General features: G+C 45.3%; 4 protein-coding genes across 6 annotated transcripts; all 4 read left to right on the forward strand.

Moving 5' to 3' along the window:
* The first annotated feature begins 9,374 nt into the window (after nt 1-9,374).
* On the forward strand, nt 9,375-10,313 carry LOC143964118 (olfactory receptor 5AR1-like). The gene has a single exon (XM_077473819.1). It carries the CDS (start codon nt 9,381-9,383, stop codon nt 10,311-10,313), a length of 933 nt encoding a protein of 310 aa, XP_077329945.1. The 5' UTR covers nt 9,375-9,380.
* Nucleotides 10,314-23,418: 13,105 nt separating this feature from the next.
* LOC143964119 (olfactory receptor 5AR1-like) lies at nt 23,419-24,601 on the forward strand. Its single transcript, XM_077473820.1, has one exon. The coding sequence runs from the start codon at nt 23,517-23,519 to the stop codon at nt 24,495-24,497; it is 981 nt and encodes a 326-aa protein (XP_077329946.1). The 5' UTR covers nt 23,419-23,516; the 3' UTR covers nt 24,498-24,601.
* A 3,544-nt stretch (nt 24,602-28,145) lies between these two features.
* Nucleotides 28,146-34,917, forward strand: LOC143961536 (olfactory receptor 5AR1-like). Its single transcript, XM_077470830.1, has 2 exons — nt 28,146-28,427; nt 32,139-34,917. Exon 2 carries the CDS (start codon nt 32,151-32,153, stop codon nt 33,090-33,092), a length of 942 nt encoding a protein of 313 aa, XP_077326956.1. The 5' UTR covers nt 28,146-28,427; nt 32,139-32,150; the 3' UTR covers nt 33,093-34,917.
* A 15,008-nt stretch (nt 34,918-49,925) lies between these two features.
* On the forward strand, nt 49,926-59,073 carry LOC143961537 (olfactory receptor 5AR1-like). Of its 3 annotated transcripts, none has more exons than XM_077470831.1 (3): nt 49,926-49,965; nt 51,218-51,337; nt 56,525-59,073. In XM_077470831.1, the coding sequence occupies exon 3, from the start codon at nt 56,537-56,539 to the stop codon at nt 57,476-57,478; it is 942 nt and encodes a 313-aa protein (XP_077326957.1). In that variant the 5' UTR covers nt 49,926-49,965; nt 51,218-51,337; nt 56,525-56,536; the 3' UTR covers nt 57,479-59,073. The 3 variants fall into 3 exon arrangements, with proteins under 3 accessions (XP_077326957.1, XP_077326958.1, XP_077326960.1); XM_077470832.1 differs by having other exon boundaries at nt 49,931-49,965; nt 51,218-51,321; XM_077470834.1 differs by lacking the exon at nt 51,218-51,337 and having other exon boundaries at nt 49,937-49,965.
* The last annotated feature ends 13,016 nt before the right edge of the window (nt 59,074-72,089 follow it).

Raw genomic sequence — 72,089 nt, forward strand, 5'->3', positions numbered from 1 at the left:
TGTTTTTAGGTTTATATACCCTATGTACCTCTTTACTACTGTTTTGTATTTAATACATTTTGTATATTTTTTATACACGTGTTGCTCCTTTTTCTGGTTAACATCCTTTGTCCATAAAATCCCCGGGGAACCCCCTTTTGCAATTTACCCTTACAAAATGCAATTGAGATAGCTTCAGTGATGGAAATGGCTGTGAAAGATACAGAGGAATTGAACCCCCAAGGCAGAAGGGAAAAGGTAAAACAGGACGTTTCAGAACAGCAGTCAAGCCAACTTCCGCAAACTGGAAATACAGACCCCCACGAAGCCGGGAGTCTGCTTGCTACCATTGTGGGAATACAAACCATGACCACAAAGTCTGCCAGTTTAAGGATCAGACCTGTCATAATTGTGGGAAGACAGGCCATCTTAAACGAGTGTGCAGTAGCAAGAAGGTGCGAGATAAACAACATCTGAACCCTAAGACAATGACATATATGGTTCGAAGATATACATCATCATCTGAGTCAGAGGATGAGGAAGTCCTCCACAGATTAGACATACATCATATGCATTCAGCACCCTCCGCAATGACTGTAGAGGTAACCATTGAGGCAAAGAAACTCAAGATGGATGTAGCCACAGGAGCAGCAGTTTCAGTTATCCCCAGAAACAATGGAGACAACTTCAGACCCGAACTACTATCCGTACAACACCAATCAAACTGCAGACATAATCAAAGCAGTTACTCCACCCACTGGGTTATGCAAAAGTACAGGTATTTTACGAGGGTCAGACAAAGAGGATGCTATTATATATCCTAGAAAATGGGGGAGACTGGATTGTTCACTTTGGTATGCCAGACATCGCCATAAACCCCTGTAACACCTTTACAATTCCATTAGGAGATAATGAGGGATGGGTGGTGTCAATGAAGCAGCGGTTCTCAAAGATCTTTAAAAACCAGTTGGGGAAAATAAAGCATGACTGTGTGAGACTCAAGCTGAAACACAACGCTCAGTTCTTCAAAGACTCGGACAGTACCTTTTGCACTTCGAGCAGGAGTGCAAGCGGAAGTAAGTCTGCTGGAGGAATAAGGTGTCATCTCAAAGGTAGAGCACAGCGAGTGAACATCACCATTTGTTTTTAGTAAAGAAAGTGAATAGGAACTTACACATTTGTGGCGATTTCCGCATGGCACTGAACTCCCAACTGGAGATAGACCAGTATTCCCTACCCATAGTAGATTACATTTTTGCCTCTCTTGCAGGAGGTCAAAAGTTCACCAAGCTTGATCTCAGACAAGCATATTTACAGTTTGATGTCCATCCTTCTTCCCGCAAGTTTCTAACCATCAACACCCACAAGGGACTGTATGAATACAATCGGATGGTGTTTGGTGTAGCCTCCACCCATACCATTTGGCAAAGAAAAATGGACAAGATTTTGACGGACATTCTTTTCACGCAGTGCCTGCTAGATGACATGCTCATCACGGGACGGACGGACCAGGAACACATGCGGAACATGGCGCTTGTGTTGGCTAGACTCCAAGAGCAGGGTCTGAAGGTGAACTCAGCGAAATGCCAATTCATGGTGCTTAAATTGGAGTTTTGTGGCCCCCTTGTGGGTGAGAAGGGTATACACACCACAGAGGCCAAGGTTGAGGCTTTAGTCAAAGCTCCAGCCCCAACCGTTGTCCAACAGCTGCAATCATACCTTGGCTTGCTGAACTATTACCACAAAATCCTGCCAGATCTGGCACACACCTTGTTTCCGTTAAACAAGCTTTTGGAAAAACACTCCAGATGGGACTGGTCGGCTGCATGCCAACATGCTTTCAAAGTTTCTAAGCATTGGCGTCATGCATGCTTGTGCACTATGACCTCCAGAAGCCTCTCACCTTGGCTTGTGATGCCTCACCCTATGGTCTGGAAGCTGTACTATCTCACATCTTGCCAGATGGGTCAGAAAAACCAGTGGCATTTGCCTCCAGGTCTTTGACAAAAGCAGAAAGCAATTACTCACACATTGATAAAGAGGCTCTTGCGCTGATATGGGCAATTAATAGTTTCATCTTTACCTGCATGGTAGGGAATTCACCATATTGACGGACCATAAACCACTCCTTCAGATCTTTAGCCCTGACAAAGGCATCTCTCAAGAGTTGTCATTACACCAGCCTGTCCTTCTTGTCTTCTGGGGAGATAGCAAGCCATACAGCCAAGGATACCTTCCTGAAAAAAATACTCTCCTGGGAACAGTCCGGTTGGCCTGCAACCGTCACACAGGATTATGAACCTTATTTCCGTAGGCGTATGGAATTAACTGTGGCTGGCAACTGTGTTTTATGGAGAGACTAACTGATCATTCCACAGACCCTCCGGAGACAAATTGTGAACTTGCTACATACTGGTCACCCCGGGGTCACATGTATGAAACAAAAGGCCTAAGGCTATGTGTGGTGACCGAACCAAGATTCAGATATCATGACAGAAGGGAATGCTTGTGCTGGATATGCACAACCTGCACAAGACCCTCCTCGAGGGTGAGTCCAGCCCTAGACTGGGCCCATGGTTCCTTGGTTTTGCCTACACTTGGATTTTGCAGGCCCGATCAGAGGACACACCTTGATCATAGTGGATGCCCATTCCTGTTACTCAGCCAACGACTAAGGGACAATTTCCATACGGTTACATCTCGATGCTATGTTTAGATACCCCAGAGAAATTGTCACAACGGTGCACAATTCACCAGTCAGGAGTTTCAGAGTTTCCTGCTCTACTGCTCACAACATCAAGCAAAAGTTGACCGCACCTTACCACCCGGCTACAAATGGTCATGCAGAACAGTTTGTGCAGACTTTCACATGCTATTTCAAAGCTACAGTGGCTGAAAGTAAACAATAGTCCCTGTCACCCCAGCAGCTGGACCCCTCCCTTTCTGCTTAAAGAAACACATGCAACCACTGGGAAAACTCCAGCTGAACTTCTTCTGAGTCGGCAGCCATGGACTGTTTTGGACATGCTCCGCCTTCAAACATTCCAGGAACATGTACTGCAGTCCCAAAACAAGATGGTCAAACATGACAAGCTCCCCTGATTCACAGCTCAACAAAAAGTATGGGTCCAATCTTATGGGGCTTCCAACCCCCTTTGGCTTCCTGCTGTCATTGCAGAGACTTTGGGACCGAAGATGTATAGGGTCTGCTTGGAAGATGGTTCCATTTGCAGATAGCATGCAGACCAACTGCGTCCTCGTTCTCAACTGCCTGAATCCCTGACACCAGCTGAACCACGAGTGTTGTCTCAAGGGTGTGCGCCCAGCGGATCAGGAAGCACCAGGACTGATGATTGGGGGGACTCAGAACTTTTGAGCTCAGCTCCAACAGAGCCCTCCAACCCTGGTCCGGAGGTCTGTTCACCCTCTGAGCTAGTAGATCCCTTCTTGGCCGGTGCCCATTCCTGCCAGCCCTATTTCCTCCGGTCCTGAGTCACTGGGTGCCCACCCTCAATGACACTGTCACCCTCCTGACCGGTTTCAGCTGCAAGACCGGTTACAAGACTTTTGAAGGGGTCGCTGAAAGTGACCCGGTGCCATTTTATCCCTGCAGCTGTCCCTGGAAGCTTGGTCTCACATCTGGAAGTGGGAGAAGTCCTGTGAATCTCCTGTGTTTGGAGGGCTGTTATTGGACAGTTATTAGTTACTATTTTGTGCTTGTTCTGGCTGGCTCCACCCAGGAGTGCTGACAAGGGTCAAGGGGCATGGTAGCCACCTGAGAGCACATGTAAGGAAGCATAATTAGATATACCTGTCCTGAGATGCATGTTGGAGTGTACAGTGAGTACTGAAATAAACAGTTGTTCCAGACCAGAGTCTTGTGTCTCTCACAGCTCAGAGAATATAACAAGGAGTGACCCCTCAGAGTGCCCAGAACAGGAGTGACCCTTAAGATTACAGTGCCCATATAGACCAGGCTTCCCCCCTTAGAGTGCCCAGAGGAGGAGTGCCCTGTCAGCGTGCCGAGCGCAGGAGTGCCTCCTCAGAGTGCCCAGAGCAGGGGAGTGTCCTCTAATGCTGCGTACACACGTAGCGGACTATCCGACGGACTTAGTCCGTCGGACTTTCCGAACGGGCTACTTGCCCATACACGGCACTTTTTCAGCGGACTAATACGGCGTACTAAGTCCACCGTACTATCCGCCCTACTTTTGAAATGAACGGACTCGCCCACACACGCGGAGGAAAGTCCGCTCATTTCGAGCGCGTCTCCAGGTAGCGGCCCGTGAAGGAGACGTCGTTGGCCCCGCCACCTGGTATGGACTTAAAGGGGAACCCCAACGCCGAAAAAAATCGGCGTGGGGGTCCCCCCAGGTCCACATCAGACCCTTGTCCGAGCACGCTACCCGGCTGGCCAGGAAAGGGGGGGACGAGCGAGCGACCCCCCCTCCGAGCCGTACCAGGCTGCATGCCCTCAACATGGGGGGTGCCTTGAAGCAGGGGGGGCCGCGCGGCCCCCCCACCCCAAAGCAACTTGTCCCCATGTTGATGAGGACAAGGGCCTCTTCCCGACAACCCTGGCCGTTGGTTGTCGGGGTCTGCGGGTGGGGGGCTTATCGGAATCCAGGAGCCCCCTTTAATAAGGGGGCCCCCGGATACCGGCCCCCCACCCTATGTGAATGAGTATGGGGTACAATGTACCCCTACCCATTCACCGGTAAAATAAAGTACAAAAAAAACACAACACACAAGATAAAATAGTTTATTGCACAGCTCCGGGGGTCTTCCGTATTCGGGGGTCTTCTCGCCGGACTCCTCCGCTATCTTCTTCTAGCTCTTTTGCTAGCGGAGGAGCCTGGCTTTCTTCCTCGCCGCAGCCTCTTCTTCTGACTTCGGGGGTCTTTTCCCCCTCTTCGGTTCTTCTGCCCGGCCACCGCGCCTTCTTATAGCTCTTTTACAGGCGGTGGCCCGGTCTTATGTCGCTGCAGCCGCCTTCCGTTCTTCTTCTCCTTCTTATCCTGGAGATGTTGACTCGACGCTCTCTCTGGCCGCAATGCCAGGGATGCGCTGCACGGCGACTTATATAGGGACAAGGGGCGGGGTCATCGGTTGATGTCACATGGGTGGATGTCACATGGTGACCCCGCCCCTTATGATGTCACAGTCCCGGAGGATGCTGGGACTGTCGCCATGTAACATCAACCCATGTGACATCAACCCATGTGACATCAACTGATGACCCCGCCCCTTGTCCCTATATAAGTCGCCACGCAGCGTGTCCCTGGCATTGCGGCCGGAGAGAGCGTCGAGTCAACATCTCCAGGAGAAGAAGAAGAAGAACGGAAGGCGGTGGCGGCGGCGACAGAAGACCGGGCCACCGCCTGTAAAAGAGCTATAAGAAGGCGCAGTGGCCCGGCAGAAGAACCGAAGAGGGGGACAAGACCCCCGAAGTCAGAAGAAGAGGCCGCGGCGAGGAAGAAAGCCGGGCTCCTCCGCTAGCAAAAGAGCTAGAAGAAGATAGCGGAGGAGTCCGGTGAGAAGACCCCCGAAGACGGAAGACCCCCAGAGCTGTGCAATAAACTATTTTATCTTGTGTGTTGTGGTTTTTTTTGTACTTTATTTTACAGGTGAATGGGTAGGGGTACATTGTACCCCATACTCATTCACATAGGGTGGGGGGCCGGTATCCGGGGGCCCCCTTATTAAAGGGGACTCCCGGATTCCGATAAGCCCCCCACCCGCAGACCCCGACAACCAACGGCCAGGGTTGTCGGGAAGAGGCCCTTGTCCTCATCAACATGGGGACAAGGTGCTTCGGGGTGGGGGGCCGCGCGGCCCCCTCTTCCACAAGGCACCCCCCATGTTGAGGGCACGCGGCCTGGTACGGCTCAGGGGGGGGCGCTCCCTCGCCCCCCCTTTCCTGGCCGGCCGGGTAGCGTGCTCGGACAAGGGTCTGATGTGGACCTGGGGGGACCCCCACGCCGATTTTTTTTGGCGTTGGGGTTCCCCTTTAAGTCCATACCAGGTGGCGGGGCCAGCGACGTCTCCTTCGCGGGCCCCGCCTACCTGGAGACCCGCTCGAATGAGCGGACTTTTCTCCGGGTGGGAAAAGTCAGTTCATTTCAAAAGTACGGCGGACTGGTATACACGCGGCCGGATTGTCTGCCGAAATACGAGTCCGGCGGGAAGATTGGAGTGCAAAACTACTTTCTAAGTCCGCCGTACTTTCGGGTCAAAAAAGTATGCTGGAGGCTACACACGAGGGGATTGTCCGGCGGACTTGAGTTTGCCGGACTTTTCCACCCGCTTGTTTGATCGTGTGTACGCGGAATTAGAGTGCCCAGAGCAGGAGAGTGCCCCCTTAGAGGGCCCAGAGCAGTGGTGACTCCTTAGAGTGCCCAGAGCAATGGTAACTCCTTAGAGTGCCCAGAGCAGCGGTGACTCCTTAGAGTGCCCAGAGCAGGAGTGCCCCCCTCAGAGTGTCCAGAAAAGGAGTGCCCCTTGGAGTGCCCAAAGCATGAGTTTCCCCTCAGGGTACCCCCTTAGAGTGGCCAGAGCAGGAGTGCCATCTAGAATGCCCAGAGCAGCAGTGACCCCTTAGAGTACCCAGAGCAGAAGAATACCACCTTAGAATGCCCAAAGCAAGAGTGCCCAGAGCAGGAGAATACCCTCTCTGAGTGCCCAGAACAAGAGAATATCCCCTCAAAGTGTCCAGGGAAGGAGAATGCCCCCCTAGAGTACCCAGAGCAGGAGAGTGACCCCTTAGAGTGCCCTCAATAGGAGAGCCCCTTTAGAGTGCCCAGAGTAGGATTGTCCCCTTAGAGTGTTTAGAGCAGGATTGCCATCAGAATGCCCAGAGCAGCAGTAACCCCTTGGAGTGCATAGAGCAGGAAAACACCACCTTAGAATGCCCAGAGCAGTAGAACACCCCCTCAGAGTGCCCAGAGCAGCAGTAACCCCTTAGAGCGCCCAGAGCAGGCGAATACCCCCTCAGAGTGCCCTGAGCAGGAGAATACCCCTCAGAATGCCCAGAGCAGCAGTGACCCCTTAGAGTGCTCAGAGCAGTAGAATACTATCTTAGAATGCCCAGAGCAGGAGTGCCCCCCTCAGAGTGCCCAGAGCAGGAGTACCCCCTCAGAGGGCCTAGAGCAAAAATACCCCCTCAGAGTTCCCAGAGCAGGAGAGTGCCATCTTTGAGCGCCCAGATCAGGTGAATACTTTAGAATGCCCAGAGCCGGATTGGCCCCCCTTTAGATTGTCCAGAGCAGGAGTGCCCCCTTAAAGTGGCCAGAGCAGCAGTGACTCATCAGAGTGCCCAGAGCAGAAGTGACCCCCTTAGAGTGCCCTGATTAGAAGAGCCTCTTTAGAGTGCGTAGAGCAGTAGTGACCTATAAGATTATAGTGTCCATATAGATCAGGCTTTGTCCTAAGAGTGCTCTCCCCTGGATCCCCCCTTGTCCCAGCTCAGCTGCTCCATAAGGAACGTGCACTGCCTGCCAGTGCCTGGTGTCGTGATGAGGGGCAGGCACAGCTTACTGATATTAAGACAATCCTTATCCTTCCTTCATAGATAAGGACTGGAGTCACTGTCCCCGCCCCCTTGTCCGGCTCAGCAGGCAGCAGCTCCATATTAAGGAACAGGGCCAGGCAGGTGATGTTGTGGTGGTGAGGGGGCGGGTGCAGCCTACTTGCATTTACAAAAGTAATCCTTCCTCCTCTGGGGCAAACACAGCTGTCTGCCTGGCAGTGATGGTCTATCCATTAAGGGTGCCATCCCCTCTATCACGTTACGCCACTATATGTATAATGGCTAGATTCATGCATAGCATGAATCTATCCCTTGTCGCCGCGGCCACCCCCTATTCAGGTGTCCGGCCACTTTTAGGATGCCGGGTGCCTGAATTTCAGTGGCGGGGGTGTTTTTTTAAGCACCTGATTAGAGCCATAGGCTCTAATAGGCTTCAAAATAGGGTGGACTCGGAGCGCAGAGCATGGACTCAGAGCCCACCCAGGTGTGTTGGAAGAGCAAATGAATATTCACTTTTCCAACACTGAACCGCCTCTCCGGCAGTCATCACCTGATTGGCTGACAGGACAGGCGCTCCTATTGGACACCTAGCAGGAAGAAAGAAGAGACGGATGGAGGACATAGTTTGCCACTGCCTGGCCCGCTGTCTGCCCCACAGCTCCCTGCCGCCATCCGCTGCCTGACCCGCCAACCAAGATGGGGTAAGTGACGGTCAGACAGTGAGCTGGCAGGTGGGGGATCACAGTGGCTGCATTTGATGTACACAGTGACTGCATTTGATGGGCACAGGGGCTGCAATTGATGGCACAGTGGCTGTATTTGATGGGCACAGTGGCTGTATTTGATGGCACAGTGGCTGCATTTGATGGGCACAGTGGCTGCATTTGATTGGCAAAGTGGCTGCATTTGATGGCACGGTGGCTGCATTTGATGGGTACAGTGGATGCATTTGATGGTCACAGTGGCTGCATTTGATGGGCACAGTGGCTGCAATCGATGGCACAGTGGCTGCATTTGATGGGCACAGTGGCGGCATTTGATGGCCACAGTGGCTGCATTTGATGGCACTGGCTGCAATGGATGTTTTTTTTCAGAATTTTTGTTTGTTTGCACCCTCCCAAAAAAATTGGAGCACCAGCCACCACTGCTGCCTGGTGGTGACTGGTGTGGTGTTGAGGGAGAGGGGCGGGTATGGCTTTCATGCAGGGAGAGAGAGAGCAAAATTACCTTCCTCCATAGGCTGTGCAGCGAGCTTCTCCCTTCATCCTTTCCTTAGTGCGGCCAGCAAGTGCAGAGGTGCCACATGTCCCAGTGCTTTTAAAACCAAGTGCCTCTGCACAGCACTGGGATTAATCAGCCCCTGATATGGGCGCACTAACCTAGCCCATGCCAGGACTGAAGATCAGCCGCTTATGCAGTCAGAGCCACTGCATCCTTCTTCTATATAAAAGAGTTCCAAGACCGTTTTTTGTCACACAGGGCATGCAGGTAAAATTTTCTTTAAACAAATTGTGACATTAGATTGGAAATTCCAGTGTGTAAATTTTGGGGGTGCTATAAGGGTACTTAAATAATTTTTGGGAGTGCTTCAGCACACCCAAGCACCCACCTGGCGCCGCCCCTGACAGCAGCTGTACAACATCATAAGTCACTGGCCTCACCTTATGCATGTTTTGTTTGGTGCCGCAGACGCCTTCAGGGGATAAAGAGTCCTCATATTGAAAAAAATGAATTCTATCCAGGGAGATACATTAAAAAAACAGTTTCAATGTATTACCATCTACTGTAGGACACCAGTTGGTATAAGCTTTACATATACTGTTTTCATTAACAAATGAGATGTTTATTTTAACTGTTTCAGACCGAAAACACCATGGATGTCAAGAACAAGACTCAAGTGACCGTGTTTGAGTTTTCTGGTCTTACTGATGATAAATTAGTTGCCCCGTTCCTCTTCATGCTCTTTTTAGTGGTTTACATAGTGACCGTGCTTGGAAACGTTGGGATGATGGCAATGGTTCATATCTCACCCAGCCTCCACACTCCAATGTACTACTTACTTAAATACCTATCTATGGTGGACCTCTTCTACTCTTCAGTAATTACTCCTAAAATGTTGTCTGACCTCCTTTCCGAGAGAAAATTAATCACATTCATAGGTTGCAGCCTTCAATTCTACTTCTTTTGTGCACTGGTAGGTACTGAGGTCTTTGTCCTCTCGGACATGGCTTATGACCGATATGTTGCTATATGCCACCCTCTCCACTATGTCTCAGTGATGACTAAGAAGAAATGTCAAAGTCTTGTAATCATCTCTTTCTCTGTTGGCTTTGTACAGTCAGTTGCACAGACCACCAGTCTATTCAGTCTCGAATTTTGTGACTCTAACCATATAGACCACTTCTACTGTGACATCCCTCCACTGGTCAGGTTGTCTTGTTCCGAAACTCGCGCCTGCACCATTGTCACCCTTTTCTTTGTGTGTTCTTGTTCCTTAAGTTCAATGATGATCATCCTGGTCTCCTACACCTTCATCATGTCTTCTGTCTTACGGATAAACTCTGCGGCTGGCAGGAGGAAAGCATTTAGCACCTGCTCCTCACATCTTATGTGTGCTACCATCTTCTATGTTACAGTTTCCTGTACTTACCTTCATCCATCCTCCAGTACCCTCAAAAAACAGGAAAATGTATCGTCTGTATTCTATACGGTGGTGACTCCTATGTTGAACCCTCTTATCTACAGCCTGAGGAACCAAGAGGTGAAAAAGGCCATCCTAAGACTGCTTAAGAAAAGCCCCCATTAACATATATGACATCATGACCAACTTAAACCTACTCAATTCAGGAAAATGGTTGATGATATCCTATTTAAAACTAGATATAGAAGTAGTCATTGTTGAGCTTTCCTACCTATCATGGTAATCCAGTTTATTCTCAGCTAATTCAAGATTTGGCTACATTGAAAATACTATAGTCGTCTAAAAATGTCAAAGAGTCACTGACCCCCAACAAGCATAGAGTATGTAGTCTTGACTTCATTGGCTGCAAACCTCTTATGAGTGAGTGGCTCACAGTTTAAAAAAATATTGAAAGAATAGGGAGTGATTGAAACGCATGTAAGTTTTTTTTGCATGTGTGTGTGTGTGTGTGTGTGTGTGTGTGTGTGTGTGCTTGTGTGTCTGTGTCCCATTACAGAGATCACTTCCTAATTTCCGTCCAGGGGACCAACAGGAAGTAAAAAGAAATTGCTTTGAATCCCCTCACTTCCTGTGCTGGACAAAATTATGGACAATGGTCATCAAGATAAAAATGAAAACAGGGGTTAGTACCCCTTTTAGGTGGGTACCATGGGTGGGACTAGATTAGCCCTTTATAATTAGGGCCAGAAGGGCTTGAGGGCAGAGGTTAATGGGAAAAAGTGGTCTGCAGTTCACCATTATGTGTAATTAATGCCAAAGTGAAGGACACCTTTCAGGGCAGGCCTGATATTGGCCCATTGAAGAACCCATATAAGGGAACCTACCTACTGTAAATGCTGGTTGGCATCCCTGTGTTAAAGTTGAATTTGAGCTGTAGAGTGTTGATGATCAGATACAAAGAGGCATATTGGTGTTTTGGAAAGAACTGTGCATGCTGTTTCTGCTACAGTAAAACCTTACAAGGACTGAAAGTGTGGATATTCCTTTATTTCTGGAGTTGGGCCTCACGCTGGGAGAATGTGAGCAACCAAGATGGTGAAGTTTCTCCAAACTACAGGCGTACAGCGCCCTATTACATTCCTGATGCAGGAGGATGGCGGAAAGGGCCCTTGGCCAACATGGCCTCTGCTAGCAGTATATGAGGTCCCTGTTTACAATTAGAGGGGGTGAATCCCTCCACCGAGGACACAGACAGCAATAAAAACTTCATAGGGGTTCAAAACTTTCCCTTCTCTCAAAAGCATTGCAAAACTTCCCACAGTCCAAAGCACAGCTCGGGTGCTGACATCCAAACAAGTACAGTCAGGCTGGCAGAAACAGATTGGAAAACAGAAGGTGGAGACGCCACACACTGGAATCCAGCCACTACTTTATATATAGAGGTAAAGATACGACTTCAGCCTGAACTCCTCCTGGTTATGCTCATCTGACATGTTTCGCCCTGCCTACAGGGTTATGATTCAACCCCCTAGATGGGGCGAAACATGTCAGAGGAGCATAGCCAGGAGGAGTTCAGGCTGAAGCCATATCTTTACCTCTTTACATAGTGGCTGGGTTCCGTTGTGCAGCATCTCCACCTTCTGTTTTTCTAAAGTACAAACTCGGCTTAAGATAAAGATTTAGCAATGGCTGTTTCTTTTCTGTCCCATCACTTAGAAGAAAACTTGTTCCAGGTTTTTAAAAATATTTATGTACATAGAAGAAATCGTATTTGCTTTTTGCCCACATATGCTAAGCTTGGTAGTGCAGCACAATGATTGTACTTTAAAGAACCTTTGTCTCCGTGACTCTATAAAAGTAGTGCACCTAGGGTAGGAGTAGGGAGGGGGAATGTTCTTTCTCAGGTACAGCCAGCCAGCTACTGTGGATATGCAAGCCAATGACGGGTAATAATTCATATTAAATATATCCATTTTAAATTATTCTGTATTAAATTATTATTAATAAAAAGATAACAGAAATCATCTACTGGTCTTTAAATATTTATTTTTATGAAGGTCCCTGGGGCAGGTTGTGGTTGTTTTCCTGGATAATTGGGTTGGATATAACACCGACTCCACATATGCAGAAATAAAACGGTGTTTGGGGCCTGAGCGTCAAACAATTACATCTCAAAGGGGTAAGAGGACAATGGAAATGCCTGCGTTCTTTATTATATTTATATATAAGAGATTAGTACAATGGTAAGAGATACTTCAGATTGCAACACGGCAAAGTCAACGAATCGTGTAAATATCACTCAATTTGCTATGGTTGTTATATGACACGACAAAAAACAGCAATACTACAACAAAAGAAGAATTTATTTTTGAAGAAAATATTTGCATTATTTAAAGTTTCAGGCGACCGGCAGATCGGATGTATACAGTGATTGTTCCTTCTAGAAGAAATGCTTCTGATTGTTTTTGCTCACCTTCCTCCATGCATTTAAATTAAATGTAAACCCGAACTAGATGCCATTCAGTTTTCTCTGTGCATCGTATATTCAACAATTGTCATGTTTTTTTTCCCCATAAACGCTGTTACCACATATATGAATTAATATACCAATCAAAATATAACTTTTTTTTTGGGGGGGGGGGTGGTTGGTTTTTTTTATTTAGATTTTTTCTTTTTATTTGCAAACTTTAAAAAAAAAAATACAAGACGTGTTACAAAATACCCATTCATAGCAATATATATACAACAACAATAAGGTACACAAAAGAAAAAAAATATTATCCAAAATAGCTCAAATATACAATGACTTAAAAAATAAATGAATAAATAAATAAATAAAAATAGATAAATAAATACATTTCCATAATCACACATAATAAGACACGTAGGGGAAGATTTACTAAAACTGGAGTATGCAAAATCTGGTGCAGCTCTGCACAGAAACCAATCAGCTTCCAGGTTTTATTATCAAAACTTAATTGAACAAGCTAAAGTTAGAAGCTGATTGGCTTAAAAGTCCAGCTGTACCAGATTGTGAGCACTCCAGTTTGATTAAATCAACCCCATAATATGTCTCTCCAATAAATAACATCAGAAACAAGTCCTCTTAACCCACATGTTTTCTACACATTACCAAATAGACTCGTTTTTTTTAAAGAAAATATGTGAATATTATTTAGACTGTTCACAATGTGCTGACGGTCACTCTCATTTCTTAAGGATCTAAAAGTAGACAGGCCAAGGTATTTAGTAAGAGGCATCGTAAATTTTTGTCACAATTTTTTGAAAAATTAAATTAAGTATACTTCGATTTTTTTTTCACAGTTTTCTTTTTTTACATACTCTTACCAGTGCAGTACACCAGTGCAGTAGGTAAATGTCAAGTTTATTTTGTTTGCTTTTTCAGGGTTTTTCCTATCTCTGTTTACAGAAAATTCTAGAGTACTTCATGCTTCCCTCCGCTGACCAGCTTTATGGAGATGCTGATTTCATTTTCCAGCAGGACTCACTGCCGAAAGTGCCAATACCTGGTTTATGGATCGTGATATCACTGTGCTTGATTGGCCAGCAAACTCGCCTGACCTAAACCCCATAGAGAATCCGTGGGGTATTGTCAAGAAGAAGATGAGAAACATCAGACCCAACAATGCAGAGGAGCTGAAGGCTGCTGTCAAAGCAACCTGGGCTTCCATAATACTTCAGCAGTACCACAGGCTGATCGCCTCCATGCCACACCGCATTGATGCAATAAATCAGGCAAAGGGAGCCCCGACCAAGTATTGAGTGCATACTATACTGTACATGGACATAATTTTCAGTAAGCCAACATTTTTGTATTAAAAATCCTTTTTTCATTGGTCTTATGTAATATTCTAATATTCTGAGATACTGAATTTGAGTTTTTTACTAATTGTAGGCCATAATCATCAAAATTAAAAGAAAGAAATTCTTGAAATATATCACTGTGTAACGCATCTACAGTATCTCACCCCTCACATTTTTGTAAATATTTTATTCTACCTTTTCATGTGACAACACTGAAGAAATGACACTTTGCTACAATGTAAAGTAGTGAGTGTACAGCTTTTATAACAGTGTAAATTTGCTGTCCCCTTAAAATAACTCAACACACAGCCATTAATGTCTAAACCGCTGGCAACCAAAGTGACAACACTGAAGAAATTACACTTTGCTACAATGTAAAGTAGTGAGTGTACAGCTTGTATAACATTGTAAATTTGTTGTCCCCTCAAAATAACTCAACACACAGCCATTAATGTCTAAACCGTAAAAGTGAGTACACCCCTAAGTGAAAATGTCCAAATTTGGCCCAAAGTGTCAATATTTTTTGTGGCCACCATTATTTTCCAGCACTGTCTTAACCCTCTTGGGCATGGAGTTCACCAGAGATTCACAGGTTGCCACTGGAGTCCTCTTCCACTCCTCCATGACGAAATCACAAAGTTGGTGAATGTTAGAGACCTTGCGCTCCTCCGCCTTCCATTTGAGGATGTCCCACAGATGATCAATAGGGTTTAGGTCTGGAGACATGCTTGGCCAGTCCATCACCTTTACCCTCAGCTTCTTTAGCAAGCCAATGGTCGTCTCGGAGGTGTGTTTGAGGTCATTATGATATTGGAATACTGCCCTACAGTCTCCTAAGGGAGGGGATCATGCTCTGCTTCAGTATGTCACAGTACATGTTGGCATTCATAATTCCCTCAATGATCTGTAGCTCCCCAGTGCAGGCAGCACTCATGCAGCCCCAGACCATGACAATCCCACCACCATGCTTGACTGTAGGAAAGACACACTTGTCTTTGTACTCCTCACCTGGTTGCCACCACACACGCTTGACACCACTTGGACATGGTTCCAGTAAAGGGTGTACTCACTTTTGTTGCCAGCGGTTTAGAAATTAATGGCTGTGTGTTGAGTTATTTTGAGGGGACAGCAAATTTACACTGTTATACAAGCTGTACACTCACTACTTTACATTGTAGCAAAGTGTAATTTCTTCAGTGTTGTCAAATAAAAAGATACAATAAAATATTTCCAAAATGTGAGGGGTGTACTCACTTTTGTGTGGTACTGTATGTAAAATATATGAGTTTCACTTTTTTAATTGAATTACTGTAATAAATTAACTCTTTCATGGTATTATAATTTCATGAGATGCACCTGTATATACAATATATACATTGAATATGACTTATGGAATATGCTTTTTCAGATAAACAGTATTACTTTTTAGTTCCTGGTACTCATTCTCTGTGCGCAGCAAAAATACATACTCTGACTAGGGCCAGATTTGGACCTTGGAGGGGGGATTCAGGTTTGGGGGGGCCCCCCATGCACAGAATCAGTTTACACTCTCAATGACAGCTAGGCATGTGCATTCTTTTTCGTCCAAATGCATTTTGGTCCGAATTTCAGGTATTTCCATTTTCGTTTTGACAAACGATAACGAAAGCGCAGAAACCGAAAAACGAAAGATCTGACATAAATTAATGCTTTATTTTTGTTTTCGTTGTTACAACAGTTCGATATAGAATAGGAGATTTGACGTGACTCTGACAATAACAATCTGTGTCTATTGAACCTGTGGTCGAATGTGCCTAACCTTACCTCTATTAGTCCAAGATTATATAGAGAAAAGATTCGACAGAGAAAAAATATTCGACATAGAGAGAAAAAATTCCACAGAGAGAAAAGATGACACCTGACACTGTGAGACTTAGACCATTCATTCAACATGAACGATGGAGATTCGACAAAGCAACGAAAAACACACACGTTTATAATAATATTCGACGGAGCATCGAAACTGTACGACACTGCAATCTTACATTTCCGGAGTCAAATGCTCCACCTATAGGCTTTATAGAGTTTAGTAGCTCAGTTGAATCTTCTTTATACATTCGACAGACACCATAAGCCTTCAAAGATAGATTCGACCGTAATTCATGTGGATTTTCAGACGAATGCAATTTTTGAACTAAAAACTAAATAAATAAAAAGGAATTTCGGGAGTAACTAAATACATTTATTTTTCGGACGAAAACGAAATTCCGAAACGAAATATTTCACTCTGCACATGTCTCATGACAGCCACATATTTTTAACCACTTGACCTCCAGGAAAGTTTTACCCCCTTCATGACCAGACCATATTTTGCTATTCAGCACTGCTCTATTTTAACTGCTAATTGCTCGCTCATGCAGCACTGTACCCAAATCCTATGTGGATTCACTGATAGTACAGGGAGCTGCAGTGCCTTTTTCAAAAAATAAAGCGTTTCAAGGGGTATACTCCCCTCTCTTCCTTGTGCAGAAGAAAAATGGTTCATGGTGCCCTGTGATAGACCTAACTTACCTAAACAAGTTTATAGTATCGAAAGATTCAAAATGAAGACTTTGTCTACCGTCCAACAAGCAGTGCAGCCAGGTGATTGGCTAACCTCAAACGATTTGAAAGATGCTTATTTTCATGTACCCGTGGCAAAAGAATACCGCAAATACCTTAGGTTCAGAGTCGGGCAAGAACATCTACAGTTCATCTGGCTCCCTTTCCTGCTGACAACCTCACCCGAGTCTTTTCGAAAGTTCATCTGGCATTGGTGGCCCTCATCAGAATAAAAGGGATAGGCTTGTACCACCCGACGACCTCCTGTTACTGTCCTAGGACAAGGAGCGGCTGTTGATCCATAGGGAGCAAGTTATCTCCACACTGCGGGTGGCTCCTAAACTTGGGAAAAAGCCACCTGGAAGCAGCCCAATGCCTGGTATACTTAGGGGCCCAATTCGACATGGTGGAAAACACTATCTCTCTCCCACTGGACAAGATCCCAATCATCCAAGGGAGAATCTCATGGGCTCTGAGCTCCTCACTCATAAAAGGCTCACAGTGCCTAAGAATCATCGGCACAATGGTCTCTACGACCCCCATGGCTATGCCCTTTTCAAACAGGGTTCCTTCAACAATGGAATTCAGGGGACATCAATCAGCCCATCCACATATCCTCAGTAATGAGGAACAGTCTCTTCTGGTGGCTCCAGTGCAGAAAAATGCTCACCTGCCACTCCATTGCCCCTATCTCATGGGTCACGGACACAACCGATGTGAGCGGTGCCGGTTGGGGAGCCCGTTGCAGGTCAGAACTTGCTCAAGGCAAGTGGGATGCCCGTCTTCAGAACACGAGCTCAAAGTCCTGGAACTTTGGGCAGCCTGTGCCCTCCATTCTCTCACTCATTTCCGCAAAGGTGAGTCTGTTTTACAAAAAATGGATAACACCAACGGTCTCCTATGTGAAGAGGCAGGGGGGCACCCGGAGCACCACCCTGCTCCAAGGAGTCGAGCCCATCGTGTCCTGTGCTCAGAAAAACCTGGCCAATATTTCAGCGGTTTTCGTCCTGGGAGGTCAGAACATCCAAGCGAACTGTCTCGCACACAGATGGACAACAATGAGTGGTCTCTTCATATGCAGACGTTCAAATAGATTCTATCTTTGGGAGTCAATCCCAAAGTGGACCCATTTGCATTCCTCTGCAACTTCAAGATCAAGAAGTATTATACTCAGGACTGTTGCAGCCAGGCCTTCAGAGTGGATGCTCTATCGGATCAGTGGAACTTCAACAGGGTATATGCCTTTCCCCCGCTCCAGATCATCTTCAAGTTTCTTCGGAGACTCCAAATGGAAGCAGTCCAAGTGGTGGTGATAGCACCTTACTTGCCGAACAGGCCATGGTTTCCCTTCCTGATCAAGCTCAGCTTCCGGGACCCAGTGCCTCTCCCTCTCAGGCTGGACCTTCTCTCTCAGGGGGCAGTCCTGCACCCTTGTCCAGCGATATTGAGACTGATGGTCTGGTTCTTGTAAGGGAGAGGCTAGAATCTCTCGGGTGCGCTTCAAGAGTGATTTCCACCCTCATGAGCTTGAGAAAGGCGAGCACCAATAAGGTTTATGGGAGAATATGGGCCAAGTTTGTAGGATTCTCATCTTCTACCGGCAGATTGTTCAGCGATCCAGGTGTTCAGGATAACCTGAGTTTCCTTCAATCTGGCCTAGATCCATCAGCTCCCTAAGGATCCAAGTATCGGCCTTGTCGGCCTTCATCCGGAACATCATGGTCCGTTCATCCTCTAATCCGGCAGTTCTTCCATGCGGCAGCAAGACTCAGGCCCAAAAGAAGACAGATGGGATCTTCCCCTTGTTCTTGACTCACTGTCTGACTCCAGCAGGGGCGTACCAATAAGGGGGCGGGGGGTGCGGTCCCCCCCGGGTGCCACACTTTGGGGGGGTGTCAGTGGCCAAGTGACTTTGATATGGGGGTGAATTCCGCACCCAAGTCGGGTTGACACGTCAGATCTTCTCAAGGGCATCCCTGCTGTCTCTGTTCAGTGAGTGACTGTATTCCCTCCTGCTAGCTCCGCCTCCACCCAACACTGCTGCTGCCTGTGTGTGTCTGTCTCATCTCTCTCCGCTGGGGTGGCTGCTTCCACACAGTGAATACAGAGTCCTCCCTAGCTGACAGAGCCCGAGGTGGTGAGCGGGGGGGGGGGGGGGATTGATGTAAGAAGAGGCTACTCCTGTGCTGGTCTAAGGTGGGGGGTCAGTGACTGTGATTGCCATGTCCACCACTCCCTCCCCCTGCCATGTGTATTGTGTAGCTGTCTGACCTGATTGGGGGGGGGTTGATGTAAGAAGGGGCTGGAGGAGTGTGTCTACCCCTGCCATGTGCTGGTCTGGGGGGGGGGGTCAGGGTGATTGCTGTGTCCCCCTCCCCCTGCCATGTGTATAATGTAGCTGATTGGGGGGGGGGGGGTTTGATGTAAGAAGAGGCTGGAGTATTGTGTCTACCCTGTGCTGGTCTGGGGGGGGGGGGGGGGTCAGGGTGACTGCTGTGTCCATCACCCCCTCCCCCTGCCATGTGTATAGTGTAGCTGACCTGATGGGGGATTTCAGAATGCAGATATGTGCTATATACAGAGTGCAGAATATGCTATATACAGGGTGCAGAATGTGCAGATATGTGCTATATACAGGGTGCAGAATGCAGATATGTGCTATATACAGGGTGCAGATATGTGCTATATACAGGGTGCAGAATGCAGATATGTGCTATAGACAGGGTGCAGAATGTGCAGAAATGTGCTGTATACAGGGTGCAGAATGTGCAGATATGTGCTGTATACAGAATGCAGATATGTGCTATATACAGGGTGCAGAATGCAGATATGTCCTATATACAGGGTGCAGAATGCAGATATGTGCTATATACAGGGTGCAGAATGTAGATATGTGCTATATACAGAGTGCAGAATGCAGATATGTCCTATATACAGGGTGCAGAATGCAGATATGTCTCGTATACAGGGTGCAGATATGTCCTATATACAGGGTGCAGAATGCAGATATGTCCCATATACAGGGTGCAGATATGTCCTATATACAGGGTGCAGATATGTCCTATATACAGGGTGCAGAATGCAGATATGTGCTATATACAGGGTGCAGAATGCAGATATGTGCTATATACAGGGTACAGAATGCAGATATGTGCTATATACAGGGTACAGAATGCAGATATGTGCTATATACAGGGTGCAGAATGCAGATATGTGCTATATACAGGGTGCAGAATGCAGATATGTGCTATATACAGGGTGCAGAATCCAGGCGTGTGCTGTATACAATAAATATTCTTGAGAAAATGGAAAATAAATCGTGGGTGTTTTTTCATTTAAAATTTGGGGGGGGGTGCCAGATATAGGATCCGCCCCGGGGGTCCGCTCCGCTTTCTGTCAAGGATCTTTCTGCAAAAGTTGCCTTCCTAGTTGTCATCACTTCAGCCAAAAGGGTTTCTGAGATTAGGTCCTTGTGTCATGAATAGGGATGAGCCGAACACCCCCCTGTTCGGTTCGCACCAGAACCTGCGAACAGACCTAAACTTCGTGTGAACTTTAGAACCTTATTAAAGTCTATGGGACTCGAATGTTCACAATCTAAAGTGCTAATTTTAAAGGGTAATATGCAAGTTACTGTCCTAAAAAGTGTTTGGGGACCGTTTTTTCAGGAGCAGTGATTTTAATAATGATTAAAGTGAAACAATAAAAGTGTAATATTCCTTTAAATTTCGTAGCTGGGGGGTATCTGTAGTATGCCTGTGAAGGGGCGCATGTTTCTGGTGCTTAGAACTGTCCCTGCACAAAGTGTCATTTGTGCAGGAAAAAAAGTCTTTTAAAATCACTTGCGGCTAAATTGTCGGCTCCCCGTAATACAGAGAACATTCAATGAGTGTTCTCTGTATTAGCTGACAATTCATTAATTCATTGATAAAAAAAAAAAAAAAAGCGTGGGGGTTCCCCTAAATTCAATTACCAGACCCTTCAGGTCTGACATGGATATTAAGGGGAACCCCGTGACAAATAAAAAAAAAATTGACGTGGGGGTCCCCCTAAATATCCATACCAGACCCTTCAGGTCTGATATGGATATTAAGGGGAACCCCGCATAAAATTAAAAAAAAAAATTGAGGATCTCCGCAGTGTCTCCGGAGTGGAGACAGAAGACGGATGTATGGACAGCGCTGGACTGAGAGATCCCCCGTCGCTGGATATGATCATCCATCGCTGGACCCCGGAGATCCTTCGCTGGATAGCAAGAGTGGATTAGCACCGCTGGAATCTTTTTTTTATTTTTTTATTTTTAATAAAGGAATTTTTCAAAAGTGTGTTTGTCTTATTTAACCATTTTTACACTTTCTTTGTGAAATGGTAGGGGAACTTTTGTACCCCCTTACCATTTCAAACGGGGGGGGCGGGATCTGGGGGTCCCCTTGTTAAAGGGGGCTTCCAGATTCTGATAAGCCCCCCGCCTACAGACCCTCACAACCACCGGCCAGGGTTGTGAGGATGAGGCCCTTGTCCTCATCAACATGGGGACAAGGTGCTTTGAGGGGTCACAGACCCCCAAAGCATCCTCCCAATGTTGAGGGTATGTGGCCTGGTATGGTTCAGGAGGGAGGAGGGGCCGCTCTCTTGTCCCCCCCTCTTTTCCTGTGGCCTGCCAGGTTGCGTGCTCAGATAAAGGGTCTGGTATTGATTTTTAGGGGGACCCCCACGTCAATTTGTTTTTAAAATTTGATGCGGGGTTCCCCTTAATATCCATATCAGACCTGAAGGGTCTGGTAGGGATATTTAGGGGGACCCCCAAGTCAATTTTTTTTTTTAATTTGACACGGGGTTCCCCTTAATATCCATGTCAGACCTGAAGGGCCTGGTAATTGAATTTAGGGGAACCCCCACGCTTTTTTTTTTTTTTTTTTTAATGAATGAATGAATGAATTGTCGGCTAATACAGAGAACACTCATTGAGTGTTCTCTGTATTACGAGGAGCCGACAATTTAGCCGCAAGTGATTTTAAAAGACTTTTTTTCCTGCACAAATGACACTTTGTGCAGGGACAGTTCTAAGCACCAGAAACATGCGCCCCTTCACAGGCATACTATAGATACCCCCCAGCTACGAAATTTAAAGGAATATTACACTTTTATTGTTTCACTTTAATCATTATTAAAATCACTTCTCCTGAAAAAACGGCAGTTTTTAAAACTTTTTTTTGCATTGATCCATGTCCCCTGGGGCAGGACTCGGGTCCCCAAACACTTTTTAGGACAGTAACCTGCATATTACCCTTTAAATGAGCACTTTAGATTTCTCCCATAGACTTGTATAGGGTGTTCCCGGCTTTTCGAATTTGCTGCGAACAGCCCAAATTGTTCACTGTTCACTGAGCAGGCGAACAGGCAATGTTCGAGTCGAACATGAGTTCGACTCGAACTCGAAGCTCATCCCTAGTCATGAAGAACCATTTCTGCCTTTCTTTCCGGACTGGGTGGACCTCATCCCTATGCTCATCTCAAACCCGAAAATCACTTCAGTGTTCCATGAAAACCGAGAAATGTCTTACCTACATTTAGGGCCCAGGGCTCCACCAAAGCCCATCCTCTGGATGTAGGTGAATTACTGAGGGAATACCTGCAAGTAACTTCCTCCTTTAGACGCTCCAACTACCTGTTTGTCTCACACTCTGGCGGTAACAAAGGGAGGCGAGCTTCGACCAGAATGATTGCAGCCTGGAACGTCCAGTCTATTCAGCAGGCTAAGGGCTTGGCTCCTCCAGAGGCGGTGAAAGCACATTCCACCAGGGGTATGGCGGCTTTGTGGGCAGCAGCCTGGCATGTGGCTCCAGATGTCATCTCCAAAGCAGCCTCATGAACCTCCATTAATACCTTTATGTCACATTACTGTATACAGTCTGCGTCTCTGTCTTCTGTGAACTTTGTTTTAAGAGGCCTGTCAGTTGACGGGTTAAATAAAACATTTTTCTTTGATCAGCATACCCACCCGTGTGGACTGGCTAGTTATTTCCCACACGTAGGCTGCCGTGGAGTCTGTCAAGAAAACTGAAAATTTATCATCAATACTTCCCATAATTTTCCTTTCCTGATGGACTCCAGGGCAGACAGAGGTCCCACCCATTGGTCAAGAGTTGGCTAATTATGGAACGCAGTCTCTAGAAATAAGCTCAAATTTATGGGAGTGGGGTCCTATAGCATTGGAGAGGAGGCGGGGTTAACCCACACATAGGCTGCCATGGAGTCCATCAGGAAAGGAAAATTACAGTAAGTATTTGATAATAAATTTTCCATTTTCTTTTGGTGGTATTTGATCACCACTGCTATGTAAACCAAAAAAAATCCCCAAATTCTGAAAAAACACGCTTTTTTTTTAGTTTCTGTAATAAAAATTTTCAAATAAATCCTCTTTCTTCATAATATTAAGTCAAACTGTAATCTGCTACATGTCTTTGGCGAAAAATAACCCAACTCAATGTATAATATTTAGTCTGTGTAAAAGTTATAGACTCCACAATCTATGGTACTGTATATACATTTGAAAATTGATCAATCCTGATCTACTGACTGTCTCATTTCTTAAGACCCAACAATACTAGGACAGTACAAATACCCCTTTTTGAAAAGTAGACAGTCCAAGGAATTTGGTAAGAGGCATGGTGACTTTTTTGAAGTTCTTGTCACAATTTTTTTTAAAAAGGAAGAAATTACACACAGCTCACAGCGGCCCGATACTGAGCACAGCAATCCGCTGTGTCTGGTTGACACAACAGTGGCAGACCGTGCCGCTGCATGCCCCAGGGAGGTACGTAGTACGTATAAGCCCCGCAGTGCACGGGTATGGGGCTTGTGGACGGAAAGTAGTTAAAAAACAATCTCAATGTTTTAACATCTACTATAATACACCAGTTTATACTCTATAATCTTTACATATACTATTTTCAGAAGCAAATGAGATGTTTATTTCAACTGTTTCAGACCAAAAACATCATGGGTGTTAAGAACAAGACTCAAGTGACCGTGTTTGAGTTTTCTGGTCTTACTGATGATAAATTAGTTGCCCTGTTTCTCTTTTTGCTCTTTTTAATGGTTTACATAGTGGCCGTGCTTGGAAACATTGGGATGATGGCAATGGTACATATTTCACCCAGCCTCCACACTCCAATGTACTACTTACTGAGATATCTGTCTATGGTGGACCTCTTCTACTCTTCAGTAGTTACTCCTAAAATGTTGTCTGACCTTCTTTCCGAGAGAAAATTAATCACATTCATGGGATGCACTCTTCAATTCTACTTCTTTTGTGCACTGGCAGGTACAGAGATCTTGGTCCTCTCTGTCATGGCATATGACAGATATGTTGCTATATGCCACCCTCTCCACTACGTCTCAGTAATGACTAATAAGAAATGTCTCAGTCTTGTGATTCTCTCATTCTTTATTGGCTTTGTGCAGTCAGTTGCACAGACCAGCAGTCTATTCAGTCTGGAATTCTGTGACTCTAACCTTATAGACCACTTCTACTGTGACATCCCTCCTCTGGCCAGGCTGTCCTGCTCCAAAATCCACACCTGCACCATCGTCACCCTTTTCTTTGGGGGTTCTTGTTGCTTAAGTTCAATGACAATTATCCTAGTCTCCTACATCTTCATCATGAATTCTGTCTTACGGATAAATTCTGCGTCTGGCAGGAGGAAAGCATTTAGCACTTGCTCCTCACATGTGATATGTTCTACCATCTTCTATGTTGCAGTTGTCTGTGCTTACTATCATCCGTCCTCCAGTACCCTCAAAACACAGGAAAAGGTATCCTCTGTATTCTACACCGTGGTGACTCCGATGTTAAATCCTCTTATCTACAGCCTGAGGAATCAAGAGGTGAAAAAAAACATCATAAGACTGCTTCAAAAGCGTTCCCATTCACATATATGATATTATGATACCTATCTAACTTAAAAATACCTAGTTCAAAAGATCGCTAATGATAACCTGTGTGGAAAGAGATATAGAAGTAGTCATTGTTGAGTTTTTCTACTTGTCATGGTAATCCAGTTTAATCTCAGCTAATTCAAGATATGGCTATATGGAAAATACTGTATAGCTGGGATCTCCGAACTTTCTAAACAAAGGACCAGTTTACTGTCCTTCAGACTTTAAGGGGACCAGACTGTGGCCATTGAAGTAGAAAAGGTCCCGACATTAGTGGGGAAAAAATAATGTCCGATTGTCTGTTTCAGTGGGACTAATTGTGCCTCATCATTGGTGTCAGTGGGAGGAATTGTACTCGATTGATGGTGTCACTGGGAAGAATTGGGCCCCATCACTGGTGTCATTGGAACCCATTGTTTGTGTTATTGGGAGAAATTGTTCCCCATCATTAGTGTGTCATTGGGCCCATTGTTGGTCTCATTGGAAATACTAGTGTCCCATCATTGGGCCCCTTTGCTGGTCTCATTGGGAGGAACAGTGCCCCATAATTGCATGTCATTGGGCCCCATTGTTGATCTCATTAGAAGGAATAGTGCCCCATCATTTGACCCCATTTTGGGTTTCATTGTGAGGAATAGGGCCCCATCATTGAGTTTCTTTGGGCCCCACTGTTGGTCTCATTGGAAGGAATAGTGTCCCATCATTTGGCCCCTTTTTTGGGCTCATTGGGAGGAATAGTGCCCCATCGTTGGTTGTCATTGGGCCCCATTGTTGGTGTCATTGGGAGCAATTTTGCCCCATCATTGGTATAAATTTGAGGTATTGAGCTCCTTCATTGGTGTCAGTGGCATGAATTATGGCCCCAAGGGATTGATAAAAGCAAGCAAAGGGCCAGTTTGGAGACCATTCACTGCTGCATAGTCTTCTTAAAATGTTAAAGAGTCATTGACCCTCAACAAGCATACAGGAGTATGTAGTTTTGACTTCACTGGCTGCATTTCTCTTATGAGTCTGTGGCTTATAGTTGAAAAGAATATCTAATGATTGAAACTCACGTAAATTTTTTGTGTCTGTCTGTGTCTCACCATAGAGATCTCTTCTTAATTCCTGTCCAGCAGACACAACAGGAAGTAAAAAGAAATTGTGTTAAATCCCCTCACCTCCTGTTCCTGTAACATTTTGGATGTCCAGTCACTTTTTGTCCTGGTGAAAAGGGTCACCAATACAAATATGTAAGCAGGGGTCAGTACCTATTTTAGGGAAATCCCTCACCCAGGTGTGTACTGTGGGTGGGAGTAGATTAGTCCTTTATAATCAGGACAGAATGGGCTTGAGAGCAGAGGTCAATAGGAAAAGGCCTGCAGTACAACAGTATATTAAATGAATGTCCACGTGAAGGAAGCCCTTCAGGGTAGGCCCAGTATAAGCCCACTGGAGATCCTGTCTAAGGGAACCTTCAGTGAGGGAGCTGGAAATGCTGGTCGGCATCCCCATGTTAAAGCTGAATTTGAACTGTACGTTGTTACCGGTCAGGTGCAAAGAGGTATATTGGTGTTTTGGAAATATTTGTGCATGCTGTTCCTGCTACAGTAAAACTTTACAAAGGCTAAACGTGTGGACATTCCTTTATTTCTGGAGGTAAGCCTCGGGCTGGGAGAATGTGAGCAACCAAGATGGTGGAGTTTCTCCAAACTATATGTGTACAGTACAGTGGCCAATCTCATTCCTGATGCAGACGGATGGTGGGAGGTGACCTTGCATGCCCTGCATGACTGCTGTGGCAGCATATTAGGTCGCTGATTACAAATAGAGAGGGTGAATCCCTCCAATGAGGACAAAGACAGTAATACAAAACTTGATAGACGTTTCAAACATTTTCATCTATAGCCAAAGCTAAAATAGTCTGTGACCTATAAAAAAGTCTGTGACCCATATACAAAAAACTCTGAGGCCGCGTACACACGGGCGGACTGTTCGCCCAACTTTGTCCGCTGAACAGTGTTTCAGCGGACAGTCCGCTCGTGTGTGGGCTTCAGCGGACAGTTTCAGCGGACAGTCTGACGAACAAAGTTTTTCGGAATTCCCGTTAGACAGTCCGCTGAAACTTGGTTTGAGCGGACAGTCCGCTCGTGTGTAGGCTTGTTCGTCAAACTAAGTCTCGCGCATGCTCAGAAAGAATTTACACGCCGAAGGTTGCATTGCAGTGTATAGGACGTCGTTTTTCTAGTCCCGTCGTACGTGCCGTTCACGTCATCGCGCACGGTTTCAGCGGATTGTTCGTTCATCGTGTGTGGTCAAGTTCGCTTATGCAAATTTTGAGCAGACTGTTGGTCGTACTGTTTGACGAACAAGGTTGGGCGAACAGTCCGCGCATGTGTACGCGGCCTCAGAGCCGCATAACAGCACTGCAAATCTTCCCACTGCAGTCCAAAGCACAGATCAGGTGCTGACGTTCAAACAAACTCATCCAGGCTATCAGAAACTGATCGGAAAACAGAAGATGGAGACGCTGCACGCGGGAATCCAACCACTATATAGAGAGGTAGAGATACAGCTGCAGTCTGAACTCCTCCTGGCTATTAGAAAGAAAAAAAGGGGTATGGCTGGAAGAACCTCAAAGTATACGGCACCTCATCCCTATGAACAAAAAATCTCCTCCTGGCTATGTTCCTCTAACATGTTTCTCCCCACCTACAGGAATATGATTAAGCCATCTAGGTTGGACGAAACATATCAGAGGAGCATAGCCAGGAGGTGTTCAGGCTGAAACCATATCTTTACCTTCCTACATAGTGGCTGGGTTCCGGTGTGCGGTGTCTCCACCTTCTGTTTTCCTAAAATACAAACTTGACTTAAGATAAAGACTTAGGAATGGCTGCTTCTCCTTCCCAGGTTCCCCACTGGCACTGTTGATACCTCTCTCCTGCCAAGCACCCCCATTACTATGGGGCACCCGAGCACGCTCACTCTCGGGCCACTGCTTTCTGTGTCCATTCACACACATGGAGCGTGGCTCAGGCAAGCCCCACACTTATTGGCTCACTACCTATGATTGACATTAGTGGGAGCCAATGGCTCCCACTGCTATCTCAGCTAATGAAGAGTGAGAAACCTTAGAGAGCCACTGCTCTCCTGCACAATGCTGAATCAAGATGGTACTCGGGTAAGTTTTACGGGGGCTGCTGTATACAGAAAGATTTTTACCTCCAAGCATAGAGTGCATGAGTGTTTAAAAAAAATCTTGAACCCTTACAACCACTTTTAATATATTTATGTACATAGAAGAAATCGTATTTACTTGTTGCACACATATGCTGAGCTTGGTAGTGCAGCACAATGATTGTAATTTAAGGAGCATTTCTCTAGGTGACTCTATAAAAGTAGTGCACCTAGGGTGAGCAAAGTATCAGTGCATCTAGGGTGGGCAAAGCAGTAGTGCACCTAGGGTGGGCAAAGCAGTAGTGCACCTAGCGTGGGCAAAGCAGTAGTGCACCTAGGGTGGGCAAAGCAGTAGTGCCCCTAGGATTGGGGTGGGGGGATATGGTCTTTCTCAGGTACAGCCAGCTACTGGGGACATGAAAGCCAATGATGGGTAATAATCCACATTAAATGTATCATTTTTAAATGATTCTGTATTAAATTATTATTAATACAAGATAACAGAAATCATCTACTGGTCTTTAAAGATTTATTTTTATGAAGGTCCCTGGGGAAGGTTGTTTTTGTTTTCCTGGATAATTGGGTTGGATATAACACCAGCTCCACATATACAGAAATAAAACGGTGTTTGGGGCCTGAATCTGATTGTTAAACAATTACATCTCAAAGGAGTAAGAGGACAATGGGAATGCCTGCGTTCTTTATTATATTCATATATATATCAGAGATTAGTACAATGATAAGAGACGCTACACGGCAAAGTCAACGAATCATGTAAATATCACTCAATTTGCTACGGTTGTTATATGACACGACAAAAAACAGCAATACTACAACAAAAGAAGAAACAAAGAATTTATTTTTGAAGAAAATATTTGCATTATTTAAGGTTTCAGACGACTGGCAGATTGGATGTATACAGTGATTGTTCCTTCTAGAAGAAATGCTTCTGATTATTTTTGCTCCCCTTCCTCCATGCATTTAAATTAAATGTAAACCCGAACTAGATAACATTCAGTTTTCTCTGGGCATCGTGTATCCAACAATTGTCATGTTTTTCTTCCATAAACGCTGTTACCACTTATATGAATTAATATAACAATCAAAATATAACTCTAGGTTTTTTTTGGGGGGGAAGGGTTGGTTTTTTTATTTATATATTTTTTTTTTTATTTGACAACTTAAAAAAAAAAATACAAGACCTATTACAAAATACCCATTCATAGCACTATATATACAACACCAATAAGGTACACACAAAAAAAATATTATCCAAAATAACTCAAATATACAATGACTAAAAAAATAAATGAATAAATAAATGAAAATAGATCAATTAATTTCCATAATCACACATAGTAAGACACGTAGGGGAAGATTTACTAAAACTGAAGCATGCAAAATCTGGTGCAGCTCTGCACAGAAACCAATCAGCTTCCAGGTTTTATTGTCAAAACTTAATTGAAGAAGCTAAAGTTAGAAGCTGATTGGGTAAAAAGTCCAGCTGTACCAGTTTGTACTCCAGTCTGATTAAATCAAACCCATAATATGTCTCTCCAATAAATAACATCAGAAACAAGTCCTCTTAACCCCACATTTTATACATATTGCCAAAAGGACTAGTTTTTTTTTTTTTTTTAAAGAAAAATCAAATCAATTTTTAGTGAAGATTTTACCCCTTTCATGACCAGGGCATTTTTTGCTGTTCAGCACTGTGCTAGTTCAACTGGCAATTTCTCAGTCATGCAACACTGTACCCAAATAACATTTTTATCATTTGTTTCACACAATTAGGCTTTCTTTTGGTGGTATTTAATTATCACTGGGTTTTTTTTATTTTTTGCTATATAAATTGATAAAATTCCGAAAATTTGGAGGAAAATGTTTTTTTTCTTAGGTTTCTATTATAAAATTTTAGAAACAAATAATCTTTCTTCATAAATTTAGACCAAGATATATTCTGCTACATTTCTTTGATAAAAAAATAACCCAAATCAGTTAATATTATTTAAAATTCTAGATTCTACAAATTATGGGATATATATTTGAAAATTGATCACTCATGATGTACTGATGGCCGCTCTCATTTCTTGAGGACCTAAAAGTAGTGAGCCCAACATATTTAGTAAGAGGCATTGTAATTTTTTGTCACAATTTGTTGAAAAATGAAATTAAATATAATTAGATTTTTTTTCTACATACTGTCACCAGTGCAGTACACCAGTGAAGTAGGTAAAGATCAAGTTTATTTCATTAGCTTTTTCTGGGTTTTTCCTATCTCTGTTTCTTCAGGGAGATTTAACTTCACTCCCTGTCCCAGAGACATACCAGAGTTGACACTTCCAAGTTGCATGAGGTTCAATGTGAAGTTTCCACAGTCAGTGATGATTTGGGGAGCCATGTCATCTGCTGGTGTTGGACCGTTGTGTTTTATCAAGTCCAAAGTCAGTGCAGCCCTCCACCAGGAAATTCTAGAGCACTTCATGTTTCCGTCTGCTGACCAGCTTTATGGAGATGCTGATTTCATTTTCCAGCAGGACTCACTGCCAAAAGTACCAATACCTGGTTTATGGATTGTGGTATCACTGTGCTTGATTGGCCAGCAAACTCGCCTGACCTAAACCCCATAGAGAATCTGTGCGGTATTGTCAAGAAGAAGATGAGAGACATCAGACCCAACAATGTAGATGAGCTGAAGGCCGATATCAAAGCAACCTGGGCTTCCAAAACACTTCAGCAGTACCACAGGCTGATCGCCCCCATGACAAACCGCATTGATGCAGTAATTCAGGCAAAAGGAGCCCCAACCAAGTATTGAGTGCATACTATACTGTACATGGACATACCTTTCAGTAAGCCAACATTTCTGTATTAAAAATCAAAAGAATGTAATATTCTAATCTTCTGAGATACTGTCTTGGCAATCTTCTTATAGCATAGGCCTTCTTTATTTAGAGCAACAATTAATTTTTTCAGATCCTCAGAGAGTTCTTTGCGATGAGGTGCCATGTTGAACGTCCAGTGAGCAGTAGGAGAGAGTGAAAGCGATAACACCAACTTTAACACACCTACTCCCCATTCACACCTGAGACCTTGTAACACTAACGGGTCAAATGACACCGGGGAGGAAAAATGGCTAATTGGGCCAATTTGGACATTTTCACCTAGGGGTGTACTGACTTTTCTTGCCAGCGGTTTAGACATTAATGGCTGTGTGTTGAGTTATTTTGAGGGGATAGCAAATGTACACTGTTATAAAGCTGTACACTCACTACTTTACATTGTAGCAAAGTGTAATTTCTTCAGTGTTGTCAAATAAAAGATATAATAAAATGTTTACAAAAATGCGAGGGGTGTACTCACTTTTGTGCAGTACTGTATATAAAATATAAGAGTTTCACTTTTTTAATTTAATTACTGAAACGAATTACTTTTTTTGATGCTATTCTAATTTCATGAGTTGCACCTGTATATATACAATATAGACATTGAGTATGAATTATGGAATATGTTTTTTCAGATAAACAGTATTACTTTTTGTTATTTTTTTTAAAGTTCCTGGGCCAGATTTGGACCTTGGAGGGCTCGGGATCTTCAGGTTTGGGGGGCCCCTCATGCACAGAGTCAGTTTATATTCTCAAGGACAGACACACATTTTTAACCACTTGACCTCCAGGAAAGTTTTACCCCCTTAGTGACCAGACCACATTTTGCTATTAGGCACTGTGCTATTTTACCTGGTAATTGCGTGGTCATACAACACTATACCCAAATGAAATTATATAAATTTTTTTCACACAAATAGAGCTTTCTCTTGGTGGTATTTGAACACCACTGGGTTGTTGTTTTTTTGCTATATATGCCAAAAAAAAATCCAAAATTCAGATTTTTTTTAGCTTCTGTTATAAAAAATCTCAAATAAATAATCTTTCTTCATAATATTAGGTCAAAATGTATTCTTCTACATGTCTTTGGTGAAAAATAACCCAAATCAGTGTATAATATTTAGTCTGTGTAAAAGTTACAGACTCAACAAACTATGGTGTATACATTTGAGAATTAAAAAATCCTGATCTACTGACTGCCTATCTCCTTTCTTAAGATCATACAATGTCAGGATAATACAAATACCCCCAAATAACCCCTTTTTGAAAAGTAGACAGTCCAAGGTATTTAGTAAGAGGCATGGTGATTTTTTTGAAGTTCTTGTCACAATTGTTTGGAAAATTAAGAAATTACACACAGCTCACAGCGGCCCGATACCGAGCACCGCAATCCGCTGTGTCTGGTTGACACAACAGTTGCAGACCCAGGGAGGCGTATAGTACGTATGAGCCCCGCAGTGCACGGGAACAGGACTTGTGGTTGGAAAGTAGTTAAAAACCAATCTTAATATTTTAACATCTACTGTAAGACACCAGTTTGTAAAATCTTTACATATACCATTTTCATAAACAAATTAGATGTTTATTTCAACTGTTTCAGACCAAAAACATCATGGGTGTCAAGAACAAGACTCAAGTGACCGTGTTTGAGCTTTCTGGTCTTACTGATGATAAATTAGTTGCCCTGTTCCTCTTTGTGCTCTTTTTAATGGTTTACATAGTGGCTGTGCTTGGAAACATTGGGATGATGGCAATGGTACATATTTCACCCAGCCTCCACACTCCAATGTACTACTTACTAAGATATCTGTCTATGGTGGACCTCTTCTACTCTTCAGTAGTTACTCCTAAAATGTTGTCTGACCTCCTTTCCGAGAGAAAATTAATCACATTCACAGGTTGCACTCTTCAATTCTACTTCTTTTGTGCACTGGCAGGTACAGAGATCTTGGTCCTCTCGGTCATGGCATATGACCGATATGTTGCTATCTGCCACCCTCTCCACTACGTCTCAGTAATGACTAATAAGAAATGTCTCAGTCTTGTGATTCTCTCATTCTTTATTGCCTTTGTGCAGTCAGTTGCACAGACCAGCAGTCTATTCAGTCTTGAATTCTGTGACTCTAACCTTATAGACCACTTCTACTGTGACATCCCTCCTCTGGCCAGGCTGTCCTGCTCCAAAATCCACACCTGCACCATCGTCACCCTTTTCTTTGGGGGTTCTTGTTGCTTCATTTCAATGACAATTATCCTAGTCTCCTACATCTTCATCATGAATTCTGTCTTACGGATAAACTCTGCGGCTGGCAGGAGGAAAGCATTTAGCACTTGCTCCTCACATGTGATGTGTTCTACCATATTCTATGTTGCAGTTGTCTGTGCTTACTTTCATCCATCCTCCAGTACCCTCAAAACACAGGAAAAGGTGTCCTCTGTATTCTACACCGTGGTGACTCCAATGTTAAATCCTCTTATCTACAGCCTGAGGAACCAAGAGGTGAAAAAAGCCATCATTAGACTGTTTCAAAAGCATTCTCATTCACATATATGATATCATGATACCTATCCAACTTAAAAATACCTAGTTCAAAAGATGGTTAATGATAACCTGTGTAGAAAGAGATTTAGATTAAACATTGTTGAGTTTTTCTACTTGTCATGGTAATCCAGTTTAATCTTAGCTAATTCAAGATATGACTATATGGAAAATACTGTATAGCTGGGATCTCCGAACTTTCTGAACAAAGGGCCAGTTTACTGTCCTTCAGACTTTAAGGGGGCCAGACTGTGGCCATTGAAATAGAAAAGGTCCCGACATCAGTGGGCAAAAAATAATGTACCGTTGTTTGTTTCAGTGGGAGTAATTGTGCCTCATCATTGGTGTCAGTGGGAGGAATTGGACCCCATTGTTTGTGTTATTGGGAGAAATTGTCCCCCATCTTTAGTGGCATTGGGCCCCATTGTTGGTCTCATTGGAAATAATAGTATCCCATCATTGGGCCCCATTGTTGGTCTCATTGGGAGGAACTGTGCCCCATAATTGCATGTCATTGTGCCCCATCATTGGTATAAATGGGAGGAATTGTGCCCATTCAGTGCCCCATCATTTGGCCCTTATTTGTGGTCTCATTCTAAAGAATAGTGCCCCATCATTGGGTTTCATTGGGCCCCATTGTTGGTCTCATTGGAAGGAATAGTGCTCCATCATTGGGCCCCGTTGCTGTTTCCATTTGGAAGAACAGTTCCCCATCATTGGGTGTCACTGGGCCCCATTGTTGGTGTCATTGGGCACAATTGGGAGGAATGGGAGGAATTACGCCCCTTCATTGGTGTCAGTGGCGAGAATTATGGCCCAAAGGGAAGGATAAAAGCCAGAAAAGGGCCAGTTTGGAGACCACTCACTGCTGTATTGTCTTCTTAAAATGTTAAAGGGTCATAGCATACAAGGATACAGGAGTATGTAGTTTTGACTTCACTGGCTGCATTCCTCTTATGAGTCTGGGGCTCATAGTTGGAAAAAAATCTAAAGCCACTTTTATGGTGAGCATAGGCAATGATTCAAACTCATGTAAAAAATGTTGTGTCTTTCTGAGTCTCGCTATAGAGATCTCTTCTTAATTCCTGTCCAGCAGACAGGACGTAAAAAGAAATTGTGTTAAATCCCCTCACCTCCTGTTCCTGTAACATTTTGGATGTCCAGTCACATTTTGTCCTGGTGAAAATGGTCACCAATACAAATATGTAAGCAGGGGTCAGTACCCCTTTTAGGGAAATCCCTCCCCCAGGTGTGTACTGTGGGTGGGGCTATATTAGCCCTTTATAATCAGGACAGAAAGTATTTGAGAGCAGAGGTCAATAGGAAAAGGTGGCCTGCGGTACAACAGTATATTAACCGATTGACGTCCGCGCTATAGCCGAATGACGGCCACAGCATAGACCTGAATTTCCGGCAGGCCGTCATATGACCAGTACCCCCTGCCATTTTCGGGCTTTTCACATTTTTAAGCAAAAAATAAAAAATGCAGAGGTGATCAAATACCATTAAAAGAAAGCTCTATTTGTGGGAAAAAAATTATAAAAATGTAATTTGGTTACAGTGTAGCATGACCGCACAATTTTCATTCAAAATGCAACAGCGCTGAAAGCTGAAAATTGATCTGGACATTAGGGGGGTTTAAGTGCCCACGAAGCAAGTGGTTAAATTAATGTCCATGTGAAGGGCCCCCTTCAGGGCAGGCCCAGTATAAGCCCACTGGAGATTCCATCTAAGGGAACCTACAGTGAGGGGGCTGTAAATATTGGTCGGCATCCCTGTGTTAAAGCTGAATTTGAACTGTACATTGTTGCTGATGTCAGGTGCAAAGAGGTATAATGGTGTATTGGAAATATGTGTGCATGCTCTTCCTGCTACAGTAAAACTTTACAAAGGCTAAACGTGTGGACATTCCTTTATTTCTGGAGGTGGGCCTCAGGCTGGGAGAATGTGAGCAACCAAGATGGTGGAGTTTCTCCAAACTATAAGTGTACAGACTGTACAGTACAGTGGCCAATCTCATTCCTGATGCAGGAGGACGGTGGGAGGGGCCCTTGGCCAGCATGACTGCTGTGGCAGCATATTAGGTCCCTGATTACAAATAGAGATGGTGAATCTCTCCAATGAGGACAAAGACAGAAATACAACATTTGATAGACGTTCTAAACCTTTTCATCTCTATCCAAAACTAAAATACAGTCTGTGACCCATATACAAAAAACATGGAGAGCCGCATAACATCACTGCAAAACTTCTCCCTGCAGTCCAAAGCACAGATCAGGTGCTGACGTTCAAGCAAGCTCATCCAGGCTAGCAGAAACAGATCGGAAAACGGAGATGGAGATGCTGCACATGGGAATCCAACCACTATATAGAGAGGTAGAGATACAACTCCAGAAAAAGGAGGAAAAAACTGCGCTAAGGTAAAATGTAAAAATTTATCATATATAATGCTCTTAAATACAAAAGATTTTGCTGCAGCTTAACTGTGTCACATAAATACAGAAAAACTGAAAGAAAAATAATAAGCCGCGCTAAATCACATAAACATAAAATTGTGCGAAAATTGGGAAATGAGTAGTGAACAATTAATATCCTCTACACATAAATTAATATACCCTTGTGTCATAAGTAACAAAATACATATATGAGTTATAAATTCAGGCTATGCAGATCACTCATTCTTTGCAGTATAACATCACGTAGCATATGCCTATAATAGTACAGACTCTAAAGAAACCCTACACAAAACACACACCCAGTGTATGAACAATAAGTCTGTGTATATGTATCACAGCAAACTACTTTCAAAAAACTGTGAACAAAAGTCCTCCACAGATAAACCATAAAGGATCATAAAAAAATCCATTGCTGGGTCCATTTACATAGTGCTTGATCCACCAACAAAACACGATTAAATTTGCCGCTTACCAGAAGGGCATGACCCCCCACTACAGAGGGTCACAAAAGGCCTTTGGGTATAAACACGTCTTCCAGCCTGGAGGGGTCCTCAATGTTCTCCTTGCGTCACCACTCCAGATAGGGGTTGTGAAGTAAACACTCCCAGAGGTCCTTCTTATAGAGCCAAAGGGACTCAGGGTAGGAACATCAGAGCCATAGAAGAAAGATAGAACTCCAAATAGTGTAAAACCCTTTATTACTAGAGATAGAAAAATAAAATTGCACTTACAGTGTATAAAAGATCAGAAAGCCTTGAGTCCGTTGCGCCGGCCGGACGCACACAGACAGACCCGTTCTCCTGGAACCGTTACAAACACGAGGTGACGTTTAGCGTATCGCTCAGCCCTACGCATTTCGCAACAGAATTGGGGCACCTCCAGCACACCTCCAGATACAACTCCAGCCTGAACTCCCCCTGGCTATGTTCCTCTGACATGTTTATCCCCACCTACAGGGATATGATTAAGCCATCTATGTGGGATGAAACATATCAGAGGAGCAAAGCCAGGAGGAGTTCAGGCTGAATGTGTATCTTTACCTCTCTACATAGTGGTTGGGTTCCAGTGTGTGGTGTTTCCACCATCTGTTTTCCTAAAAATAGGATTTTTAAAACAGCTTACCTGTAAAAACCTTTTCTTTGAAGTACATCACAGGACACAGAGCCATATTAGTTACTATGTGGGTTATAGGCCACCTTCAGGTGATGGACACTGGCACACCCTAAGACAAAAAGTCCACTCCCTATATAACCCTTCCCACTACTGGGAGTACCTCAGTTTTGTAGAAATGCAATAGACGTGTATACCAAAAAGAAGGGAGGGAACTCTGTGTCCCGTGATGTACAAAGAAAAGATTTTACAGGTAAGCTATTTTAAAAATCCTGTTTTCTTATCGCACATCACGGGACACAGAGCCATAGTAGTTACTATTAGTAGTTGCAATGCCAACTGAATGAACAAAAGTAGGGCATTAAGAGACTAGAGGACTTATACTGCAGCCTGCAGTACACTGCGCCCAAAGGCGATATCCTCATGACCTTTTACATCTATTTGATAGAACCTGGTAAATGTATAGACTGAAGACCAAGTTGCGGCCCTGCAGATTTGAACCATGGAGGCTTGGTGATGCACTGCCCAGGAAGCACTAACAGCCCTGGTGGATGCACTTTAATATGAAAAGGTGGAATTTTCCTCTTTAAACCATAAGCTTGAACAATCATTTGATGAATACATTTAGAAATAGATTTCGATGCTTCTTGTCCTCTCTTAGGACCTTCTGGTAACACAAACAAAACATCTGTTTCACCTTCAAATAAACCTTGACTGCTCTTACCACATCAAGAGAATGTAGTGACCTTTCTTCCGCAGAACGAGGTTCTGGAAAAAATGAAGGCAGAACAATATCCTGGTTTAAATGAAAACCTGACACTACTTTCGGTAGGAAATTAGGATGAGGACGCAATACAACCTTATCCTTATGAATAATCGAATATGGCTCTTCACAAGAACGAGCAGCCAACTCTGATATTCTTCTTGCAGAAGATAAGGCAACCAACAATACGAATTTCTTTATCAAAAGGACCAAGGGAATACCTAGTTTCTGTAATGCTGACAGGACTAAATTCAAGTCCCAAGGGTTCAGGGATGACCTAACTGGAGGATTAATCCATGTTACCCCCTGAATAAAGCTACGAACCAGAGAGTGGTCCTTGAAAAAACACTGATAATACTGACACCTGGCCTTTGATGGTACTCAAGGCCAGCTTCATTTCTAATCCCATCTGTAGAAATTCAAGGATCCTACCTATGACATATTTCCTGGGGTGACAACACCTGGATTCACACCAGGAGACATATGCCTTCCAGACTCTATAATATATGACTCTGGAGGCCGGCTTCCTAGCAATAACCAAAGTAGAAACTACTGAACCTGACAGCCCATGGTCATTCAGAATGTGGGTCTCTATAGCCAAACCATTAACTACCGGACCTTTGCGAGAGAAGGTCTGACCACGGTGGTAGGATCCATGGGTCTCCTACCGCCACCTTTATGATCTCTGCATACCAAAATCTCCTGGGCCACACCAGGGGGCCACAAGAATCACCTCCTTCCCTTCCTGCTTGATCCTGGGAAGAAGGCATGGATGCAGCAGAACAGGAGGGAATGCATAGATCAGTGAAAACTGATCCCACGGAAAAACCAAGGCATCTGTTCCGCATGCCAGCGGATCCTTTGTCCTTGACACAAAGTTGTCAATCTTTTTGTTGAACCTGGATGCATCAGACACATCCGGAATACCCCATCTTTGACATATTGACAGAAAGGCGTCGGGGTGAAGAGACCATTCTCCCGGGAACAACTGTTTGCAACTCAAGTAGTATGCCTGCCAATCCTCTATTCCCGGAATGAAGACTGCCGATAGGCAAGGAAAGTTTCTCCTGCCCAGGATAGGATATGATTTACCTCTCTCTGAGACGCACAACTTCTCGTGCCCCCTTGGTGATTGATAAAGGCCACTGTAGTGGCATTGCCGGATTGGATCCTGACAGGATGATTCTGTAATCTGAGCGTCCAGGCCTTCAGGGCCAGGCGTGCTGCCCGAATCTCTAGAATATTGATGGGCAAGGTCATTTCTGTTTTGGACAATTTGTCTTGGGCAGATGCTTCTTCCAGGACTGCTCCCCAGAAGGCTGGCATCTGTTGTCACCACCTTCCAGGTAACTGGTAAGAAGGAATTTCCTTTCTGAAGATTCTTGGATATCAACCACCAACTGAGGCTTTGACGCACTTTGGGGGATAAATGCATTGGGAAGTCTAGAGCTTGGACCTTCTTGTTCCAAGTTGTCAGGATACTGTTTGGCTGCAGTCTCAAATAAAACTGCGCATAAGGAAGGGCCTTGAATGAAGCTACCATCTTTCCCAACAATCTCATGCAAAGTCGAATAGAAGGATTCTTCTTTGCTTTGGCCACCTGAATCAGTTCCCTTATGGAACTGATCTTTCCCTGGGGCAAGAACACCCTCTTCTGAGCTGTATCTATGATCAGGCCCAAGTACTGCAATCTTCTTGATGGTTTTAAGGAGAATTTCTCTAGGTTGAGAATCCAACCTATGTATTCCAAATAGCTGACTGTGGTGACCAAACTCTGGTTTAAGTGGGCTCCCGACTGATTTATCAAGAGTAGATCATCTAAATAAGCTAGAATCGTTATACCCTGAGACTGAAAGGCAGAGCTACAAACTGAAAATTAAGATTTTAAATCTCAAAGCGTAAATATTTCTGGTGAGTGGGGAAAATAGGTACATGTAGATGAGCATCTTTGATGTTGATTGGCGTTAGCAGTTCCCCACCTTGTAGAATGGAGACCACTGATCGGATTGACTCCATGCGAAAAGAGCGAATATTCAAAAACCGGTTTAGATCTTTGAGAGTTTGGTTTTGGTAATGTAAAGATGTTTGAATAAAGCCCTAACTCTCACTCTTCCATGGGGACCACGATATCACTTTTTGAGACAGGAGATGATCCAAAGACAGAAAGAGAGACTTCTTTTTTCTGGGTCTCTGGGAACGTTTGATCTGAGAAAACGAGGAGATGGAAACTCTCATAACTCTAGTCTGTAACCTAGAGATATTGAGGAAGCCACCCATTTGTCTCAACACTGTTCCTACCAGACCCTTGAGAACTGCAAATGTCTGCCCCCCACTCGAGCGAGGTTTTAGTATTTTGCTTAGTGGGTTTCCTCCCCCACGGCCTCTTTTGTCCCTGGGGTTGACCCTGAGGTTTATCTCTTGAATTTGACGGTGGAGGCCATCGTAACTGCCTGGAGGCAGATGCTCCTGGCACTGGAGAAGAAGCTTGTGTAGCACTGACCCCCGAAAGAGCTGCTGGTTTGAATTGGGCCTGCACTCTACTGAGAAACCCCACTTACTTGGCTCAATCCCCTTGGCACAGCTGTGGTGCAATGTAATACAGTACAATATAAAACAATGCAAAGTACCTGTATTATACCCTCAGGATCCACTGGCTCCACCTGGTGGGGAAAAACAGTACACCACACAACTGGATACTTAACCAGAAATATTGTTTACTGTGCAATATTTAAACAGGTGGTTACGAAAATTGTGCTGTCATCCCAACATAGGACGACAGCACAATATGTTCCAATATAAAACAATATAGACTGTGTATTTATATATACATATATATACCTGGGAGCTCCCCTGCTTAAAAGCTATATGTGAGGCCTCACTAAAAGTACTTTATCCGGGGTCTTCTTTTCATCGCTAGCTAAAGTCACTCCTTTGTATTTGTAATCCAAAGCTCATGGAGGAGTAAGCTAAAATGCTCCTAATACAACTCCAATAACTTATTTACAACGCTCGAGGCGCCAATGTAGATAGGCCTCAAGCCTGCTCAGTCTCAGTTGCTCTGCTATGCCTCCGTGGAACTACAGGTTCCAGTGAGGCCTGTATGTGAGTCTAACTGCGTGCAAAGGTATACAAATGGTGGGCCGTAATCCGCTCACCAACTGGATCAGAGTTCCACGTGATCACTTTTGTCCAGTGACTGTAGCTTGATTCTCCGTCAGCTGGGCCAGACGCTCTATATCGCTTCGCTGAATCATTCTAGTTCTCCAATTTTCCACTGAGTGTCTCTGGACCTTCTCAATCCAGCCCCCGTCTTTCTGGCTCCATCAGGTCACCTTACAAACAAACAGGCTAGCGCTCTGTGATGGCTGTCGGCCGCTGTCTCCGGGAAGCCTCCCCACAGATCCGCACAGGCAGGCAGCGTGGTCCCAAGAGACCTAAAATGGCCGCTCCGATCCCTTTTGTTCATGGGTAGGTAACACCGACTCCCGGGTAACAAAGTCAACCTTCAGAATCCAAACAAACAGTCACTTCCTGCACAAGTCTTTAGAATGTTCTGAGGTAATAATAAACAGGTGCGTTACCAATATTTGATCACTAGATGACTCTGGTATGAAACCACAGTAATGTCCATAAACCTTACATTAAGCATACATAACCACATCAATAGGCAAGGATGTCAGCGCTACACAACCCCCTGCTTTAACTCTTTGGTCCCCAAAGAGGTTCAAATTGCTGGCTCTATCCTGTATCTTAGCATCTATACGGTCATATAATATGGACAGAGGAGCTTCCCACCAGTTATCATATGGTGAGGAGCAATCCTGTGCACTCACAGCTGATACTACCATATCTGGTACAGATGTGCCAAGGGGTGAGGTGGGGCTGTCCCCTACTGAATCAGTAGTAGAGGGACCAGACAGTTCAGGGTTTCTTTTTGCTGACAAACTGGGAGGTTTCAGAGCATTCGCCCAATGTATCATAGGTCAGTCTGCAAATGTCTCTCTTTGCTCTTTGCACTTTTGGGGTATCCATTTCTTTCTGGCATTTATCTTCAACCCCTTTCTCAATGTCTGCAGGTGGGGAGCAGTTAAGAGTACTGAGTTCTTCTGTAGAATAAGTTGCTGGTACAAATTCTGGGTCATCTGCTCTGAGAGTCCCATCGTTATCTTCTTCCACTTCTGAAAAGTCTTCAGCATCTGCTTCTAAAGTTTTTGTAGGCCACAGCCAACTCATCTCTACTTCCGCATCTTCCTCTGCAGAAGGCGCAGGCTGTGATCTGGTTGTTGGCCTACTCACATCGGTGGATGAAGATGAAGGTTCCTCCTCTGTACTTATCCTAACAGCCTTAGTGAAAGGCAAGAGATGATTCCTGTGCCAAGTCTTCACTGGTCCAGTGTTTCCTTCTGGCTTAATTTCATACACTGGGAGCCCTGGAAGTTTCTTACACACAACATAAGGCTGCGATCTCCAGTGATCAGTCAGCTTATGCTTGCCTGGGATGCCTAGATTCCTTAGCAAAACCCGGCCACCTGGTTGAAGATCTTGGGCTCTCACTTTCAGTTTAAAGTTCCTCTTGTTCCTGTTCTCCCTGGAGCTCGATGTGGCTTGGGCCTGCTCGTAAGCAATTTTCAAGTTCCTCCTCAGCCTATCCACATATCCTCTATGGGAGGTCTCTGATGTGTGATCCAAGGAGGTTCCAAAAGCCAGATCCACTGGTAATCGGGCTTCACGGCCAAACATTACTCGGTAGGGTGAATACCCAGTGGTGTCATTCTTGGTGCTATTGTAGGCATGGACCAGTTCCGTGATGTGTCTACTCCAGTGGGGTTTCTGCTCCACAGTTAATGTCCCCAACATATTCAAGAGGTTCCTGTTGAACCTTTCTGGCTGAGGGTCCCCTTGTGGATGATAAGGAGTAGTCCTGGACTTCTGTATGCCTAGCAAATCCAGCAGTCTTTTAATCAACCTACTCTCAAAGTCTCTCCCTTGGTCCAAATGTATCCTTTGAGGTAAGCCATAATGGATGAAGAATTTTTCAACGAGAGTCTTTGCCACTGTGGTTGCTTGCTGGTCTCTAGTGGGAAATGCCTGGGCATAGCGGGTGAAGTGATCTGTTACCAATAAGATGTCCCCTTGCCCACTTAGGTCGGATTCTAAACAGAGAAAGTCTATGCAAACCAGGTCGATTGGGCCCTGGCTCTCCAGATGTCCCATTGGGGCAGCCCTCTGAGGCAATGTCTTCCATTGTATGCACCTGAGGCAGGAATGACAGTAATTTTCCACTTCTTTCCTCATGTAGGGCCAGTAGAATCTGTCCTTCACTAATTGAAGGGTCCTTTCGGCTCCCAAATGGCCATGGTGGTCGTGTAGGGAAATCATTCCTTGAACAACAGCCGTGCTTCCTTACTGGGGCTCTTCTACAATACCTCAGACTGTTGGTGTTCCAATGCCTTCAGCACCATTCACAATGGGTCTTCCTCTTGATCTCTCCTGAGATCCTTCCTGGATAGCTTGGGAAGACCTTCTTGCACAACCTGGGAATCATTGCAATAGTACCTGGGGACTCCCACTGAGGAAATTCTTCCATATTGACTTGTCCCTTCACACAGGGCTCTTACTCCTTCTGGAGTAAGCTGAGTCCAGTCTTCTGAGGGATTCTGAGGGTCGTGGGGCCTTCTGGACTGAGCATCCACATCTCGGTTACCATCTCCTGGTCTATACTCCAGGCTGAAGGTAAATGCCGAAAGAGCGGCTAGCCACCTGTGACCAATGGCATCCAGCTTCGCAGTGGTGAGCAAGTAAGTGAGGGGGTCGTTGTCTGTCTTTACTATGAATTCAGCCCCGTACAGATAGTCCTTCAGCTTGTCTACCACTGCCCACTTCAGAGGCAGAAATTCAAGCTTGTGAGTCTGATAGTTTTTTTCAGCAGGAATTAAACTTCTGCTCCCATAGGCAATGGGTCGCAGGTGCCCTTCATGCTCTTGGTAGAGCACTCCTCCCAGCCTGTCTCGACTGGCATCCATGTGCAGCTCGTAAGGCCTGGCAGGGTCGGCATAGGCCAAGACCGGAGCAGTGGTAAGGCTCCATTTCAGCTGTCTGAAGGCTCCCTCACATTCTTGAGTCCACTGATCTTGGATGGATTCTTTTTTCTTTCTGGGCCCTTCTTTTGGCTTTCCCGACTGATCTTGGTTTTCACTAACCTCTTCTTGATTCTTTAGAAGCTCAGTGAGTGGGTGGGCTATTTTTGCAAACCCTTCCACGAACCTTCTATAGTATGAACAAAACCCCAAAAATGACCTGAGTTCAGTTACGTTGGTGGGCCTGGGCCAAGAAGTGACAGCTTCTAACTTCTTGGGATCAGTTGCTACTCCCTCTTCAGACACAATGTGTCCCAGGTAATTCACTGAGAGCTGGTACAACTGGCATTTCTCCATAGAGAGCTTCAGAACTTCCTCATGAAGTCTCTTCAGGTCCTTTTCCAGGCGTTCTTCGACGTTCTTCCAAACATATTATGTCATCCAGGTAGACCAGTACTTCTATTAGGTTCATGTCACCTACTGTTTTCTCCATCAATCTCTGGAAAGTTGCTGGGGCCCCAGACAGTCCTTGTGGCATCCGGATGAACTCAAAAAACCCCACTGTGGCAATAAAAGCAGCCTTCTCTCGATCTTCGGGGCACATGGGAATCTGATATTATCCACTCTTCAAATCCAGCACACTGAACCACTTTGCTCCCGATAGGCTCTGTAGAGCATCCTCTATCCGAGGAGGGGTGTACTGGTCAGCAATAAGGATGAGCCAAAAAAAAAACCAGTTCGGTTCGCACCAGAACCTGCGAACAGACCTAAACGTCTTGTGAACTTTAGAACCCTATTAAAGTATATGGGACTCGAACGTTCAAAACCTAAAGTGCTAATTTTAAAGGCTAATATGCAAGTTACTGTCCTAAAAAGTGTTTGGGGACCTGGGTCCTGCCCCAGGGGACATGGATCAATGCCAAAAAAAAGTTTTAAAAACTGACATTTTTTCAGGAGCACTGATTTTAATAGTGATTAAAGTGAAACAATAAAAGTGTAATATTCCTTTAAATTCCGTACATGGGGGGTGTCTATAGTATGCCTGTGAAGGGGCGCATGTTTCCCGTGCTCCCACTGTAGATAGGCCTACTTTGGTCTGGTGACTGTAGCTTGCCTCTCCGTCAGCTGGGCAAAACGCTTTGTTTCGCTTCGCTGAATCAATCCGGTTCTCCGATTCTCTGCTGAGTGTCTCTGGACCTTCTCAATCCGGCCACCGTCTTTCCGGCTCCATCAGGTCACCTCACAAACAAACAGGCTGGCGCTCTGCGATGGCTGTCGGCCGCTGTCTCTGGGAAGCCTCCCCAAAGATCCGCACAGACAGGCAGCGTGGTCCCAAGAGACCTAAAATGGCCAATCCTACCCCTTTTATTCCCTACTCAGTATGCCCTGCGTAAGAGAGTGTTCATGGGTAGATTCACACGGACTCCTGGGTAACAAGGTCAACCTTCAGAATCCAAACAGTCACTTCCTGCACAAGTCTTTAGGTTGTTCTGAGGTAATAATAAACAGGTGAGTTACCCATATTTGACCACTAGATGGCTCTGGTATGAAACCACTAGGCTTCCTAGTGGCTGTAGAAGTCTTTCTAGAGCCCTTTTTTGAAGTATGTTAAGTGACAAAAATATGATTAGTAAATAGTATACATAAATACTATCATATCATCATATAAGGGAATAAGGTGTATATTTAACATAAATAATATAGAAAAAAACCCCCCACAAAAATAGATATAGATTAAAGCAAAAATTGTGTGTGCTAAATCTAAACCAATAAAATTAGCAAAAATAGTATTCAAAAGCAATAAAGAGTTCATGTATAATGAAGAAAAAATTGTCCAAAAAGTGTTGTTGATTCCTCAAACTTGATATTAAGGTGCAAAAATATCCACAAATGCGTGTATATAGAAAATAATCAAAACAATCCTCCACCAGTGAGAAGAGGGGCCGCTTACCAGAGTTTTAGATCCCAGTGTTAGTGAGATCAGTAAGGCAACAGCACAGAGGTTTCTGGATGAACCGTCACAGGCACCACACCGTTTGCATCTCCAATACGAAGGCTCCAATCGGGAAACGAAGGTATCGTGGATTGCTGGCACCACGCTGCTTCTATCGCCAATACGAAGCCTCCAGTCAGGAAACGAGGGTATCGTGGATCATGTATAAAAAATCAAAAGCACTCGCATTGCGTAAAACCACTTGGTTTAATGAAATAGAATATAAAAAAAATTTACACTCACATATGTACAGAAAAAAACCATCACATAAAAAACGAGCCGGCCGGACTCGTGTGCCGCCCGCACTTCCTGGTAGGGCGTAGAACGCGGAGACGTCAGAACGCCTATCGCCTAGGGAGATAGGTGTTCTGACGTCTCCGCGTTCTACGCCCTACCAGGAAGTGCGGGCGGCACACGAGTCCGGCCGGCTCGTTTTTTATGTGATCGTTTTTTTCTGTACATATGTGAGTGTAAATTTTTTTATATTCTATTTCATTAAACCAAGTGGTTTTACGCTATGCGAGTGCTTCTGATTTTTTATACATGATCCACGATACCCTCGTTTCCTGACTGGAGGCTTCGTATTGGCGATAGAAGCAGCGTGGTGCCAGCAATCCACGATACCTTCGTTTCCCGATTGGAGCCTTCGTATTGGAGATGCAAACGGTGTGGTGCCTGTGACGGTTCATCCAGAAACCTCTGTGCTGTTGCCTTACTGATCTCACTAACACTGGGATCTAAAACTCTGGTAAGCGGCCCCTCTTCTCACTGGTGGAGGATTGTTTTGATTATTTTCTATATACACGCATTTGTGGATATTTTTGCACCTTAATATCAAGTTTGAGGAATCAACAACACTTTTTGGACAATTTTTTATTCATTATACACGAACTCTTTATTGCTTTTGAATACTATTTTTGCTAATTTTATTGGTTTAGATTTAGCACACACAATTTTTGCTTTAATCTATATCTATTTTTGTGGGGGTTTTTTTTCTATATTATTTATGTTAAATATACACCTTATTCACTTATATGATGATATGATAGTATTTATGTATACTATTTACTAATCATATTTTTGTCACTTAACATTGTTCTTTTCCATGTTTATCAGTATTGCTTTAGATTAGGTTCTAGGTACACAATTTTTTGTTTTTAGAGCAGCTCATTTTGTTCACCTATTTAGTTTGATATCGGAGTATTACGATTTGGGTTGCTGCTTATAGGTTACTTTCTTTTGCTGTTTGAGTAGCGCGGTTTACCCTTTGTACCCTTTTTTGAAGTGTTTTTACCCCCCCTTCTGACCATAGCCTGATGCACAAAGCAGAGGGATGCATTCCATATGCATTCCAGAAGGAACGCATCCACTGGTTGAGCAATAGTCCAGCCCTGCCGCTGCTATTAATGCTCGGACTGATGCAATAGTAAATGTGTCAAAAAGGAATGCCTTTGTCAACAAACCTCTTTCATGCCCCTCTTGCTCTTCTGTCCCTCCGTCAGCTTGCAGCAGTAAAAATGGTGCTTGAAAACACACATTCCCGCGCTGGACGTTGGAGGACGCCAAGCCCCGCCCCCTCCTTCACCTTCGGCCCTCCTCCTGTCTTTTTTTTTTAAATCGCTTTCCTGTAAGAGCGTGGGTCTCTGAACCTATGGGATCACTCTGAGAAGGGGAAAAATGGCGAGGAGAGAGCCTGGGAGCCACCGAGTAGGGCGGCGCGCCGATCGTTTTTTTTTTTTCCGTTTTTCTCCTGACACTTTTCCTCGTGAAGGGGGGAGAATACAGCACAGGTGGGAGGGTGTCTGGTGAGGAAGAAAACCCCTCCCAGATTTACCAGAGGCCTGCTACTGGCTGGAGAGAAAGGAAGCCTGCTGTTCCAAACACATCAAGACCTTTTGAGGAAGCATGAGAAGGTATATGCTCCATAAAGCCCCCAGTGGTGACACATAGGCATGACAACACTTACTAATTTAAAGGAGACATTCATAAGAAAATTCAAAAATTTCATAGAAAACTCCACTTACCTTTCCCACCGCAGGGTTTTCTGTGGTAAAACCAACAGACCCAATCTTTATCCTTCACGGTGGGTTCCGTTAACAGCCTTCAGGAAACCCACAATCCTGGACCTGTAATAGCACCTCCGCTAGTAAAACTTTATGGCCTTAATACCAAAAATATTGGATCCCGGGGTCCAGCTCTCTAAAAAAAGAAGCATCTACAGGCAAAATCTCCTTTCTTCAGACACAAGACCCAGGTACCATTCAATTCGGCCTAAAAAACACTTTGAATGGATCCGGCTGGATTGCTAGCCACAGCAAGGATTGCTCCAGTGGAGCTCAGCACAGCACATCTTTACTCTAGACCAACACCTTAGAAACTGGCGAAAAAAACTGAGGACTCCCAGTAGTGGGAGGGGTTGTATAGGGAGTGGACTTTTTGTCTTAGGATGTGCCAGTGTCCATCACCTGAAGGTGACCTATAACCCACATAGTAAATACTATGGCTCTGTGTCCCATGATGTACGATAAGAAATACAAATTGGACTTAAGATAAAGACTTAGCAATGGATGCTTCTTCTTCCCAGGTTCCTTACTGGCACTGTTGACACCTCCCTCCTGCCAAGCACCCCCCTTACTATGGGGCACCCGAGCACGCTCACTTCCGAGCCACTGCTTTCTCTGTCCATTCACACACATGGAGCGTGGCCCAGCCCAGCCCCACTCTCTCCTTATTGGCTCACTTCCTATGATTGACAGTGCCTTCAAGCATAGAGTGCATGAGCATTTAAAAAAAAACCTTGAACCCTTATGTAGCGATGACACTTTAGACAAAGTGTCTGTCATGTACAAATTTAGTTTTTGCCTCAGGACAGTAAAGGGGTTCTGAGGGTTAATTGTGTAGGTTTAACTTTGACAACAGTTTGGCTGGGCTGTGTTAGAGTTCTGCCTGGTCATGTGTACAGTTAGGTGCACATGACAGGCTTAGAACCAGACCTGGACGTTTTGGGTATCAGCTTCCCTGAAGCCAATCAGTGGATGCGCCGGGCCCCGCTGAGGAGTCTGGGGAAGGGTACTAAAGATGTTGACATCACGTGTTCTAGCACGTTCGTGAGGCCCTAGCGGTCTGTTACTGATTCTGGACCGGGGTAGCCCCGCGAGGGGTCCCAATCACAGGAAGCGTTTGTTGCTCTACAACATGCTTCGGTTGGCTAACCCCAATAGACCCGCCTGGTCTGGGGTAAGGATCTGTCTGTTCCAGAGTCCCGGAACTGGCTGGTCCGAGGCGCAGTAACTGAGGGATGATTCAAAGGCGTCCGGGTGTGCTCTCGGCTTGGAAGGGCACCGCAGTTCATGTAAGCAATCGGGGAGGACTCTTCGGAGGAGGGCCAACAAGCTGGCATCCTGAGAAGTGCCTGGTTGCTGAGTTGTGAAGGACACTGACAAATTCCCACTTTTTCCAGTACTGCCATGGAGACAGAGAACTTTCCAGGTACTGAGGAAAAAGGTTCCTGTTCACTTTTGTTACCAGTTACTCAAGGTCAAAGACTTCACAAGTTCTGGATCAAAGTGCTGCTGACTGCCATAATCTCTGGCTAGAGATTTGTTCAGCCTTGAAGCGCCCAGCTGCAAGTGCCTACTCTCTGGGTGGTATTAGACACTTTCTGATATTAGCAGTTCAAGGTACCTGAGTTTCTTCACCCTTGCCCTCTGTTCCTATACGAGACTGTGTTGTTGGATGTTACCCCTGCAAATAAAAAATCTTTTCTAAAGGACTTTTATGGTGTCAGTGTCCAAAGTTGTTGGGTACTAACCCTGGGAACCCCTAGACGTGGAAGAACCAGCCAAGCGGAGGTAACCAGTAAGCCCAAAAGTTAAGGCCGCCCTGCCAAGGGTTATGGCCGCTACGCTTACTATCACTTTTAATATATTTATGTACATAGAAGAAATTGTATTTACTTGTTGCCCACATATGCTGAGCTTGGTAGTGCAGCACATAGATTGTACTTTAAGGAGCATTTCTCTAGGTGACTCTATAAAAGTAGTGCACCTAGGGTGGGCAAATTAGTAGTGCACCTAGGGTGGGCAAATTAGTAGTGCACCTAGGGTGGGGGTGGGGGGAAATGGTCTTTCTCAGGCACAGCTACCTACTGGAGAAAGCAAGCCAATGATGGGTAATAATCCATATTAAATGTATGAGTTTTAAATTATTCTGTATTAAATTATTATTAATACACGCTAACAGAAATCATCCACTAGTTTTTAAAGATTTATTTTTATCAAGGTCTTTGGGCAGGTTGTGATTGTTTTCCTGGATAATTGGCTTGGATATAACACGGGCTCCACATATACAGAAATAAAAACATCTCAAAGGAATAAGAGGACAATGGGAATGCCTGCGTTCTTTATTATATTTATATATATATATATAAGATATTAATACAATGATAAGAGACGCTTCAGATTGCAACTCGGCAAAGTCAACAAATCATGTAAATATCACTCAATTTGCTACGGTTGTTATATGACACGACAAAAACCAGCAATACTACAACAAAAGAAGAAGAAACAAAGAATTTATTTTTGAAGAAAATATTTGAATTTTTTAAGGTTTCAGACGACCGGCAGATCGGATGTATACAGTGATTGTTCCTTCTAGAAGAAATGGTTCTGATTATTTTTGCTCACCTTCCTCCATGCATTTAAATTAAATGTAAACCCGAACTAGATGACATTCAGTTTTCTCTGGGCATCGTGTATCCAACAATCTTCTTTTTATTTTTTCCATAAACGCTGTTACCACGTATAGGAATTAATATAACAATCAAAATATAACTCTAGGGTTTTTTTGGGGGGTTTGGTTTTTTTTATTTATATTTTTTTATTTTTATTTGCAAACTTAAAAAAAAAAAAATACAAGACGTGTTACAAAATACCCATTCATAGCAATATATATACAACACCAATAAGGCACACACGCAAAAAAAAAAAAAATATATATATATATATATATATATATATATATACAAAATAACTCAAATATACAATGACAAAAAAAAAATGAATAAATAAAAAAAATAATTTATTAATTATAAAAATAGATAAATAAATTATTTTCCATAATCACACATAATAAAACACATAAGGGAAGATTTACTAAAACTGGAGCATGCAAAATCTGGCGCAGCTCTGCACAGAAACCAATCGGCTTCCAGGTTTTATTGTCAAAGCTTAATTGAAGAAGCTAAAGTTAGAAGCTGATTGGGTAAAAAGTCAGGCTGTACCAGATTGTGAGTACTCCAGTTTGATGAAATCAACCCCATAATATGTCTCTCCAATAAATAACATCAGAAACGAGTCCTCTTAACCCCACATGTTTTTTACACATTGCCAAATGGACTCGTTTTTTTTAAAGAAGAATCAAATCAATTTTCAGTGAAGGTTTTACCCCTTTCATGACCAGGGCATTGTTTGCTGTTCAGCACTGTGCTAGTTCAACTAGCAATTGCTCAGTCAAGCAAAACAGTACCCAAATTAAATTTATATAATTCGTTTCACACAATTAGAGCTTTCGTTTGGTGGTATTTAATTAACACCGTTTTTTTTACTTTTTGCTATATAAATTGATAAAATTCAGAAAATTTGGGGAAAAAAATGTTTTTTTTTTTACTTTTCTGTTATAAAATTTTGCAAACAAATAATTTTTCTTCATAAATTTAGACCAAAATATATTCTTTGTGAAAGTTCTAGATTCTACAAACTATGGGATATATATTTGAAAATTGATCAATCCTGATGTACTGACGGCCGCTCTCATTTCTTGAGGACCTAAAAGTAGACAGCCCAAGGTATTTAGTAAGAGAGGTATCGTAATTTTTTTGTCATACATTTTTGAAAAATGAAATTAAATATAATTCGATTTTTTTTTCACAGTTTTTTTTTTTTTACATACTGTCACTAGAGCAGTACACCAGTGCAGGAGGTAAATGCCAAGTTTATTTCATTTGCTTTTTCAGGGTTTTTCCTATCTCTGTTTCTTCAGGGAGATTTAACTTCACTCCCTGTCCTAGAGACACAACAGAGTTGACACTTCCAAGTTGCATGAGGTTCAGTGTGAAGTTTCCACAGTTAGTGATGATTTGGCGAGACATGTCATCTGCTGGTGTTGGACCACTGTGTTTTATCAAGTCCAAAGTCAGTGCAGCCCTTTACCAGAAAATTATAGAGCACTTCATGCTTCCCTCTGCTGACCAGCTTCATGGAGATGCTGATTTCATTTTCCAACAGGACTCACTGCCAAAAGTACCAATACCTGGTTTATGGATCGTGATATCACTGTGCTTGATTGGCCAGCAAACTCGCCTGACCTAAACCCCATAGAGAGTCTGTGCGGTAGAAGATGAGAGACATCAGACCCGACAATGCAAATGAGCTGAAGGCTGCTATCAAAGCAACCTGGGCTTCCATAACACTTCAGCAGTGCCACAGATTTCTGTATTTAAAATTATTTTTTCATTGGTCTTATGTAATATTCTAATATTCTGAGATACTGAATTTGGGTGTTTACTAATTGTAGGCCATAATCATCAAAATGAAAACAAAGAAATGCTTGAAATATATGACTGTGTGTAACGCATCTACAGTATCTCACCACTCGCATTTTTGTAAATATTTTATTCTATCTTTTCATGTGACAACACTGAAGAAATGACACTTGTCTACAATGTAAAGTAGTGAGTGTAGAGCTTGTATAACAGTGTCAATTTGCTGTCCCCTCAAAATAACTCAACACACAGCCATTCATTTCTAAACAAAAGTTAGTACACCCCTAAGTGAAAATGTCCAAATTGGGCCCATAGTGTCAATATTTTTTGTGGACACCATTATTTTCCAGCACTGCCTTAACCCTCTTGGGCATGGAGTTCACCAGAGCTTCACAGGTTGGCACTGGAGTCCTCTTCCCCTCCTCCATGATGACATCACAGAGGTGGTGGATGTTAGAGACTTTGCGCTCCTCCCCCTTCTGTTTGAGGATGCCCCACAGATGCTCAATAGGGTTTAGGTCTAGAGACATGCTTGGCTAGCCCATCACCTTTGCCCACAGCTTCTTTAGCAAGGCAGTGGTCGTCTTGGAAGTGTGTTTGCAGTCGTTATCATGTTTGAATACTTCCCTGTGGCCCAGTCTCTGAAGGGAGGGATCATGCTCTGCTTCAGTATGTCACAGTACATGTTGGCATTCATGGTTCCCTCAATGATCTGTAGCTCCCCAGTGCCGGCAGCACTCATGCAGCCCCAGACCATGACACTCCCACCACCATGCTTGACTGTAGGCAAGACACACTTGTCTTTGTACTCATCACTAGTGATGGCCGAACGGTTCGCCCGGCGGTCGTTTCGCGGCGAATTTCGGTCGTTCGCGGTCCGCACGTTCGCTCGCCTTTTCCCGTCGTTCGCCCCGGCGGACTTACGTGTTTAATGTGTAAAAGAACTTTGACCTATGATGACACGTCTGTCATGGGGTACATGCCAGCCAATTGAGACATGACAGCACATGGACACTTGGACATTCCCCCTAACCTATAAATACACCCGATCCGGTGGCCATTTTACATTCTTTCTTCTGTCATTATAGGGAAAGGTTCCTGTGTGGAGTAGGGACAGATAAAACGCTAGCTATTTGGTACACAAAAGTTCTTTTCAGGACTGGTATAGGTGTTAGGTGTATATAGGTTTGCTGTGCTACTGATTGTTGCAGCAGCCTGAGTGTCTTTTGTCAGTTTAGAGAAAGGGACAGGACGGTGTGTCTGCTGCTATTTTAGGGACAGCCAGATTAGTCATCATCATCATCATCATCATTAGCTGTTACTATCAGGTCCACAAAAGAGCTGTTCCAGTAACCACTAATCGTTCCAGTCTACTCTTTTTTGCCACTTTGTATAGGGACAGGAAGGAAGCAGTGTTGTCAGGCAGTGAGGGTCAGATTAAAGACTTGCTGTTACTATTAGTTCCACAAAGGTTCTTTTCAGGACTGGTATCAGTGGTACGGTAATAGGCTTGTACACGTATAACATTCTTTCTTCCAAATATAGAAAGGATATTATACTTGACTGCTGCCCTTCTGCTGCAGTCTGCTAAACATTCACAACTCACTTGTTCCACAAAAGTTCTTATAAGGACTGGTAACTTGGTCTAGGGTGCTACAGTACATAGGGTTGAGTGCGCCAGTGCGGTACAGTCTGCTGTTCCGTAAGGACCGCTATCGGTCCACAATAGATAGGGTTGAGGTGCACCACTGCTGACTGCTGCCCTATACTGCAGCAGTCCTTCATTGGTATAGGGACTGACGTACAGTCTGCTAATCACTAACACACAACCTGCTTGGTCCACAAAAGTTCTTATAAGGACTGGTAACTTGGTCTAGGGTCCTACAGTACATAGGGTTGAGTGCGCCAGTGCGGTACAGTCTGCTGTTCTGTAAGGACCGCTATCGGTCCACAATAGATAGGGTTGAGGTGCACCACTGCTGACTGCTGCCCTATACTGCAGCAGTCCTTCATTGGTATAGGGACTGACGTACAGTCTGCTAATCACTAACACACAACCTGCTTGGTCCACAAAAGTTCTTATAAGGACTGGTAACTTGGTCTAGGGTGCTACAGTACATAGGGTTGAGTGCGCCAGTGCGGTACAGTCTGCTGTTCTGTAAGGACCGCTATCGGTCCACAATAGATAGGGTTGAGGTGCACTACCTTCTTTCTTCATTTGGCTCACTTCCTTGTCCCAAAAAAGCACACTGTACTATATGCCCCTACCCTCCTCTTTGAAAAGGTTGAGCGTTGTCATATTTCTACTGGGGCTGCTTATGATATCCCTGTGCTGTGCTGACTTCCTCCTGGGGGTTCTTATTATGAGGGGATCACACCATCCCTGTGCTGTGCTGACTTCCTCCTGGGGGTTCTTATTATGAGGGGATCACACCATCCCTGTGCTGTGCTGACTTCCTCCTGGGGGTTCTTATTATGAGGGGCTCCCACCATCCCTGTGCTGTGTTGACTTCCTCCTGGGGCTGCTTACGGTGCTGCTGTCAGTGCTGTATATCACGGTGCTGGTGTGAGTGCTTAATGTCACGGTGCTGCTGTCAGTGCTGTATATCACGGTGCTGATGTCAGTGCTTAATGTCACGCTTCTGATGTCAGTACTCTCTATCACGGTGTTGCTGTCAATGCTGTATGTCACGGTGCTGGTGTTAATGCTTAATGTCACGCTTCTGATGTCAGTACTTTCTATCACGGGGCTGCTGTCAGTGCTGTATATCACGGTGCTGATGTCAGTGCTTAATGTCAGGCTTCTGATGTCAGTACTCTCTATCACGGTGTTGCTGTCAATGCTGTATGTCACGGTGCTGGTGTTAATGCTTTATGTCACGCTGCTGATGTCAGTGCCCTCTATCACGGTGCTGTTGTCAGATGCCTCTGTCACGGTGCATGTGTCATTGCTGTATGTGACGCTGCTGGTGATCATCTCCTGCACCCTCTTCTTTGCCTACCCTGGTCCCTGACCTTCCCTCTCCTCCATTGCCTTCATGCGCTCCACAGTCCTGAATTGTCAGAACAATTTCCCAAATAAAAAAAGAATGCTTGTAGTTATCGATCCCAAATTCACCTCATACATGTATTATGACATTGGCCATGTGGTGGGACTATGTTTTCCTTGCTAATAATTACCTAGTGGCCGCAAATTCGCCCTAAAGGTTTGAAACGTTCGCCTCCCATTGAACTCAATGGAGCCCGCGGTGAACGTTCGGTTTCGCGAACGTTCAGCCCCGTGCGCGGTCCGCGTTCGCGAAACGTCCCGTCGGAAGTTCGTCCATCACTACTCATCACCTGGTTGCCCCCACACACGCCTGACACCATCTGAACCAAATAAGTTTATCTTGGTCTCATCAGACCACAGGACACGGTTCCAGTAATCCATGTCCTTAGTCGGGTTGTCTTCAGCAAACTTTTTGCTGGCTTTCTTGTGCATCATCTTTAGAAGAGGCTTCCTTTTGGGACAACGGCCATGCAGACCAGTGTGCGCCGTATGGTCTGAGCACTGACAGGCTGACCCCCCCACCCCTTCAACCTCTGCAGCAATGCTGGCAGCACTCATACATCTATTTCCCAAAGACAACCTCTGGATATGATGCCGAGCACATGCACTTAACTTCTTCATCCAAGGCCATCTTTAAGTAGAGCAGCAATTCTTCTTTTCAGATCCTCATAGAGTTCTCTGCCATAAGGTGCCATGTTGAACTTCCAGTGACCAGTATGAGAGAGTGAGAGTGAGAACACCAAATTTAACACACCTGCTGTTCATTCACACCTGAGACCTTGTATCACTAACAAGTCACAAGACACCGGGGAGGCAAAATGGCTAATTGGGCCTAATTTGGACCTTTTGACTTAGGAGTGTACTCAAATTTATTGCCAGCGGTTTAGACATTAATGGCTGTGTGTTGAGTTATTTTGAGGGGACAGCAAATTTACAATGTTATACAAGCTGTACACTCACTACTTTACATTGTAGCAAAGTGTAATTTCTTCAGTGTTGTCACATAAAAAGATATAATAAAATATTTACAAAAATGTGAGGTACTGTATATAAAATATATGTTTCACTTTTTTAATTAAATTACTGTAATAAATGAACTTTTTGATGATATTCTAATTTAATGACCCCTTTTTGAAAAGTAGACAGTCCAATGTATTTTGTAAGAGGCATGGTGATTTTTTTGAAAGTCTTGGCACAATTTTTGGGAAAATTAAGAAAATTATGAAAGTACACACAGTGTGTCTGGTTGGCATGTCAGTTGCAGACCGTGCCTCTGCATGCCCCAGGGAGGTACGTAGTACGTATAAGCCCCGCAGTGCACGGGGACGGGACTTGCAGTCGGAAAGTAGTTAAAAAACAATCTCAATGTTTTAACATCTACTGTAAGACACCAGTTTGTATAATCTTTACATATACTATTTTCATAAACAAATTAGATGTTTATTTCAACTGTTTCAGACCAAAAACATCATGGGTGTCAACAACAAGACTCAAGTGACCTTGTTTGAGTTTTCTGGTCTTACGGATGATAAATTAGTTGCCCTGTTCCTCTTTGTGCTCTTTTTAATGGTTTACATAGTGGTTTTTCTTGGAAACATTGGGATGATGGCAATGGTACATATTTCCCCCAGCCTCCACACTCCAATGTACTACTTACTGAGATATCTGTCTATGGTGGACCTCTTCTACTCTTCAGTAATTACTCCTAAAATGTTGTCTGACCTCCTTTCCAAGAGAAAATTAATCACACTCACGGGTTGCACTCTTCAATTCTACTTTGTTTGTGCACTAGCATGTACAGAGATCTTGGTCCTCTCGGTCATGGCATATGACCGGTATGTTGCTATATGCCACCCTCTCCACTATGTCTCAGTAATGACTAATAAGAAATGTCTCAGTCTTGTGATTCTCTCATTCTTTATTGGCTTTGTGCAGTCAGTTGCACAGACCAGCAGTCTATTCAGTCTTGAATTCTGTGACTCTAACCTTATAGACCACTTCTACTGTGACATCCCTCCTCTGGCCAGGCTGTCCTGCTCCAAAATCCACACCTGCACCATTGTCACCCTTTTCTTTGGGGGTTCTTGTTGCTTAAGTTCAATGACAATTATCCTAGTCTCCTACATCTTCATCATGAATTCTGTCTTACGGATAAATTCTGCGTTGGGCAGGAGGAAAGCATTTAGCACTTGCTCCTCACATCTGATGTGTTCTACCATCTTCTATGTTGCAATTTTCTGTGCTTACTTTCATCCATCCTCCAGTACCCTCAAAACACAGGAAAAGGTGTCCTCTGTATTCTACACGGTGGTGACTCCAATGTTGAATCCTCTTATCTACAGCCTGAGGAACCAAGAGGTGAAAAAAGTCATCCTAAGACTGCTTCAAAAGCGTTCTCATTCACATATATGATATCATGTTACCTATCCAACTTAAAAATACCTAGTTCAAAAGATCGTTAATGATAACATGTGTGGAAAGAGATATAGAAGTAGTCATTGTTGAGTTTTTCTACTTGTCATGGTAATCCAGTTTAATGTCAGCTAATTCAAGATATGGCTATATGGAAAATACTGTATAGCAGGGATCTCGAACTTTCCAAAAAAAAGGGCCAGTTTACTATCCTTCAGACTTTAAGGGGACCAGACTGTGGCCATTGAAGTAGAAAAGGTCCCGACATCAGTGGGGAAAAAATAATGTCCGATTGTCTGTTTCAGTGGGAGTAATTGGGCCTCATCATTGGTGTCAGTGGGAGGAATTGTAGCCCATTGTTGGTGTCACTTGAAAGAATTGGGCCCATCATTGGTGTCATTGGACCCCATTGTTTGTGTTATTGGGAGAAATTGTTCCCCACCATTAGTGTCATTGGGTCCCGTTGTTGGTCTCTTTGGAAATAATAGTGTCCCATCATTGGGCCTTATTGTTGGTCTCATTGAAAGGAATAGTGGCCCATCACTTGGCCCCCTTTTTGGTCTCATTGTGAGGAATAGTGCTCCATCATTGGGTTTCATTGGGCCCCATTGTTGGTCTCATTGCTAGGAACGGTGTCCCATCATTGGGTGTCATTGGGCCCCGTTGTTGGTGTCATTGGAAGCAATTGTGCCCCATCATTGGTTTAAATTGGAGGAATTGTGCCCCTTCATTGGTGTCAGTGGCAAGAATTATGGCCCCAAGGGGTGAATAAAAGCAAGCAAAGAGTCAGTTTGGAGACCACTCACTGCTGTACACCAGTCTTCTTAAAATATTAACGAGTCATCGATCCTCAACAAGCATCCAGGAGTATGTACTTTTGACTTCACTGGCTACAAACTTCTTATGAGTCTGTGGCTCATAGTTGAAAAAAATATATAAAGCCAAAAGCTTATTTTATGGTGAGCATAGACAATGATTGTAACTCATAAAAACTTTTTGTGTCTGTCTGTGTCTCACTATAGAGAGCTCTTCTTAATTCCTGCCCAGCAGACACAACATGAAGTAAAAAGAAATTGTGTTAAATCCCCTCACCTCCTGTTCCTGTAACATTTTGGATGTCCAGTCACTTTTTGTCCTGGTGAAAATGGTCACCAATACAAATATGTAAGCAGGGCTCAGTACCTATTTCAGGGAAACCCCTCCCCCGGGTGTGTATTGTGAGTGGGAGTAGATTAGCCCTTTATAATCAGGACAGAAAGGGCTTGAGAGCAGAGGTCATTAGGAAAAGGTGGCCTGCAAACAACAATATATGAAATGAATGTCCACGTGAAGGAAGCCCTTCAGGGCAGGTCCAGTATAAGCCCACTGGAGATCCCTTCTAAGGGAACCTACAGTGAGAGAGCTGGAAATGCTGGTCGGCATCCCCGTGTTAAAGCTGAATTTGAACTGTATGGCGTTACGGATGTCAGGTGCAAAGAGGTATATTGGTGTTTTGGAAATATTTGTGCATGCTGTTCCTGCTACAGTAAAACGTTCCAAAGGCTAAATGTGTGGACATTCCTTTATTTCTAGAGGTGGGGCGCGGCAGGGGCGGATCCAAGGGGGCAACAGGGCAATTGCTCCCCCTGAGAATTCACGGTCGGGACAACTCAGCCTTTCTCAGCATTAGGAATTACTGCTCACACCCTGGGGACTGCACTCTCTGCCCCCTGTACCTCCCCCAGCAGTTTTCCATCCTCTCTTCTGTAGGCTGCTGCTTGAGTGGGAGGGAAGGTGATGTGTCTGACCCCCAAGATCGTGCCCGCCTGGAAGAGGGAGGTGTGAGAAGCTGAGCAGAGGGAGCCGAGTGACTGTGAACTTCCTGGAGGTGTGTCAGCTAGCAGTACATAGTGGATTTTTTTACAGACACCTCTATGCTGAATCTGCTGAGTTACTGCAGCTTAGCATAGAGGAGCTGTTAGCTGACAAAAGGCATTGCATCTTTTCATATGGCACAGTGAGAAATTGTGCTCATTAAAGCATTGTGACTGCCCCCTCCTGTGTGCCCTCATGGTACCCCCAGTGTATTCCCTCCTGACGTCCCTGGTATGTGCCCTCCTGACCTCCCTGGTATGTGCCCTCCTGACCTCCCTGATGTATGCCCTCCTGACTCTGTACTGTGCCCTCCTGACCTCCCCAATATGTGCCCTCCTGACTCCGTACTGTGCCCTTCTGACCTCCCCGATGTGTGCCCTCCTGACCTCCCTGATGTGTGCCCTCCTGACTCCATACTGTGCCCTCCTGACCTCCCTGGTGAGTGCCCTCCTGACCCTGTACTGTGCTCTCCTGACCTACCTGGTATGTGCCCTCCTGACCCCGTACTATGCTCTCCTGACATCCCCATTGTGTGCCCTCCTGACCCTGTACTGTGCTCCCCTGACCTCCCTGGTATGTGCCCTCCTGACCTCCCTGATATATGCCTTCCTGACTCCGTACTGTGCCCTTCTGACCTCCCTGGTGAATGCCCTCCTGACTCCATACTGTGCCCTCCTGACCTCCCTGGTGAGTGCCTTCCTGACTCCGTACTGTGCCCTCCTGACCTCCTGGTGAGTACCCTCCTGACTCCGTACTGTGCCTTCCTGACCTCCCTGGTCAGTGCCCTCCTGACTCTGTACTGTGCTCTCCTTAACTCCCCATTGTGTGCCCTCCTGACCCTGTAATGTGCTCTCCTGACCTCCTTGATATGTGCCCTCCTAACCCCGTACTGTGCTCTCCTGACCTCCCCATTGTGAGCCCTCCTGACCCTGTACTGTGCTCTCCTGACCTCCCTGGTATGTGCCCTCCTGACCTCCCTGATGTACAGTGGTGTGAAAAAGTGTTTGCCCCCTTCCTCATTTCCTGTTCCTTTGCATGTTTGTCACACTTAAGTGTTTCGGAACATCAAACCAATTTAAACAATAGTCAAGGACAACACAAGTAAACACAAAATGCAATTTGTAAATGAAGGTGTTTATTATTAAAGGTTAAAAAAATCCAAACCATCATGGCCCTGTGTGAAAAAGTGATTGCCCCCTAAACCTAATAACTGGTTGGGCCACCCTTAGCAGCAACAACTGCAACCAAGCGTTTGCGATAACGTGCAATGAGGCTTTTACAGCGTCCTGGAGGAATTTTGGCCCACTCATCTTTGCAGAATTGTCCTAATTCAGTTACATTAGAGGGTTTTCGAGCATGAACGGCCTTTTTAAGGTCATACCACAACATCTCAATAGGATTCAGGTCAGGACTTTGGCTAGGCCACTCCAAAGTCTTCATTTTGTTTTTCTTCAGCCATTCGGTGGTGGACTTGCTGGTGTGTTTAGGATCATTGTCCTGCTGCAGAACCCAAGTTCGTTTCAGTACACGAACAGATGGTCGGACATTCTCCTTCAGGATCTCTTGGTAGACAGCAGAATTCATAGTTCCTTTTATCACGGCAAGTCTTCCAGGTCCTGAAGCAGCAAAACAGCCCCAGACCATCACACTACCACCACCATATTTTACTGTTGGTATAATGTTCTTTTTATGAAATGCAGTGTTCCTTCTACGCCAGATATACTTGGACACACACCTTCCAAAGAGTTCCACTTTTGTCTCATCGGTCCACAGAATGTTGTCCCAAAAGTCTTGGGGATCATCAAGATGTGTTGTGGAGAAATTGAGACGAGCTTTGATGTTCTTTTTGCTCAGCAGTGGTTTTCTCCTTGGAACTCTGCCATGCAGGCCATTTTTGCCCAGTCTTTTCCTGATGGTGGAGGCATGAACGCTGACCTTAACTGAGGCAAGTGAGGCCTGCAGTTCCTTGGATGTTGTTGTGGGGTCTTTTGTGACCTCTTGGATGAGTCGTTGCTGCGCTCTTGGGGTAATTTTGGGCGGCCGGCCACTCCTGGGAAGGTTCACCACTGTTCCATGTCTTCGCCATTTGTGGATAATGGCTCTCACTGTGGTTCGCTGGATTCCCAAAGCTTTGGAAATGGCTTTATAACCCTTTCCAGACTGATAGATCTCAATTACTTTCTTTCTCAATTGTTCCTGAATTTCTTTGGGTCTCGGCATGATGTGTAGCTTTTAAGGATCTTCTGGTGGACCTTACTGTGTCAAGCAGCTCCTATTTAAGTGATGCCTTGATTGTGAACAGGTGTGGCAATAATCAGGCCTGGGTGTGGCTAGAGAAATTGAACTCAGGTGTGGACAACCACAGTTATAGTATGTTTTAACAAGGGGGGCAATCACTTTTTCACACAGGGCCATGATGGTTTGGATTTTTTTTCACCTTTAATAATAAACACCTTCATTTACAAATTGCATTTTGTGCTTACTTGTGTTGTCCTTGACTATTGTTTAAATTGGTTTGATGTTCCGAAACACTTAAGTGTGACAAACATGCAAAGGAACAGGAAATGAGGAAGAGGGCAAACACTTTTTCACACCACTGTATGCCCTCCTCACTCCGTACTGTGCTCTCCTGACCTCCCCATTGTGTGCCCTCCTGACCCTGTACTGTGCTCTCCTGACCTCCCTGGTATGTGCCCTCCTGACCTCCCTGATATATGCCTTCCTGACTCCGTACTGTGCCCTCCTGACCTCCCTGGTGAGTGCCCTCCTGACTCCATACTGTGCCCTCCTGACCTCCCTGGTCAGTGCCCTCCTGACTCTGTACTGTGCTCTCCTGACATCCCCATTGTGTGCCCTCCTGACTCCGTAATGTGCTCTCCTGACCTCCCTGGTGTGTGCCCTCCTGACCCTGTACTGTGCTCTCCTGACCTCCCTGGTATGTGCCCTCCTGACTCCGTACGGTGCCCTCCTGACCTCCCTGGTGAGTGCCCTCCTGACTCTGTACTGTGCTCTCCTGACCTCCCCATTGTGTGCCCTCCTGACCCCGCACTGTGCTCTCCTGACCTCCCTGGTGTGTGTCCTCCTGACCCCATACTGTGCTCTCCTGACCTCCCTGGTGTGTGCCCTCCTGACCCCCCTGGTGTATGTCCTCCTTACCCCATTCTATGCTCTCCTGACCTCCCTGATGTGTACCCTCCTGACCTCCCTGGTGTGTGCCCTCCTGGCCTCATACTGTGCTCTCCTGACCTCCCCGGTGTGTGCCCTCCTGACCCCCCTGGTGTGCTCTCCTGACCTCCCTGGTGTGTGCCCTCCTGACCCCGCACTGTGCTCTCTTGACCTCCCCAGTGTGTTCCCTCCTGACCCCCTGGTGTGCTCTTCTGACCTCCTTGGTGTGTGCCTTCCAGACCCCGTACTGTTATCTCTTGACTAGTGATGGACGAACTTCCGACGGGACGTTTCGCGAACGCGGACCGCGAACGAGACCGACCGTTCGCGAAACCGAACGTTTGCGGCGGGCCACATTGACTTCAATGGGAGGCGAACGTTTCAAACCTTTAGGTCGAATTTGCAGCCACAAGATAATTATTAGCTGGGCAAACATAGTTCCACCACATGGCCAATGACATAACACATGTATGAGGTGAATTTGGGATCGATAACTACAAGCATTCTTTTTTTATATGGGAAATTGTTCTGACAATTCAGGACTGTGGAGCGCATGAAGGCAATGGAGGAGAGGGAAGGTCAGGGACCAGGGTAGGCAAAGAAGAGGGTGCAGGAGATGATCACCAGCAGCGTGATATACAGCAATGACACATGCACCGTGATAGAGGCATCTGACAACAGCACCGTGATAGAGGGCACTGACATCAGCAGCGTGACATAAAGCATTAACACCAGCACCGTGACATACAGCATTGACAGCAGCACCGTGATAGAGAGCACTGACATCAGAAGCGTGACATACAGCACTGACATCAGCACCGTGATATACAGCACTGACAGCAGCACCGTGATAGAGAGCACTGACATCAGAAGCGTGACATACAGCACTGACATCAGCACCGTGATATACAGTACTGACAGCAGCACCGTGACAGAGAGCACTGACATCAGAAGCGTGACATACAGCACTGACATCAGCACCGTGATATACAGCACTGACAGCAGCACCGTGACAGAGAGCATTGACATTAGAAGCGTGACATACAGCACTGACATCAGCACCGTGATATACAGCACTGACAGCAGCACCGTGATAGAGAGCACTGACATCAGAAGCGTGACATACAGCACTGACATCAGCACCGTGATATACAGCACTGACAGCAGCACCGTGACAGAGAGCACTGACATCAGAAGCGTGACATACAGCACTGACATCAGCACCGTGATATACAGCACTGACAGCAGCACCATGACAGAGAGCACTGACATCAGCAGCGTGACATTAAGCACTCACACCAGCACCGTGATATACAGCACTGACAGCAGCACCGTAAGCAGCCCCAGGAGGAAGTCAGCACAGCACAGGAATGGTGTGATCCCCTCATAATAAGCAGGCCCAGGAGAAACTCAGCACAGCACAGAGATGGTGTGATCCCCTCATAATAAGAACCCCCAGGAGTAAGTCAGCACAGCACAGAGATGGTGTGATCCCCTCATAATAAGAACCCCCAGGAGTAAGTCAGCACAGCACAGGGATGGTGTGATCCCCTCATAATAAGCAGGCCCAGGAGAAACTCAGCACAGCACAGGGATGGTGTGATCCCCTCATAATAAGCAGGCCCAGGAGAAACTCAGCACAGCACAGGGATGGTGTGATCCCCTCATAATAAGCAGGCCCAGGAGAAACTCAGCACAGCACAGGTATGGTGTGATCCCCTCATAATAAGAACCCCCAGGAGAAACTCAGCACAGCACAGGGATGGTGTGATCCCCTCATAATAAGCAGGCCCAGGAGAAACTCAGCACAGCACAGGGATGGTGTGATCCCCTCATAATAAGCAGACCCAGGAGAAACTCAGCACAGCACAGGGATGGTGTGATCCCCTCATAATAAGAACCCCCAGGAGGAAGTCAGCACAGCACAGGGATGGTGTGATCCCCTCATAATAAGAACCCCCAGGAGGAAGTCAGCACAGCACAGGGATGGTGTGATCCCCTCATAATAAGAACCCCCAGGAGGAAGTCAGCACAGCACAGGGATGGTGTGATCCCCTCATAAGCAGCCCCAGTATAAATATGACACCGTTCAACCTCAACCAGAGGAGGGTAGGGGCATATAGTACGGTGTGCTTTTTTTGGACAAGGAAGTGAGCCAAATGAAGAAAGAAGGTCTGTGTGCTTGATTAAAAAAATTGTTTATAGACATATAAATGGTCTACTGGTCACATGTGTTGAATTCCTCCGAGATCCATGCCTCATTCATTTTTAGAAATGTGAGGTAGTTAACACTGTCGTGAGCTAGGCGAGTACGCTTATCGGTCACGATCCCCCCTGCTGCGCTGAACGTCCTTTCGGACAGGACACTGGATGAGGGGCAAGCCAACAGTTTGATTGCAAATTGGGCAAGCTCTGGCCAGAGGTCAAGCCTGCCCACCCAGTAGTCCAGGGGTTCATCACTCCTCAGAGCGACCACATCGGCCGTTAACCCAATGTAGTCGGACACCTGATGGTCTAGGCGTTCCCTGATGCTGGATCCGGATGACCCCTGTCGATGGGTCAGCTGAAAGAATGACCTCATATCCGAAGTCACAACACATCTTCAAACCGGCCTCTTCTTGCAGGCGCTGTTGGATTGGTACCCGCAACTCCTTCTCTGGGAGTGGGAATTGCTCCTCTGCCAGCGCACGCAAAGCAGAATGCAGCATTTCTCGAAGCAAGGCCTGGAAGTGCTGCATTCTGACAGCCCTCTGCAACGGCGGTAACATTTCCGCCATTTTGTGTTTGTACCGGGGGTCTAAGTACGTTGCCACCCAGAACTGGTCCTTGACCCTTATGCTTTTTATACGGGGGTCCCTATTAAAACACTGGAGCATGAAGGCCCCCATTTGCACTAAAGTGGAAGCGGTGTGGTGGCCTGGCTCCTGCTCATCATCCAGGATAATGTCGTCCTCTTCATTCTCCTCTCCCCATCCACGCACAACAGGGATCCCAGAAAGGTTTAAAGCATGCTCTTCTTGCTCCTCCTCATTCGCCCTGGCACCATCCTCCTCTGACTCCTCTTCAGACTCCTGTTGTTGACTTGTCTCAGATAGAGTAGCCCCCCCCTGGGAATTCATCCAGCATTGCGAGTTCCTCATCTTCCCGCTCCTGCTCCTCCACAGCCTGATCAATGACACGACGCAATGCACGCTCCATAAAGAAGGCATAAGGTACCATGTCACTGATGGCGCCATGGCTGCGACTGACCAGTTTGGTGATCTCCTCAAATGGCCGCAGAAGTCTGCATGCGTCGTGCATGAGCAGCCACTGGCGCGGTGAAAAAAACCCCAGCTCCCCAGAACCGTTTCTTTCGCAGAGTTCATACAGGTAGACGTTAACTGCACGTTTCTACTGGAGCAGCCTATCAAGCATATAGAAGGTTGAGTTCCATCGCGTCGGGCAATCGCAAATAAGACGTCTGACCGGCAGATTGTGTCGCCGCTGAATGTCAGCAAGGCGAGCCATGGCCGTGTAAGATCTTCTGAAATGGGCCGAGATTTTCCTCGCCTGCCACAAGATGTCCTGGACCCCAGGGTATTTGGCAAGGAATCGCTGCACAACCAAGTTTAAGACGTGTGCCATGCATGGCACGTGCGTGATTTTGCCCTGTTTCAATGCGCTAAGCAGATTGGCACCGTTGTCACACACCACTTTACCAACTGTCAAATTGAGCGGTGTTAGCCACTGATCTGCCTGTGAACGCAAAGCTGAAAGGAGTGCCGGGCCGGTGTGGCTCTTGGCTTCCAGGCACAACAGACGCAGCACGGCATGGCAACGTCTCACCTGGCATGTGGAATAGGTTCTGGGGAGCTTGGGCGGTGCAGCGGAAGAGACGCTAGCAGCAGAAAAGGAGGAGGCAGCTGAGGAGGAGAGGGAGGAGGATGGAGTAGGAGGAGGAGGAGGAGAAGAAGAGTCAGGCCTGCATGCAATCCGTGGCAGTAAAACCAAATCTACACGGGTGCCACGGGTTACATGCTTGACGGCCGTCAGAAGGTTCACCCAGTGGGCAGTAAAAGTGATATACCTTCCCTGCCCGTGTTTGCTAGACCACGTGTCTGTGGTCAGATGGATCTTGGCACCGACACTGTGTGCCAGAGATACATTCACTTGCCGCTGAACATGGCCATATAGCTCTGGGATGCCCTTCTCAGAGAAATACTTCCTTCCTGGGACCTTCCATTGTGGTGTTCCAATGGCCACAAATTTGCGAAAGGCCTCAGAGTCCACCAGTTTATATGGCAGTAGTTGGCGGGCTATGAGTTCTGACAAGCCAGCCGTCAACCGTTGGGCAAGAGGGTTATCCGGCGTCATCATTTTTTTACGCTCGAACATTAGGCCCACGGAAGCCTGCCTTTTTGCAGAAAAACGTGAGCTTGGCGTGATGGAAGGTGGAGTGGAGGACAATTGTGAGGAGAGAGGAGAAGGAGAAGACGAGGCTGGACGGTGAGAGCCTGCAGTGTGGCTTTGAGTGTTCCGTTGCTCCCACTGGGCTCGGTGATGGCTGCTCATGTGCCTTCTTAAGGCGGTCGTCCCTAGGTGAGTGTTGGGCTTACCACGACTAATGCGTTGACTGCAAAGATTGCAGATGACAACGCTATTGTCAGCAGCGGACACGTTAAAAAAAGCCCACACTGCGGAGCCATGTGCCGGTGTCCTGGGAGCGCCAGATGTGACCGTACATGGTCGATGACTCGCTCCTGATACATTTGCAGTCTGCTTTGTCCCTCCTGTGCAATGTAAGTTATTCCTGCTTCTCCTCCCTATCTGCTGGTCCATATCTCCAACTGAACTCCCCTCCTCTTCCTCTCTTGTGGGCACCCACATGGCATCACTAGACACATCATCATCAACGTCACCTTCCCCACCGCTATAATTAGAGATCTCGGAGTAGGCAGCAACAGCGGGGACAAACCTCCTCCTTGAGCTGATCTGGGTAATGTAGTCAGACTGCTGAGCGGCGGTTGTTGCTGCCTCCTCTTCCTGATCCAATGCCAAGAGTGGCTGCGCATCGGAAATGTCTTGATATGGATCAGAAAATAATTCCTGTGACTCGAGCGGAAGGTATATGTTGGTGGTGGTGGTGTTGGTGGTAGTGTCTTTGGGGGTGCACATAGCAGAGAGTGAAGAAGAGGGTGCAGATCGAGAGGATGAGGTGGGTGCAGAAGAGTAAGGCTGAGTGAGCCACTCAACCAAGTCTGGTGTGTCCTTTGACGTAATCGCATGCACCTTCTGCAATTTGCCACTTTGGCTCAAGTCTGTTGCTCCTGCCCTACCCTTACCACCCCTGCGGAAGGGCCTGCCTCTTCCTCCGCCTGTCATTTTTTAAATGACCCTGTGACAAAAGTCTCTAGAGAAGTGCAGTATGTATGTGGAAGAAGGTATATAACACCCCGCTACAATCTGTTGTTTTTGGGGGCCACTGGTCTATCACACCAGTTATAATACTTTTTTTTTATTGCGTTTGTCACTCTTTGTAGTGCAGAACCGCTCAGCAGTCACAATGCTGCACAGTGGAAATGCACTATACTATGCTTTCTATATGTGCAAGTATTTTATACGTGTATTGCACACCAAATAGTACACCTATACCAGTCCTTTACAAGGACCTTTGTGGAACTAGTAGCTAGTGATTTGCAGACTGTACCTCAGTCCCTACACTGATAAAGGACTGCTGCAGAATAGGGCAGTAATCTGCAGCAGTGCACCAGCACCCTATATATTGTACACCTATATCAGTCTTTACAAGGACCTTTATGGACCTAGTAGCTAGTGATTTGCAGACTGTACCTCAGTCCCTACACTGATAAAGGACTGCTGCAGAATAGGGCAGTAATCTACAGCAGTGCACCAGCACCCTATATTTTGTACACCTATACCAGTCCTTACAAGGACCTTTGTGGACCTAGTAGCTAGTGATTTGCAGACTGTACCTCAGTCCCTACACCGATAAAGAACTGCAGCAGAATAGGGCAGTAATCTACAGCAGTGTACCAGCACCCTATATATTGTACACCTATACCAGTCCTTACAAGGACCTTTGTGGACCTAGCAGCTAGTGATTTGCAGACAGTACCTCAGTCCCTACACTGATAAAGGACTGCTGCAGAATAGGGCAGTAATCTGCAGCAGTGCACCAGCACCCTATATATTGTACACCTATACCAGTCCTTACAAGGACCTTTGTGGACCTAATAGCTAGTGATTTGCAGACTGTACCTCAGTCCCTACACTGATAAAAGACTGCTGCAGAATAGGGCAGTAATCTACAGCAGTACACCGGCACCTTATATATTGTACACCTATACCAGTTCTTACAAGGACCTTTGTGGATCTAGCAGCTGGTGATTTGCAGACTGTACCTCAGTCCCTACACTGATAAAGGACTGCTGCAGAATAGGGCAGTAATCTGCAGCAGTGCACCAGCACCCTATATATTGTACACCTATACCAGTCCTTACAAGAACCTTTGTGGACCTAGCAGCTAGTGATTTGCAGACTGTACCTCAGTCCCTACACTGATAAAGGACTGCTGCAGAATAGGGCAGTAATCTGCAGCAGTGCACCAGCGCCCTATATATTGTACACCTATACCAGTCCTTACAAGGACCTTTGTGGACCTGGTAGCTAGTGATTTGCTGACTGTACCTCAGTCCCTACAAAGATAAAGGACTACTGCAGAATACGGTAGCAGGCAAGTATAATATTCTTTCTATATTTGGAAGAAAGTGTATTATACTTGTACAACCCTATATACTGTACACCTATACCAGTCCTTAAAAGGACCTTTGTGGACCTAATAATAATAGCTAGTGATTAAACTGACTGTCCCTGCTGCACACAGCGTCCTGTCCCTCCCTGCACTGACAAAAGACAGGCTGCTGCAATCACCTGCACAGCAGTGCATTGAACCCTATATACTGTACACCTATACCAGTCCTTAAAAGGACCTTTGTGGACCTAATAGTAATAGCTAGTGATTAAACTGACTGTCCCTGCTGCACACAGCATCCTGTCCCTCCCTGCACTGATAAAAGACAGTCTGCTGCAATCACCAGCACAGCAGTGCACTGAACCCTATATACTGTACTACACCTATATCATACCAGTCCTTAAAAGGACTTTTGTGGACCTAATAGATAGCGATTTGTGTCACTACAGTCTCTCCCTGCTCCACACAGCAACCTCTACCTATAATGACATAAGACAGAATGTAAAATGGCCGCCAGATCAGGTCTATTTATAAGGTAGGGGGAATGCACAGTTGCCCATGTGCTGAAATGCCTCAATTGGCTGTCCTGTACCCCATGATGGATGTGTCATCATGGGTCAAAGTTCTTTCACACTGTAAACACATATGTCCGCCGGGCGAACAGCGGCAATAGTCCGCCAATCGGGCGAATCGCAAACATGCAAAATTCGCCCCGAACCGACCGCCGGGCGAACAGTTCTGCCATCCCTAATGATTGGCCCTGTGCTGATCACAAGCATTCTCCCAAGAAAAAAAAAAACTCTTTAGCTATACACACCAAACTGAAAGTTTGTAGAGTGCCTCCAAGGCTCTGTAGTATCAGGAGATGGGTTGGGGACTGTGGAAGAAGGGGAGGATCAGAGAAGACATGATCAAACAGCCTTTTTACACAATGCAGAGGATTAACTCCTTAGGTTCCACAGTGTTTATAACAAACATGCTTTACTGCATATACAGACTGATTTTACTGTTGTGGGTTTAGTAACACTTTTTAAAAAAAAGGCAAGGTTCCCAGTAGCATCAGAATAGTGTGTCAGAATTGATAGGGAGAGCTGAGAGTATGTGATAGGGAGATATAGTTATGCTATAAAGTGGTATATAGTGTTATATACAGCTCTATACAAAGTGCTGTATTGTGCTATGTTACCTTAGTGTTGTGTGCTACATATTACTATTTAACTCCCTATGTTTACACTGCATAGAACCAACAGTCCTTTTTAGGACTAGCTTTTTGTGTGTCAGCAAAAACTTTACTTACTGCTGGGCCCACCTTGTAGTTTTTTTTTTTTTTTTTATTGTGTTTATTTTTTTTCACAATTTTATATTTCTTATTTTTTACATTTTTGAGTAAGAGAGCACCAGAAGCCTAGAGAGAGAGGGCACATCATGCAGGGAGCAGAAATTGACTATGATGTTATTGCAGTTTACTGTAGATGAGATCAGATGAGGAGGCAGACAGGGGTGACCCTTCCTTTAAGGACACACGGGTGCCACCCCCCAATCCATGCGCCAGGCCCCTGGAAGCATGCGCTCAGGATGCTAGAAGCATGCCAGAGGCTCTAATAGGCTTCAAAATAGGGTGGGCTCGGGGCAAAGAGAATGCAAACCGAGCCCACCCAGGTGTGTTACAATAGCGAATGAATATTCGCTAATGAAACACTGATCCTCTTGGCCAACCAGGAAGTGGGTTGTGAGACCCGTCACCCTATGGGCTGAAAGGGCAGGTGATCCTTTTGGATGCCTAGGCGGAGGGGAGGAGGCGCATGGCCGAAGAGCTGGAGGAGAGGACATAGGAGCATGGGTGCTGATGCCTGCTGCCAATGCTCGCCACCTGCCACCTAGATGGGGTAAGACAGCGAGTGGGTGGGGAGTTTGAGGTGCTGCCAGCCATTTGAGTGGTTGTTTGCCACCCCCCCCCTCCAATGGGATTTTTAGGGGGGTGAAAGCAAACTGAAAAATTCAGAAAAAAAAAACATCAATTGCAAGCACTGTGCCCATCAATTGCAGCCACTGTGCCATCAAATGTCACCACTGTGCCCATTATATGCTGCCACTGTGCCCATCAAACGCTGCCAGTGTACCCATCAAAATGCTGCCCGTGTACCCATCAAGCGCTGCCACTGTGCCCATCAAGCGCTGCCACTGTGCCCATTAAATGCTGCCACTGTGCCACCAAATATTGCCACTGTGCCATCAAATGCTGCCACTGTGCCCTTCAAGCTCTGCCACTGTGCCCATCAAATGCTGCCACTGTGCCCATCAAATGCCACCACGGTGCCCATCAAATGCCACCACTGTGCCCATCAAATGCTGCCACTGTGTCCATTAAATGCTGCCACTGTGCCATCAAATGCTGGCAGTGTGAATCCTCACCGCCTGTTCGCCGTCTGCCTGGCACTTACCCTGTCTTTGTGGGGTAGCGGGTGATGGCCACGAGCGGGGTCCTCCATGTGTCTCCTGCCATCCTCATCTCCCGTCCTCTCCTCCTGATAGGCGTCCAATGGCTGCACCTATTGTTTCAGCCAATCAGATAACGGGTAATAGACCTGCACACCTGATTGGTGGAGAGGCGGTTCAGTGTTAGGAAAAGTGAATATTAATTCACTTTTCTAACACACCTGGGTGGACTGTGAGCGTCAAGCATGGAGCTCGCAGTTCACCTATTTTGAAGCCTATTAAAGCCTATGGCTCTATTCAAGTGCTTCAAAAACACCCCCTGACCCCCACCCCCCCCCACTGTAATTCAGGTGCCCCAAAAGGGACCGGACACCTAAATATGGGGGTGGCAGCGGTGGCCATGGA

This window comes from Lithobates pipiens, unplaced genomic scaffold, assembly GCF_037356315.1.
Source record: "Lithobates pipiens isolate NorthernLeopardFrog02 unplaced genomic scaffold, aLitPip1_a1.2 Scaffold_8, whole genome shotgun sequence".
Lineage (NCBI taxonomy): Eukaryota > Metazoa > Chordata > Amphibia > Anura > Ranidae > Lithobates > Lithobates pipiens.

Excerpts from the sequence above, each read along its gene's own strand:
- LOC143964118 (XM_077473819.1), top strand. The coding sequence starts at position 9,381 with ATGGATGTCAAGAACAAGACTCAAGTGACCGTGTTTGAGTTTTCTGGT.
- LOC143964119 (XM_077473820.1), top strand. The coding sequence starts at position 23,517 with ATGAGATGTTTATTTCAACTGTTTCAGACCAAAAACATCATGGGTGTT.
- LOC143961536 (XM_077470830.1), top strand. The coding sequence starts at position 32,151 with ATGGGTGTCAAGAACAAGACTCAAGTGACCGTGTTTGAGCTTTCTGGT.
- LOC143961537 (XM_077470831.1), top strand. The coding sequence starts at position 56,537 with ATGGGTGTCAACAACAAGACTCAAGTGACCTTGTTTGAGTTTTCTGGT.